The sequence below is a fragment of the Convolutriloba macropyga genome, chromosome 7 (genome assembly GCF_964194025.1).
Source record: "Convolutriloba macropyga chromosome 7, txConMacr16.3, whole genome shotgun sequence".
Lineage (NCBI taxonomy): Eukaryota > Metazoa > Xenacoelomorpha > Acoela > Convolutidae > Convolutriloba > Convolutriloba macropyga.
This window is the reverse complement of record NC_134474.1, coordinates 53,732,040-53,792,987: the sequence shown is the minus strand read 5'-3', so window position 1 is coordinate 53,792,987 and position 60,948 is coordinate 53,732,040. Positions and strand designations below refer to the sequence as shown.

Sequence of the window (60,948 nt, the reverse complement as noted above, 5' to 3'; positions counted from 1 at the left end):
AAGATCTACGCTAAACTCAAGGCAATTTATTTAAGATCTACGCTCATCTCAAAGTAAAGTCAGTAAGATTGGCGTTGATTGCGTTGAAATTATGTGAGATCCACGCTTAATTCAACGCTGAATATGTAAGATCTACCCTAAGTTCAACTCATAATATATAAGATCTACGCTAAGACAACGCAAATTAGGTCGGTTTTACGCTAAAATAACACAATATATGTAAAAATGTTCTTGAATGCGCTGAATTTATGTGAGATCCACGCTCAAGCGTTTATCTTTCATAAATTCAACGCATTCAACGCCAATCTTACATAATTTTGCGTTTTTAGCGTCAACACCTCGGCCCGGGGGCCACTTCCTTGGATCTGAGGCTACCATCTACTTGACATGGTCCAATAGAACTATTCTAAGACAACAGTAGGAAGGCTCAATAGTGCGCATTTGTCGGGATTGTTCACACTAGACGAATATCTCACTTGCAAGGTTTTGCTGAAGGAGTGTTCGACAAACCACTCTAGATACGTTATGTCCTCTGGTTCCGCTCACAACACAATTGCACAGTATTCAAATGGATCGAGTACGAGGTCCAGATGCGTTATACTATGTGCAGGAAACTCTGACTGCTATCTGTCAACCGCCATTTATCTGCAAGCCTTACTTTGAAAGCATAAAGAAAACAACAAGCATCAGTCGATAACCACAACGCATCATTAATCAGAATGCATCATTAATCAATTTTATCAAAAATATGGCTTCAAGTTCGTTAAAAAATCTCTGGTCGCGGAACCAACACAAACTCTGATAATATCCAAAAGCAATCAGTAGTTCGCGAATTCAATTCCTCATCTATACAAAAAATTTGTAAGATCTACGCTAAATTCAACGCAAAATAATTAAGATTTACGCTAAAATCAACGCAAATTAAGTAAGTTCTACGCTAAAATCAACGCAAATGATGTAGGATCTGCGCTAAATTCAACAAAAGATATGTAAGACTGGCGTTGAATGCGTTGAGCTTATGTAAGATCTACGCTAAATTCAACGCAAAATAATTAAGATCTACGCTAAAATCAACGCAAATGATGTAGGATCTGCGCTAAATTCAACAAAAAATATGTAAGATTGGCTTTGAATGCGCTGAATTTATGTAAGATATACGCTTAATTTAACGCAAAATATGTAAGATATACGCTAAAATCAACGCAAATTATTTAAGATCTATGCTAAACTTTGTAAGATTGGCGTTGATTGCGTTGAAATTATGTGAGATCCACGCTTAATTCAACGCTAAATATGTAAGATCTACGCTAAGTTCAACGCATAATAAGTAAGATCTACGCTAAAACAACGCAATTTATGTCGGTTATAAGCTAAAATAACACAATATATGTAAGAATGTTGTTGAATGCGCTGACTTTATGTATCATCTACGCTCAAGCGTTGATCTTACATAAATTCAACGCATTCAACGCGAATTTTACATAATTTTGAGTTTCTTAGCGTTGACACCTCGGCCCGGGAGGCCACTTCCTGGAATCTGAGGCAGCCATCTACTTGACATGGTCCAATAGAACTCTTCTAAGACCTCAGTGGGAAGGCTCAATAGTGCGCATTTGTCGGGATTGTTCACACTAGACAAATATCGCACTTGCAAGGTTACGTTGAAGGAGTGTTCGACAAACCACTCTAGATACGTTGTCCTCTCTCTCCGTTACGATAGCATTAAAGAAATCCGATTTGAATCACTCTTTCCCATTTACTAAGTGTATAAACTGGATTTTGCTAACGGATTCAAGAAATAGTATTCGATCATTCATGATGCCAATTCATCCCTGGTAAGAGTCTGCAAAAAATTGAACCGCTAAATTATTTCTTAACACTCTAAATGAATCGACATTTATAAATTAATTATTTTGAAGAAGTTTTTTTGGTCAAATTTCGTCATCAACTCTTAAATGTATGTTAAGTTTTGGTGATATAAATTCTTCCTCAATTCCGCAACTGTTTAGAGGTTTTAGGGAATTGTTTACCCCAAGCGGGGTCTTTATCGACAATTTTCAGCGATGAGAAAGAATGATGAAACTGAAAACTTATTTTTCTGAGAATTTAGTGACGAGTTAAAGATTTGTTCTATTATGGCATATAAAATGGTAAAACAAGCTTCAACGCTACTAAGTTAACAGCTAGAAACAAAACTGATACTATTCTATCCACGCATTTCAAACAGAATCTCCACATTTCCACTTTAGCTTCTGTGAGAACAGCATTCACGATATCTATTTGAGTCAATTGTTTCTCTACTTCAGCTATCTGTGATTCTAATTGGCGAAATTTTTCAAAACATTTCAAGTTCGATTCGCTCAAAATTTTTGCCGTGTTTAGTTTGGAGTCCATTTCGATGAACTTTGAGTTCCGTGAATGGTGGGGTAGTTTGTTCACACGGGGTACTGGCACCAAGAGATATTTGGCAGCAGCTGAGAATAGATGGTAGATGTTGTATTGGTGTTCATAAGAGAAGTAATCGAACCAGTCTGAAATAAAAATGGGTACAAATTGCAAAAAAGTTTAACCTTTTGGGCACAGTATTGAAGTTTATGCCATTTGAAAGAAATCTTTTTCAAATGGCATAGTTTCCGAAACTCAATAGTCAACTCAATACTCAATTTTTCAATCTCAATAGTCAAATCAGTTAGAAGTACTGTTTCATGAATGCCGGCAATCGATAGGGTAACGCTCACAAAATGGGACTGAACAACATATGAACAACAGCATGTTTTGTCTTTAAAAATCAAGACGTCCCATGAAAGCTAGTCAAAAACTGGTCCTACCAAAAACAGCAAAGTGGCAAAGTGACTAGGCTAAACCCTTTGCTTAGGAGTATTAGAACGATGTATACGACACCTGGAGAATGATGGGCTGCAAGTGCAATGACAGAGAAGAGGAGACAGAACCACGTGATGAAAGTGGACAGAAAACAGTACTGTGTGATCACTGGAACCTGAAAGATTGGCACACGTAACAGCCCAGTCAATCCATTTAGACAATTGAAACATAATTGTTCCGACCCACTCAGTGGGAGAGGAACTATATGATCAACAGGGTTTTTGTTTAGTCAATATTGAATGAATTAATTGAATTTCTCCCATTCAAATGATGAAACGAAACGGATTAACCATGATCATAAATAAATGAACAGGTTACTTGAACACAAGTTCTTTGATTACACTGTTTTGCAATCTCAAACTAAATTGGATACGTTTGACAAGATTCTCAATTTTACGCGAAGTCTTTTGTCAGCATTTGTCAAGACCTTTTTTGCAAGATAAAGTTCAATAAATCTCGATCCCTATCTTCAGGTGACATTGTTAACAGTTTAGTCTTCAAAGATTTTGAAATAATGAGCTGTGCAGCTTTAGAACGTGCCCTGTAGCTATGTTTACAATCCACATTCAAAATTTCATTCATTTCTACAATTTCTGCAATTACACTTCAGGCTAAATTAGAGGAAATGTTTCAAGTTTTAACGATTAAAAACTTGAATTTGAAAAAAAATTATACATTGAGTCATAAGGTTTTTTTTGAAGAACATTATTCGAAGAAATATTTTTGCAATTGCTCAATTTTTGTAGACGTCCCAGTGTGGTACATAAAAAATAAAAAAGTCCGTACTCAAAGACTCGGACAGTAGTACTTCCATAAAAACAAAATGATGGTTTTACTGTTGCATGACTTCATAAATCGGGCCAAAAGAGAAACAAATTATCACAAATTTTTTGAAGTTTTCTGCAAACAGACTCTATGTGCTCTTCGAATGTCATGTGAGAGTCAATGATCTTAAGTATTTAAAAGATGACAGTTATCTAATAGGCAGTTTTCATGTTGCCGCTCGTTTTTTTTTCCAAAAACATTTCAAAACTTTTCGATTGGTTTATTTCCAGCTTGTTTGAATGTAGCCATCCGACAACTGATGTTTTTTATCTGTGTTTAGTTCTTCGCAAGAGCGTATTTCGGAAAAAGCAAACAAGTTTCATTGGTATAAAAAAATAATTTCAGTTTTCTTCCGATGTTGTCCCGTTTCTATGTACGATAGTCACTAAGCTGTTTGGTCCAAATATAAACAGATATATTTTTTAATTTGGTCATAATTAATACGATTCGGATAATCTTTCTCTTAATAAACCCATTTTTGCTAAATGTAACACTGTTCTTACCAATTTTTACCACAAAACTGCAGCTCAGATTAGATGGAAAAGATAGGAGGCGTTTAAAACGTTCATAATTGAAGACAAGGAGTTCGCTGAATTGGCATCTTTTTTAAACAAATTTTACTGTTCCCCCTTGTTCCTTGAGACTTCATCTATCTAACCAAATACACCAGAAACATGTAGAGCTTCCATCGAAATTTTGTCAAACTCCTCTTATGCAGAATTCGGATTAAGTTGTTCTCCTTCAATCTTCTAACGTTTTTGTAGCCAAGTTTCTAGATACTGTGTGATAATTCGGTCTAATCACTTTCTTCTGCTGTTTCTAATTAAAGCGGACAGTTAGTTTGTGTTGTTTGCGTACATATGTAGAAAACTCTTTTCCAAAGAAGTGAAGAAGTGAAGAAGAAGCTCTTAAATTTTATAGATTGAAAAATGAAAAAAAAATAAAAAAAACGTTTTTCAATTTTTTAAACTCATTTTTCTTAAGATTCTATGATTCTGTTTCTAGAAACTACACCAATGTTGTTTAAATCCACTGGAATGTTTTTTCACAAGAAGCAGAGACAAATCTGTTGAAAAAATTTTCGTTTCCAGGTAATTTAGCTATTGTCAAGTCTGCTCGAGGTATATTGTTGTGAGGTTTTTCGCATAGTATCATCATTAATTGGGTTGACCCAAAACTTTTATTTACTCACAAAGTATTCGAATTTCTCGTACCAGTTTCAAATTTCTCCATTTTCTAAGTTTGTTTGACCTGAAGGAAGTCAAGAACGACTTCCGATACTTTCCGATTTTTGATTTAAAAGTTACACTTCGAGTTGAGAATGTCACATCCATTAAGCTATGATTGCGGGAACATAATGCTATATAAAACGACTGATTTGTAACAAATCTTGCCGCCAATTGAAACATTGATTAATACTTCTCTCTCTCTCTCTCACACATCAATACACAACTTATCAGGTTACTGTGCCCAGCCAAACGCACAGCTGCACACAAAAATTTTTCTGCAAGGCGGCCAAACAAAAACAGAGACAAAACAGCAAAGGGACAAGACACTGCCAAAGAGACCAGAAAGGGCCAAAGAGACGAAAGCCAAAACGAGAGAGCAAAGGAGAGTCCAGAAAGGGAGCAAAAAGAGAGCAAAAAGAGAGAGCAAAAGAGAGAGAGAGAGCAAAGAGTCCGAAAAGAGTAGCTAGCAAGGATCAACAGGGTGAAGTTCCAGGCCCTAGTTTTGAAGGAGTCTGTTTGAGTGCCGGCAAAGTGCCAAACTAAGATTGAAAACATTAATTGTTCTAAACTTGTAAAAAGTTACTTTCCTAAAAGGTAGCTTATTGGTTGTGACGCGCGTGCATTTCCGGATACCGTTCGGACATTTTTTTTTGAAAAAGCGCAACCTACTCGAACACCGTTAATTTTTTGAAAAAGCGTTGATTTGCTGAATATCGTTCAGATTTTGATTTTAAAACATTGTAATAAACCTGTAGAGCAGCGCAAAACTTAGACACTCTACAAATATGGTTGAAATTGATTGAAAAATGATAATAACTTTGGAGAAATAATCATGCTAATAAAGGGCGATACATGTAGAGACTGCCCTTGAGTCTGTGAAGTTATTGCAACCTGGGTTCCGCTAAGGATAACACCCGACATAGAGGATCCTTTTACAGTCGAACCTTGTAAGGACGTGGCCTGGCCGTTTCTTAGTGACCAGTAATGACATAGACAAGAGGGTAGTGTGTGCGTGTAGGACCTTTTGTTTTCCGACCTTTTAATCCTAGTTCTCCAAAGAGTTGGTTTTTGTATGAAAGTAACGAGTGAAAAAGTGTTGAATTGATAAATTGATTAGAGAGACTAATTTTTGCTTTGAATTGATAGTCTGGTTAGACAAGAGATGAGTGATAAGAACAAACGTGTCCAATTCAGCGGGAAAGAAGAAGACTTTTTGTACTTTTCGGAGCAATTTGAAGCTCGCATTTTTGTCCTTAAGTTGTACAAGGTACTTGATGGTAGTAGTACATTTGAAGATTATGTCCCATCTACACGCCCTAACGCTTCACGAGCCAAAAAAGACGCAGCTATAGATAAAGGGAGAGAAATTTTTAAAGACAAAAAATGCACATATGGTATGAGATTGTTTCGTCGCTAGACAAGCAGTCAGTTCTTTATCTTAGGCCATATAAAGGAGATGGGGCTCAAGCATGGGATGTGTTAACTAAGGGATTCCGCAGCTTTGAGAGACCTAGATTACAAAAGTTAGTAAGCGAACTCACTAGCCTTGTTAAAAGAGACGACGAAAGTTTAATCGAGTATATAACAAGAGCAGAGGAACTACAATTTAACCTTAACCAAGTCAACGAGGGTTTGAGTGAAAAAATGTTTACATCAATTCTACTGAAAGGTCTGCCGAACGAATTTGATAATTTTGTCACACTTGTTAAGTACGGTAGTGAGGATAAATCACTTGATGAGTTGAAGCGAGATCTGATCAACTTCGACACTGAGCGAAGAATAGAGAGTGATAGGAAAAAGGCAAGTGAAAGTGTCTTCCTAACAAAGCAGAAGAGGTGCCATAACTGTAACAAGTTCGGACATATTGCAAAATTCTGTCGCTCAAATAATAAGCCACATAACCAACAGCCTAATACCAGCAAATTAATTCAATGCTACAATTGCAATAAGTTTGGGCACAAAGCTACAGAGTGTAAGAATAAAAAGTTTGAGAGTCATGCCAGGCGAAGCGTTAGAAATGAGAAACAGAATTTAGCAAAAGATGAAGAATACTTCAGTTTCTTTTTATGCCCAGTTGATGATGAGGGAGTAGGACTAGTGCTAGATTCGGGAGCAACAAGTCACATGATAAACAACAGGGAAATGTTTATCGATATCGATGATAGTTTCTCGGGCAAAGTACAGAACGCAAACAAAACAGAGTCTGAGATTTGTGGCCGAGGTACAGTTGCATTTTTAGTTAAGGATAGTAATCAGGTTAATAGCAAAATTATCTTAGAGAACGCTTTGTTTATACCTGAAAACTCACACAGTCTAGTCTCAATTAGTAAACTTAGAGAAGCAGGAGCTGATATTTTGATAGGACCAGAACTAAGCATAATAGACAAAAGCGGAGTTGAGTACCCATTTAGGCAGGAGAAAAATTTGTTCATTTGGGACTTTAGTGAGATTGATAAAACTTGCAAGGAAACCTGCCTAATATCCATTAGCTTAAAAATGTGGCACAAAAGATTGGGTCATAACAATTTTACGGACCTTAGCAAACTAGTTGAACACATTGAAGGAATGCGTATCAGCGACAGTGCGGTAGATGTATGTGAGATTTGCGAGTTGAATAAAGCTAAGAAACAACCAATAGCAAAAAATTGCACAACAAGAGCACAAGCAGTGTTGGACATTGTGCACACAGACATCTTAGGGCCCATTACCCCCGAAGCTGTAGATGACCACAAGTACGCGATAGGTTTTGTTGATAGCTTCAGTAGATATTGTAGGGTTTACTTTGTGAAGTCAAAGGACGAGACTCTAGAGAAATTTCAACAATTTTGTGCAGATGTAGGCCAAACTTTAACCTTAGTATCAGACGGTGCAAAAGAGTACATATCTAGCGACTTTAAAAAGTTTGCCCGGCTAAAAGGAATCAGGCTTGAGAAATCTGCGGCGTACACGCCACAAGAAAATGGTAAAATTGAAAAACTTTGGGACGTCACTGTAGGAACTGCTAGATGTTTAGGAGATCAGGCTTCTTTAGAGAAAAAGTATTGGACTTATTCGCTCAACATGGCGTTCTATTTGAAAAATTTTTGCTATAATTCTGCAATAAAGAAAACCCCTCATGAAGCCATGCATGGCGAGAAACTAAATCTTAGTTTCATGAAAGTGTTCGGTTGTGTTGCTTACTCTTTCATAGAGAAACAGTTCAGAAACAAAATAGACAGAAAAGCGAAGAAGGGAATTTTTTTAGGTCATGCACTCGATAGTAGATCTTTTCTGATAGGAATATAAAACGATCGCAGTGAGCTTAGGGTTCAAAAAACAAGGAATGCAAGGTTCGACGAGAACAACTATTACTTCGGAGTGAATGAACAGATAAATCTAGAACATGAGGTAAACAAAGAGATGAGTGAAATAGTTTTTTTAAGTGAAATTGTTGATCAAAATATGTTACCTAAAAACGCAAAAGAGGCGCTCAAGAATGACAACTGGAGAAAGGCAATGCAGGACGAAAATAACTCACTAAGCGAAAATAAGGTTTGGGATCTAGTTGAGGATAATGGAGCAAAAGTAGTGGGTAGTAGATGGCATTTTGGAGTTAAATATGGTCCGACGGAGGAGATAAGTAGATTCAAAGCAAGGTTCGTGGCCAAAGGTTACAGTCAAGTCTTAGGGAAGGATTTTCATGAGACATACTCACCAACAACTAGGTTGTCAACAATTCGTTTAATTGTGAGCTTGTCTGTTCAAAATGGTTCAAAAATAAGACAAATGGATATAAAAACGGCATATCTTAATGCACCTACAGCTGAAGAAATTTACATGAAACAACCAGAAAGTTTTGAGCAATTAGACAACAAAGGAAAACCTCTTATTTGTTTAATGAAGAAAAGTCTTTACGGTCTTAAGCAGTCAGGAAGGAATTGGTATCAGACATTTAGGAACTTTTTGGTAGCTAAAGGTTTTGAATCTTCGGTTCAGGATGATTGTTTGTTCATAAATAGAAGTGAAAGACAACTTCAAGGCGCAGTCTGTTTGTGGGTAGATGATATAATAAGCTGTAAATTTCAGGAAAACGTCTCGGCTTGGTTTGAGAGTGAGCTGTCTAAGGATTTCAAAATAAGTGATTGTAGGGATCTTTGTTGGTTTCTTGGAATGAAAATTGTGAAAAAGGAAAATTCAATTGAAATCAACCAAGAACAGTATATTGAAAAGCTGATAGAGAGATTTGGACTAAAAAATTGCAAATCAGTCGAGACACCACTTGCAGAAATAAAACTAACAAAAGAAGACTGACCTCAGGAGGGGAGTGAAGAGCAAGTGCGCATGAAAAGTTTTGATTACAGAAAGTTAGTGGGTTGCTTGAATTATTTAGCTTGCTCAAATAGACCAGACATTGCTTTTGCAGCAAATTTCTTAATTTCTTTTGTTGAGAACCCAGGGGAAAAGCAATGGAAAGCCGGAAAAAGAGTTTTGAGATACCTCAAATGTTCTAAGTCAAAGAGTTTAGTTTTTAGGAGGGGAGACAAGTTAACCTTAGAGTGTTTCTCCGATGCCGATTGGGCGGGAATTTTAGACCATAGGAAAAGCACTTCAGGATATTGTTTCAAACTTAGTAGTACCTCAGCCATTGTCAGCTGGTCAACAAAGGTTCAAAGATGTGTTGCTACATCAACGGCAGAAGCCGAAATGAATTCCTTAGTAGAGGCAACAAAGGAGGCCATTCACTTGAGAGATCTGCTTCAGGACTTAAACGTTGAGGTGCAAAAACTTATTGAGATTTTCGTTGACAACCAGGCATGCATAGCGCTCAGCAAGCAGTCCACTCACTATGGAAAAACAAAACACTGCACTTAAACTTCATTTCATAAGGGAGCTTGTAGAAAGGGGAGAGCTAGAATTGAAATACTTGCAAACTGACCTCAAGATCGCAGATGTCCTCACCAAGGGGTTAGGGAAAACAAAACACGCTAGGTTTTGCGCGGCTCTCTTAGGTGACACCCAACCCGAAAGGAGGGGTGAAGGAAGTCAAGAATGGCTTCTGATACTTTCCGATTTTTGATTTAAAAGTTACACTTCCAGTTGAGAATGTCACATCCATTAAGCTATGATTGCGGGAACATAATGCTATATAAACCGACTGATTTTTAACAAATCTTGCCGCCAATTGAAACATTGATTAATACTTCTCTCTCTCTCTCTCTCACATCAATACACAACTTATCATGACCAATTATCTATAATATTCTACAAATTTGACCATTTTGCTCAGAAACTGCAGTTTATGTTTTGAAAATAGCTAAGGTGGCTCATGTTATCGAACGCATTCTTCAAACGAACAAAGAGCACAGAAAGTGATTCTAATTTTTACTAATGTTAGAAACGGTGCTGGTCAGTAAAGGCATCAATACAGGTTTTTAGTTGACACCCAAAAATGATTTTGAGAGATAATTTTATGATCAAACAGACATTGTTTGAAGTGTTATCTTGAAAAAATTTTGATAGCGTGTTTTGTAAATGATTGATCGATAATTACTTGCATCCATTTCATCACCTCAGTTTTTCTAAACTTGAGAATTTTAGAAAAAAAAGGAAAATAAACGGTGCATAAACCTGTTTGGTTTCAAATGTATTGATTTCGTGTGGTGAAAGCGTTATTGATGGTTTTGTCTGTTTCTTGTTTAGTTTTGTGTGTTTGTCTGACCTGTACAGAGTTGATGGGTACAAATCCACTGATGAGTACAACATTGAACACCTGAGTGAGGAAAAGAGACATGATGAAATTGACTTTCTCCTTGTCTTCATTTGGAAGCAGAAACACCAGAGTGGAGAGGAAGCTGCAATCAGGAAGCATATTTTATCTGAGTATTAAAGCCACTCAACTCAATCTTCTGTCCCTCTCAACCCCCCCCCCCCCTCAGAGTAGGGTAAATTTCTAAATTTCTTGTCATTACCTGCTGTCGTACTTTATTAAAATTCAATAGTCTCTCGCGAGGCGGGTGCGCTTACAACTTTCCAAATTGTAATTCGCGGAGCGAAATCTTGACTTAATTATTCTACGCTTACTTGCGGAGCGAGTTTGCAAAGAAAGATATCAACTGAAAATGAATTGCAAAACTGAAAGTATGAGCTCAAGAGCTTATAAGCAAAACAAGAAGGTGTGATTAGGCATGTCTGATCACGAAGCCGGAAACCAAGAAAGGATGTACTGCAAGAATCACGAGACAGAAATTGAACAAAATAAGAAATGATAATGAAGGGCAAACAAAATGAACTAAAAAAATACATCGTATGAAATTTTACTGCATCAAATAATTAAATGGGATATAATGTATTCCCGTGTATCACATACCCTCTGTTGCAACAAAAGAAAAATTGATATAATTTGATCTAATCTGATATAATTTGATATAATTAGTAACAATATTTACAAATTAGTACTTGACTTGGTCCCCGGTTAAATAGATAATAACAACATATTTGCTGGTTATCATAACTAATAATAAACTACCATTACAAATACGAATTCAGCAGTTTATACAGTTTTAGTGATGACCAAAATTATTCTTGTAGTTCTTGACTTTCTGCCTCCAGACTGTCATTGATCGTATCAGTGTCGGGGCATCTTGATCAATTAGAGGTTGCACTTGTTGTGCAGGAGGCGAAACTTCACCGATTACCGGAGAAATGTTGCACTCCTCAGATTGTTGTAGAGCCATGTGTTGAACAGTCTCTACAACTGATGCCGAAGGAGGTTGGAAATTCTCTATATCCCCCGCTCGGCGTGAGCGTTCGGGTGGAGCTGTAATTGCTGAGTCCGAAGATGATACGAAACCAAAAAATGATGGGCTTCGTCTATTACGGTCCGAGGTTCGTTTGCCTTGTGGTGGTTCTGGGTCCACTTGTTGTAATGCCAAGAAGAAGCCGATTGTGCGGGAATCACTAACTCGCTTGGCAAATCAGTTTGAGGCTCTGCAGTTTGATTTCGTAGGGCGACAAAATCGTGAATTTACGGGATGCGCCCTCGCATCGTGCATGATTTATTGCAACGTGATGACGACACTCCGCTGCCCGGATCTCGTTTACTATGTTTCATTTTCTTGTCGCCTTTAAGTTTAAGCTTGTAGAGTTTGATCTGCGACTGAATTTCTTCCTCCACTAAATTTTTCCCACGTTTGTGGTCCTCTTCTATTTGCATATACCTTTAGTGGAGATTGTCTCTCCTGCGCCGCTCCAAATTTTGCAATATCACTATTGCGAACTGTTACGATTTGCTTGCCAGGCTCTTTGATGGTTGAAGTTGTTGGGCTAACCTTCAGTCTATTTGATCCTGGAGCCAAAACCTCATATAGGCTCTCAAATTTTTCTTCGGGCTGCGCTTTCCGTGAACTTTGCGGGCCAGTTTGGGTTGCACTGTTCGGTCTGTCACTGGTATTGGTCTACGCTAGCTTGTTCGGATGAAACGGGACTCGCAGTCCGTACTCGCCTGTTCCCGAGCATTTGCGTCCCGCGCTGCACGAGTCATCCCAAGTTCCACGTCAATGTCACAGCGGTGTCCGTTTACCCATTTATCATCGGGACGGATTGCTTCGGTTGTTACTGTGGCCTCGTCTAAAAAATGATTAAAGATATTTTCGTAAGAGAAATTAGACAATTTTTGTTTAGTAGCGATTACGCTCAGCGGGGTATTAGGCTTACAACCAAAGTGTGCTTCGAATGGCGAGAACTTTGTTGTTTTCTGTTTTCAAATTCGCAATTGATCAATGATTATCTTTAATGCATGTCTTACATGGAAAGTGTTATTTACTGATTTTTCTTTTTTTATACTTGCCAATCTATTCTTAATTGTTTGAATTAATCTTTCCATTAAGCCTATAGCACGATGATCATTACCTGGAGCTTCAATAATTTGAATGTTGTTCTTATTGCAGAAAGTCTTTACTTGATTCCCAACTAAACATTTCGCTTGATCCAGTCGAATGGAGTGGGGTATTCCATGATTTTTAATATACATGTCCAAAAAATTGAGAACATTCGGCCCATTGGCCTTTTCATATATACATGCAGTCGGATATTTAGAAAATCGGTCTATAGCAGTTAGGAAATATACTTCAGCACCTTTTTCGTCAAAGATAGGTCCCCCAAAATCAATTTGCAATTCTTGATCTGGTTCGACACATGGTATATGAGTTTTGAAATGCTTAGCGGGAATTACAGATTTCAAGTTCCTACAAACAGCAGTGCGGGACTTGCGCTCTGTCTCTTTGACGACGAGTTCCCGGTTCATATATGGCCACCAGCAATGCATGGCCATACAGATCATCCCCCACGTACCCGGGTGGCTTGCGTGTATGTCTTCAATCAAGGCCTCTCGCAATACATTTGGTATCGCCAGGTTTTCATCGACGCAAACGCAGCCGGATCGTACTTGGAAATCTCTCCAGTATGAGTGTATGTACGGATTGAGGGCTTTTAGACAACTTTCGTTATTAATAAGAATGCAAGCGCGTACTTCCTTTAATAAAGCGTCTTTACTAGTGAGCGAGGCGATCAATGATTTGCTAAATATTTTGCTGAAAATCTGGTCAAAGGTCGGGACCTGGGGACTTGGTGTGAGAGGTGTGCTGATATTTGAAGATAAAGCTGGGGATGTCGGAGTTGAAATAAATAGCGGATTTGCGGCGCGAATTGCATTTGGAGGAGTTAACTGTTGATTCGCAGCGCGAGTTGCATTTGCGGAATTTGTTGCTTGATTTGCGGCGCGAAAGGAGGTCACTGACGTTGAGAGTGAGATTGCGCTTTGAGAGGCATCATTGAAACGAACTCTAGTGATACGTTTCTTTGAAGACATCTTGTAGGTTGTTGTGTTGATATGATTTATATCTACTTTATGGTTCAGTTTTGAGAATTTAGTTGAAGGAGAACTAGTCAAATGATTTGCAGAATGATTTAAGGCGAAAAGCACCGATGCTAATTTTGGGTTGTGACTTTTAGATTTATTTGTGGAATGTTGCCTAATTGGCGGGAAATTAGACTTAGTGAACTGAGTCTCCCGCTCTGCGAGGTATCTTTCATTCCAATTTTGGAATGATTGTTTACAATAAATTGTATTTCGCCCAGCGAATGAAGTGTTAATTGGCATTTGGGACAGGAGATATGCATATTTTGAATTACTCAATTTACGATTAGTATTTGTAGCTTGATTTCGCGGTGCGAGAGAGATGTAATAACCATGCTTGTGTACGCGTGCTGCGTGTGTGCTAATTAAATTTATTGCCTTATCTATAGCCTCATATTTAGGTGTGATTTCATGTGCAGGATCATGTGCTTGTATCAATTTATGTAAATGAGATGCAGGTTCTGAGTTGTTTAAATTAAGTGAATTAACAGATGCAGAGATTAGCTTTAATTTTGCAACAATAAAATCCTCGTCATAGGCAGAAACTTTTTTTAGCTTTTTGATTCGGATGTCTTGAAATATAGTACACTAAACCCATTTTTACACCTGGTAAATGTTCAATGTCGAATTGAAATGGAAGTATACGATCAATCCAGCGAGTTAATCGGCTGTTAAAAGATTTATTCGAATGGTTTTCTTTTGACATAGAAAGCAAAGCTCTGTGATCTGTAATGACCGCAAAGTGTTTATCATAGAAGTAATTTTAAAAATATTTGATAGACCAGACAACCCAGAGAAGTTCAAATTCATTAACGTTATATCGTTCTTCACAGAAGTATAAAAATCTGGATGTAAACACGATTGGTTTCCACCAATCAACTATCAATTTTTCGAGCACTGCCCCTAGACCCGAGCGAGACGCGTCACATTTTACGCGTGTTTCGAGTTGCGGGTTGTAATAACTTTTTTCCGTAACGTTCGCGATGCGATTCTTTATTTCAATAAAATAATTGTTGTGCACTTTAGTCCAGAAAAACTTAGATACTTTTTCAGCAATTGGCGGAGGGGATGACTAATTTGAGCTATTTTCCGAATAAATTTTCCAATATAATGTACCGAGCCGAGAAAAGAACGGAGTTTCTTTAAGGTCTTTGGAGCTTCGAACGCTAAGATAGCAGACGTTTTACTCTTGATGGGCGAGATACCCGATTGTGAAATATGATATCCTAGCCAAACGATTTCTACTTTTGAGAAATGACATTTTGAGAAGTTTATTCGAAGATTTTCGTCATCTAACCGTTTAAGACAACCCATGACATAGTTTTTAAGTTCTTCCTCTGACCCCTTACTTACAACCAAAATGTCATCGAGAAAAAAATATGTGTTCTTTATACCAATTAGAGTATAACCCATTGCTTTTTGGAATTCTGCCGGCTTGTCTGTTAACCCAAAAAATCCGTTTGAAATCTGTATGTGCCGGTCATATCACCGCTATTATGTTAAAATTACAATGGTTTGTGGTGTTGGAATCCAAGTACAATTGACTGTATGCGTACTTCAGGTCTAGCGTAGAAAAATATCTTCTGTCTTACGGCGCAGGAGCACTAATTTGTTGAGAAATAGATTCAATAAGTGAGTCGATATTAGGCATTTGATATTTATTCTTATGAATGGCTTTATTTAATTTTTTGAAATCCAACGCAAGTTTACAAAATTGGTCTTTCTTTACCGTGACAACTATTGGTGATATGAAACACTTGTCGGGAAAACTAGAAAGTTTTATTAAATGTTTTTTGTCTAGCAATTTTTTAAGTCCATTATTGAGTTTGTCTTGCAGATTGATTGGTATACGTCTACCTTTCTGATGTCTAGGTTGAAACTTTTTGTGAAAGTTAGATTTAGCTACTTGATTCTTACGGGATCCAATACGGGATACAAAATTTGGAAAAGTTTTTGGGATTTGTTCTTTGAATTCTGACGAAGAGGAGTGATGAAGGTTGTGTCACAGCTAGACCTAGTTAGTCGAACAAGTCTCGGCCAATTAGGGATTTGAGACCGTCTGCAATGACTGTGAATGTTGCTGAGTCGAATGTCCACCCGTTGCTTGTGATTGAGGAATGTATCTTTACTTTGATGTGAATTGGCTCATTCGAGAAATTCCTGAGTTGTGGAGAAGCCTTTTCTTAGATTCAAAAGGCGCCAGGACTGCTTTATACCACTTGCGACGTGAGTGAACGATTGAGAATACTGCATGGGCTCCCGGAGTCCACGAGCAGTGTAGTAGTGATATTACCAATTTTGATGGGCATGCTGAGAGGCTCAATTTTTTCTATGTCATTTTCATTTAGGGCAACCGTATTATCCTCTCCGCTACTGTAATCTGATTCATAGAGTTTTGCCGGCTCGAGGAAATTCACCGAATCTTCCGGGTGTGGTTCTTCATCCACAGTGTTTACAGTCCTTTTCTTAGGGTTTTGCGGTTTCCGACAAACTTTTGCAAAATGGTTTAGGAGTCCACAATTATCGCGAGTTTTACTTTTAGTGATACATTTATCGCGATGATTTGGGAGCTAGATCCCACCACAATTCGAACAATAGAGTGTGGAGCGGTTGTTTTGCCACTGAAGATTGTTCGAATTTGACCAATTCGGTGTTCGGGAGCTGTTTGAAAACTGTATTGCGTTTACACTAGCTGGAATGAGGGTCTTGTTATGTTGTTGAATTATGTGTTAATTACGCATCCCAAGTTCCATGTTAATTGCTAACTCTAGTGCCTGACGCGGTTCCACTGTCTGTTTGAGAAGTTCTTTTTGAATTTCCGGATCAATCAAGTTGGTGATGAATACATCACGTATCAGAGGTTCCTCTTTTTTTCAGTCACAATTTTCTGCTAATTTTTTTAGCTCACCGTAGAATTGTTCTACCGCTTCTCCCCGGAGTTGTTTAGTTTTGTGAAGGACGTGTCAGTTGAAGGTCATGCTTCAGGACGGATGATTGGCTCTTCCACGATCTTCCAAAATTCTGCAGTGGAACGTGTATTGATCATGATCATAATGTGCGGGTTCTTACAGTTCAAGATCCGACGTCCTTCCACCCCGATACTCAAGTACAGAAGAAACACTGCTTTGCGATCTGCAAGTGACCATTGCTTGTCTCCACACATTATGCCTTTTTGGATTAGACGTTGGCACTTGTTTTGCCAATTCATCTTTTGCTGGTCATTGCGAGCATTCCTTTCCCTTTCCGATTGTACAGAAGAGCCGATTTTTGTATCCTTGTATATGGGCTCGAGCGGGAGGTCCACCATCTCGGGTTTAGGTCCAAGTAGAGTGTCAGGAATTATATTCTCCTTTGCCAATAGTGCCAGTTTGTACTGCAATCTTCATTTCTCCCAGCAAAGAGGGGGGTCGGGTGTTGGTTTATCCCAGAAAGCGTCTATCCCGAGTGGCGGTGTACGCTTGTTTGCTGGCTGCGCCATGTCGTACTTTTTTAAAATTCAATAGTCTCATAGTCTCTCGCAAGGCGGATGCGCTTACTACTTTCCAAATTTTGATTCGCGGAGCGAAATCTTGACTTAATTACTCTACGCTTACTTGCGGAGCGAGTTTGCAAAGAAAGATCATCAATTGAAACTGAATTGAAAAACTAAAAGTATGAGCTCAAGAGCTTATAAGCAAAATTAAGACGGTGTGATCAAACATGTCTGATTACGAAGCGGGAAACCAAATAAGGATGTACTGCAAGAATCACGAGACAGGAGTTGAACAAAATATGAAATGATAATGAAGGGCAAACAAAATGAACTAAATAAATACATCTAATGAAATTTTATTGCATCAAATAAATAAATGGGATATAATGTATCCCCATGTATCACACCTGATGACAATAAAAGCGTATTTCGATATAATAAAAGTGTATTTTGATATAAGCCTAATTCGATATAGAATAAAAGCGTATTTCGATATAATAAAAGCGTATTTCGAATAAAAGCGTATTTCGATATAATATAATAAAGCTGAAGTAAAGAGGGGTCAAATTCTGTCGAATGTCCACCCGTTGCTTGTAATTGAGGAATGTATCTTTACTTTGATGTGAATTGGCTCATTCGAGAAATTCCTGAGTTGTGGAGAAGCCTTTTGTTCTTAGATTCAAAAGGCGCAAGGACTGCTTTGTACCACTTGCGACGTGAGTGAACGATTGAGAATACTGCATGCGCTCCCGGAGTCCTCGAGCAGTGTAGTAGTGATATTACCAATTTTGATGGGCATGCTGAGAGGCTCAATTTTTTCTATGTCATTTTCATTTAGGGCAACCGTATTATCCTCTCCGCTACTGTAATCTGATTCATAGAGTTTTGCCGGCTCAAGGAAATTCACCGAATCTTCCGGGTGTGGTTCTTCATCCACAGTGTTTACAGTCCTTTTCTTAGGGTTTTGCGGTTTCCGACAAACTTTTGCAAAATGGTTTAGGAGTCCACAATTATCGCGAGTTTTACTTTTAGTGATACATTTATCGCGATGATTTGGGAGCTAGATCCCACCACAATTCGAACAATAGAGTGTGGAGCGGTTGTTTTGCCACTGAAGATTGTTCGAATTTGACCAATTCGGTGTTCGGGAGCTGTTTGAAAACTGTATTGCGTTTACACTAGCTGGAATGAGGGTCTTGTTATGTTGTTGAATTAGGTGTTGATTACGCATCCCAAGTTCCATGTTAATTGCTAACTCTAGTGCCTGACGGGGTTCCACTGTCTGTTTGAGAAGTTCTTTTTGAATTTCCGGATCAATCAAGTTGGTGATGAATACATCACGTATCAGATGTTCCTCTTTTTTTCAGTCACAATTTTCTGCTAATTTTTTTTAAGCTCACCGTAGAATTGTTCTACCGTTTCTCCCCGGAGTTGTTTAGTTTTGTGAAGGACGTGTCAGTTGAAGGTCATGCTTCAGGACGGATGATTGCCTCTTCCACGATCTTCCAAAATTCTGCAGTGGAACGTGTATTGATCATGATCATAATGTGCGGGTTCTTACAGTTCAAGATCCGACGTCCTTCCACCCCGATACTCAAGTACAGAAGAAACACTGCTTTGCGATCTGCAAGTGACCATTGCTTGTCTCCACACATTATGCCGATTTCGATTACACGTTGGCACTTGTTTTGCCAATTCATCTTTTGCTGGTCATTGCGAGCATTCCTTTCCCTTTCCGATTGTACAGAAGAGCCGATTTTTGTATCCTTGTATATGGGCTCGAGCGGGAGGTCCACCATCTCGGGTTTAGGTCCAAGTAGAGTGTCAGGAATTAATTTCTCCTTTGCCAATAGTGCCAGTTTGTACTGCAATCTTCATTTCTCCCAGCAAAGAGGGGGATCGGGTGTTGGTTTATCCCAGAAAGCGTCTATCCCGAGCGGCGATGTACGCTTGTTTGCTGGCTGCGCCATGTCGTACTTTTTTAAAACTCAATAGTCTCATAGTCTCTCGCAAGGCGGATGCGCTTACTACTTTCCAAATTTTGATTCGCGGAGCGAAATCTTGACTTAATTACTCTACGCTTACTTGCGGAGCGAGTTTGCAAAGAAAGATCATCAATTGAAATTGAATTGAAAAACTAAAAGTATGAGCTCGAGCTTATAAGCAAAATTAAGACGGTGTGATCAAACACAACTGATTACGAAGCGGGAAACCAAATAAGGATGTACTGCAAGAATCACGAGACAGGAGTTGAACAAAACATGAAATGATAATGAAGGGCAAACAAAATGAACTAAATAAATACATCTAATGAAATTTTACTGCATCAAATAAATAAATGGGATATAATGTATCCCCATGTATCACACCTGATGAGAATAAAAGCGTATTTCGATATAATAAAAGTGTATTTTGATATAAGCCTAATTCGATATAGAATAAAAGCGTATTTCGATATAATAAAAGCGTATTTCGAATAAAAGCGTATTTCGATATAATATAATAAAGTTGAAGTAAAGAGGGTCAAATTCTAAGAAACGTCCACACCTTTAATTTAAATTTTCAGAACAGATTTGGTGAATCGTACAATTAAAGTCTAGTGCGGGGCGTACGGCTCTAAGAGAACTCAATGCCCTCCAGTCGTTACATGTTTCTCCCATTATTGAGGTGGAGAAGTCGAAAGGGTCAGATGAAAGATCGGCTAAGCGAAAAGTTGCATAACAAAGACCAAAGTACTATTACAATTGCCACAAACTTTGCTTGAGAGCAGTTAAAAATAATAGATTACGATTTACTGAAAGTTCATTTATTTCGCGGTGGTCAAGTCGGGAGTTTGCATAATGTGTGATGTAATAAATGTCAGAACAAATCTTTGTATCACAATTGAAAATATCCAAACGCAACCACTCTAAAATTGTCCATTCAAATACTGAATAGAACACATTGCGCAACAGACCCTTTTCTAATGAAATTGGGAAAACATGAACTTTGTAGGATTTATGTACAATATAATAAAGTATATTTTAAAGACATACATGGTTTTTGTGTTGAATGAAATGGGAGTACAAACAAAACAGTCCTATAATTCAACCCTACAGCAAAACTATCCAATAACAGGTCGGAATTGATATAGGGCAAAAAGATTGTACACTTGAAAGTTGAGCTCAATGGTCTGATTTTTGACCCTATTGGTTAATGGTTTCACAATGTAACGTATACCCAGTCCACGTATTGACCTATGAAAAGACCATGCCCTAACAAAAAGAACAATGCAAGACCATGCCGAGCATAAAACAACCATGAAAAGGCTTTTGCCTAAATTTAGGGAATATCTGCTGCTCTGCTTCATCCAAATTTTCTCAAGCAGCAATTCCGCGCAATCCAAAATTTCACTCTGGAATTATCTTGGCCCAAAAAACTCTCGCCTACTTCTGTTCAACCCAAATTGACACATTGGGTTGATCTTTTGCTCAGCCAAAAACATTGAGCTATAGAAAATTGAATGTCAGGAATTGATTGAAGATTGTCAGATAATGAGTTGAGGAAAAACCTTTTCTGCAGTCTTTTTTTTTCTGCCTCTAAAACGTCTATGCGCGAATCCATCGCTCCTTAACGCTCACTAAGCAGTCAGTAGGTTTGCTCCTTCGTCTGTTTCAATTCTGAAGACTACTTATCAAATAAAAAATTCTGTTGTTTCAGAAATTTGCGACTTTCGTAAGTTTAGAAATAAAATGACAGCAAAATTGTTAAAACGAAGGTGACTATTACATTTAACCTACCTATTTGCACCCGGGTTGACCACGATAAACCTTTCTTGGCAAAACTATTCCAAAGCCATATATGGAGTTTATAGTAACCAAATAGCTGACCAAGAAAAAAATCAACATTGTTGGAAAAACTCTTAGAACAACCATACATTGCACTCAGAGAGGAGACAAACTCATCAAGATACTTGATGAAAAATTAAAATTGATGGTATCGTGGGAACCGTATCCAAGACCATAAATATTTATGGTGCCATGTAAGAAAATAAATATATCCCATCAATGCGTATGGCTTTATTGCAGCAACTGCTACATCGCTTTGTTGCATTTTTGTTGTTGCTTAAAGGGCCCAAGTTTGGCCGAAATTGCTTTACCCATGAATTTGCCAACGACTTTTACTCGACCCATAATAAGATTCTTACTCGATCGGTGAAAAAATTTTTGCTACTTTCACAAGCTTTTGCGGGCGAGAAATTATAGCCATTGTTTATAAACACTATTGATAATTTTCTTGAGTTCTGCTTGCATTGTTTGTTCTTTTGTATTTTCATGAATTAGTCTCCCTATACATTGCTCTGATTGCGTTCCCAATGAGGTATATAAATGCTAATGCTTTCTGTTGAGCCCTGATAGTTTGTATGAATTTGAATATTTTTGACGGTTTAAAATTTTGTTTTGATATTTTTATTGATTTTTTGAACTTCGTTCTAACTTTGTTTGGGCCAGCTTATAGCTTAGTCTCATTTTTCTGCAAACGAATTAGAAATATTAAAACTTCAATATAAATCAAAGTAATCGATTCTCAAGGATACGTGATAGATTCCTTTTGATTGACAAAACAGAAGTGTATTCCAACGGGTTTCGTTTATAATTTCACTAGCGTAGAAATAATTTATTTTGGCCAAACGTTTGTTTTGAGAAAAAAAATCAAGCAAATACATTTTTTCAAGCTGACAGCCACCAATTTTATCAACAATATGAGATTCATAATTCTATTTCCAGCAAATTCAACTATGACTTTTGAATTGAAGATTATCATTTTTAGGTCAGAACAGAATCTTAATTGTGATTAAAACAAATGGCGATACGTATCCAAAAACAAACAAAGCAGAAAACTCTGAAAGAAAGTTTCTGAAAACTGTTGGCAAAGTAATCAAAATCAATCAAACTTGTTAATTGAATGCACAATACGCTTTCTCAGAAATTAAAAACGGACATTGCAAAATCTAAATTGCAGTGCATCAAAATGCAACGAAAACGACAAAATTGGACAATGCGAAACGCAGAAACGTTATGTTAAGTCAAAGCTGAAAAAGCATATAACCATATATTGAACTTAACCTCTTCATACTTCACATTGTCAAAAAGCAGCGAAGAGTGTATTTCAATCCCGAGAACCAACAAAATTTAAAAGCATCAGGGCGTGAAGGAAAAATAAAACCTTTTCAAAAATGGTCAAATAATGGAGTTTTAAAAATTGTGTTGTAAAAAAATTATTTGTAAACTGAGAAATTTAATTTCACTCGAAATTTTTTTGAAAAGTTACTCCATTATTTAACCATTGACCACTAAGACTTGCCAGAATTGTAAGACTTGTATTTTTACTTGCCCAGTACTGGGAAATGAAATAAGACTTATATTTAGACTTGCCTTGTACTAATATAGACTTCGAGTTTGGTCCGGGTACCCTCCCTCTGGATATTTTGTGTCTTTTCAAAAGTCGGATTCAGCTCCATTTCAATCCATATTAATAATTTGATGATACCAGACAGCAGTAGAATGCTATATACGTAAGGTACTGTCTCATTAAATATGAGCATGCTTACGACATCATGACAGTTGGCATTATGATGACTCTGGTGTAGAAGGCGGACCTCCTGCTCACAACCACACTATACCTCACTCGAGAAAAGGAAATACTGCTTCCCATCTCACTTCCATTCCGGTCCTCTCTTCCTCCTTGCCCCTCCCCTGTTCTCAAGGGCGTGATCAGAGCTGTTGTTGTGGCTCCCTCCTCACAACCCACACCCTCCAAATGCCACTCAGAATTGATTCTGAACTCTGAAACAAATAGATAAAAGCAGGTCAAGCACTGCATTCCTAGCGCCCCTCGATCAAATTTGATAGGGTTAGTCATAATATAAATACTCGAATAAATTAAGGTAACCGTAAAAATTTTGATCGAAATTACATCTGACTAAAACAGAATAAAGCCACGAAAAATTCAAGGACCATTAAAGATATCAGCACGCGGATTTAGGCCTCAATATAACCATAAAGTCTAATGCTGCGGTCACATAGCTAATATTTCATGTTCCAGCTTCCTAGTTGTTCCGATCCCAACTGAGGGGGAGGAATCTTATGCTCAACTGGTTTTTCGTTCAGTCGATCTTAGCCGACCGATATATTTCTCTTAGACAGTTGTGAATGATATCAATGGGATGCCCGTCAACCGCAAAATACATAATTTAAAACATGTTTTGATATTTGTTTTTTCCAAGGACTTATTGAGGTTTAAAGTTTTGTAAACCATCGTCCTATTTCGGTTGTGGAACCATTTTTAAAACAACTAAGTGATCTTAATAGACACGCAGCAATAGCCAGCCTAGTTTTCGTCTCTTCTTGGATTTTCCACAATAGAAAAATATTCGAATTGTATTTTATTGCGGCGTTGTATTTTTTAAAAAATCTTTTAGACTAAAAAATGTTTTTATGTCTGTCACAGAACAATAAGATTTCATGTCAAAGTTCACCTAATGACGGATCCCAGTTACAATTAAATGAAGCCCAATGGATATAAATTACGTTTTCAGAGAAAAACGCATGGTAAAAATGACTTCCATGAAATGCTTTTGGTTTTTTACTGTTTTTTTTTTTGTTTTTCGCATATGTAAGGTCATACGCTTTGTTGACAAACAAAATCCATCTTTGCTTAAAAAATTGTTAGTCTCTTTTCCTAGTTTTTGGGGTTATGATCCAGAAGCTATGAAATAACTTTTTTTCATCCGTCGTCCTCATCGAAGTATGCTACAATCACATGATAATGAGGAAAGAAATCAAATGGAATTCTCTGTGGCCTCTGACATTCATCAGTTCAACTGGCATGCATTAGGAAAAATTATTTTTTTACGCAAAAAAGTGCTATAATTTTTAAGCATGCATGAAATAACTCATTCAGTAAATTAAACTTCAGCACCCACTTTCTAAATTTTAATTGAGATCGTAATTTTTTGTGAAACTGTTATTTCGCCTGCTCAACGACAGCTCTAATTAAATAACCAGCAAGAACTTTTATTGCTTTTGTACCGGCCTCTTTTGATAGACCTCATTTGTCCTCTAGTGTGCTTTTTTTTCATTTTATAGAACGTTTCGAGTTTACAAATAATTTTTTTTCAACAAGACAATTTTTAAAACTCTATTACTGGACCATTTTTGAAAAAGTTGTATTTTTCCTTCACGCCCTGATGCTTTTAACGGATAATTTTGTTAATTCTCGGGATTGAAATATACTCTTCCCTGCTTTTTGACAATAAGAAGTATGAACTGGTTAAGTTCATATGAAGTGGTTAAGTATGAAGTATATGGTTACATACTTTTTTGCGTTTCGGATTGTCCATTTTTGTCATTTTTGTTGCATTTTGATGCATTGCGATTTAGATTTTGCAATGTCCGTGTATAATTTATGAGAAAACGTATTGTGCATTCAATTAAAAAGTTTAATTGATTTATGATTACTTTGCCGCCAACAGTTTTCAAAAACTTTCTTTCAGAGTTTTCTGCTTTGTTTGTTCGTGGATACGTATCGCAATTTGCTTTAATAACAACCAAGATTCTGTACTGCCCTAAAATTGATGATCTTTATTTCATAAGTCGGTTCATTTTTGTGAGTTGTATTTAATTGAAATAGAGTTAAGAATCTCATTTTGTTGATAAAATTGGTGGCTGTCAGCTTGAAAGAATGTATTTGTTTGATTTCTTTTCTCAAAACAAATGTTTGACCATTAGAAATTTTTTTCTTCGCTAGTGAAATTATAAACGAAATCCATTGGAATACACTTCTGTTCTTCTGTTTTGTCGATCAAATGGAATCCATCTCGTATCCTTGAGAATCGATTACTTTGATTTATATTGAAGTTTTTGTATTTCTAATTCATTTGCAGAACCCAAACAAAATTAGACAAAAATAAAGATAAAAAATTCAATAAAAATATCAAACAAAAAGTTCAAACCGTCAAATACATTCAAAGTCATTCAAATTATCGGGGCTCAACTGAAAGCATTAGCAATAATATACTTCATTGGGAACGCAATTAGAGCCTGGAATAGGAGAAGGACACTACAAAAGATCAGCCAATGCAAGCACAACTCAGGAAAATTATTGATCGTTTTCAAAAGCTTTTTAACGAAGCAATTTTAAAATTGAGTATTTCTCTGAAACAGTAAAACATGTTTGGCCTAAATTTAATTTAACTGGAATCTGTAAAAAAAACAATTTGTCTTCGAAAACTTATATTGTTACAATTATTGAAGCCGATCACAAAAATTTGACGAAAATTCGCAATGGGCGACAACAAAAAATCACACACCGACTTTTTCATAAAAACTTTTCGAAAAAAAATGCAAAGGACATAAATGGGCATTTAAAAATCTCGAGTTGTTTTTGAAAATTAGTGGCGTCAAATCAAGCAATTTACGTTAAAATATATCAAAACCGTTATCCCCTGGACATCATTTGATGTTATACAGCAACAAACATTGTTTTCAATTTACACTGAACGCAAATTCGCATAAAAGCACAGGAAATCAGAAAGGACAGGAATAACAACAAATAAAAGCAAAGTTCAGAAAATCACTGGAGGTGCTAGAAAAAATGATCTCTCAGTAAATCCAAATAATTAAAAACGGAAAACTCGTATTACATTTGGGAAAACACATCATAGCTCTAATGCGAAATTCTTTCTGGAGGTCTATACTCATTTTTTGGGACAACAAAAACCCAACAGTTACAACAAAGCCAAAGTTTCAATTCTAAGAGTAAATTTCGTTTTTTTTTCAATTAGAAAGGGTATCGATGTCAAAAGAAGATAGAAATCACTATTTTTTTTTGGCTTTTTATGCTATTAAGCAACTGGATTCCGCCCTTAATGCGATTAAACTACGGTTCGATGAAGAAACTTTAAGTCGGAGTAAAATCCAAAACTTCAGAAGTTTTTGAAATTGAAGAACAAGGGGTCATATAAACAGTTATCTTTCAACTGAATTCATTGCATATGTTCATTTATGCCCAATTAGAAAACAAATAAGAGCAATAAGAAGAAAAGCTAAGAGTACGAAAAGAACAACAGGTACAGAAAAAACTCACAAAACTCACATTAACCGAAAATTTTAAATAGTTTATCTTTGGCTTATTTAATTTCGTGTCATGGGGAGACTATATGATGCAACAAAACAACAAATTACTGTCAAAACGAAATTACTTTACAAAACTTTTAATTAAAACATGGTGTCAAGATTTTCAATGAAAACATGGTATTAATGAAAACATAAAAACAAAAAAATATCGGCGACCCATAGATCGATTAAAACAATATCACATATGCAATATAAGACCACAGACAAACTTATGTAGTATTTGCTAGCAAATAAGGATAAAAGAAAGCAAAAACAGAAAATTAGTAGCCTACGAAATCCTGTACTATAAAAGAAAGTGAGAGAGAAATTGTGCCTCAGTTCAATAGTGTATATTGTATTATACCTATTATTTTAGTCATCAGGGGAAATTAGTTATAGCAAGAAAAAGCAGGCTGTCATTTGTCTTTATTTTTCATCTTTTTCGACTTCAATTGAGGAAAGTGGTTCAGTCCCTGGTATTTTGCTGCAATCTGCCTAAAAACTATACTATTTTACATGTCATAAAATAATGTTTTCATACTTACCAAAGTTTTTAAGTACGGTATGTTCCAGGCAATGGGGGGACTCTGTTGGAAAGACCCTTAGAGGTCAGTACAAACTTGAAAGTCTGATTTCAGTAAAATGCTATTCGAATAACCGTGGACGAATTGCACTCTAACTACAGGAGGTCAGAGGACGGTTTCGATTGCAGTTTGGTTTGGGGGCAATAACGTAGCTAAGAGATCCCAAAAGTTGTTATTAGAGTTTATTGCAGACCTTTGGCGAAATAGACAAATACGTCACACAAAACTTTGCATAAAAAGAGAAGCAAAGGACAAAATAATTGCTGCAAACTTTTTACGAGAGCAATTAAAAACAGTCTATGACAAATGGGAAATTAGTGACTAACTAGCAGTGTCAAGACAGGGTCTCTTGTGTGAATTGGAGACCTCTAATTGAGAAGAGTCTCTGGTCCATGATCCCACCAGAATGTCACACTGCTGCACGTCAAAGGGAAAGTCTGCCATCTGAAACAACAGTAATGCATCTAGCCCATATTAGCACTTTAGACATTCAGTTATACGTAGGAGAGCTCCCAGGTTGAGATTTGAGATCTAATCTACTTCCAACCAGATCCAATTTTTAGACATATCGTGGAATTCTGGGCAAAATTGCGCAGTCTGGATAGCCACAAATGTGCACAAACACTCAAAAATAATGTCAGAACAAAAGACATGATCACGGTGATTTATATTTCGTCCTGATCTTGTTTTTTGGGCCTTTGTGCAATTTATGTTTTTGTTCATGGACCTCAATCTGGACCAGGAAATCCATTTAACACAGCACAAAATATCACAACTAGATCGAGTTTTCATTTTCATAGTCGATCTAGGGCGTTTATCTTGTAAGAGTGTTAGAAGATCTTGTGAGATGGTTGTCCAAAAATGTGTTCAAAAGACGTTGAAAATTTTAATTCTGAGATACAAAACGAGAAGTTTTTCTAACTGGATGGAATCGTTCTCTGTCCGAAACAGAAACTTTCATATCAATTTAACCAGTGGTTTACTACTCAGTTATTACAAATCAAATTCATACTAGGAAAGTTAATAGCTTTGTAGGAGAGAGTTACTTTACCTGTAGTTTGCAGAATACATTCACACAAAGTGGGGTGTCAAGGTAGACATGTCCTCGGTTGTTCACACTCACTGGAACCAAGTTCTCTCTCATGTAGTAGTTGTCCTTCCCTATCTGAAATACAGTGTAACATTTGAAATTTGTTTGAAATTTGCGCATAACGCCATTTATATTGCTAAGCCAAGATACGACATGAATGCGAAGTAATAGTTCAAAATTCTTTTCAGTTTTTGTTGTGCGATTTTTGGTAATAGTTGTAAATTTGATTCGGGTCGAAGTGTCAAATAATTGTTTTAAGGTGTAAAATTTGACTAAAGGGAGCTCTTCGATTTTTGTAGCCTGTTTGAGACAAGAGCATTAAGCGAGGAGATTTGATTGTAGCTTGATTTACCAGGGGGAGGTACCAAGAATTTCATCAAGAGCCTTTAGATATTACTAACTTTTTCAAGACCACAGAAATGATAAAACATATCACCAGAAAATTGAATGCGGTACAGTTTTCAAATCAATTCTAGTAGCAAAATACCATATTTGGTTCAGCTGCTTAAAATATTGAATGATTGGGCCAAAAAGATCACCCAAAACCCAAAAAGCCAAAGAAGCAAAACTCGTGCGAAAATTCCAGACAATAAAGCGGGGTAACTTTTGCCTAAATATGAAAAGGACACACACGACCACAATAAATCTTCGAGGACAAGTAAATATAAAATAGTTTTACCCTTTCTTGCTGTGATTTCTGTTAGTAAACTGCCGCAACTTAAATCCAGCCACATAACAATTTGAATCAGAGCGGGCCAATTTAACCACCAAATAAAAGCAACTGGTCAGACCAAAAAATTTAGCAAGAAAGAGCCACTTTACTACAAAAACTTCATTCGAGAACAATTATTCAATTATTTAGAACAAACACATTCAATTGTATTTGATTGTTTTTCAAGGGAAAATTTGAACTATGAAGTGTCAGAAGAGTTTAAATTGCTTGATCTGTTTTTTTTTTGTATTTTGATCTGATCTATTTGAAAACTATTTGAAAAACCTCAGTCTTTTCAATTTGTTATTGTAAGAATAATAATATCGTGTTTGTTAAGATAAATCGTTCTTTTTGTGCTCAACTTCATATAGAAAATTCTATTTAGTAATTTTTCTCAAAATGTGGAAAAATTACAAACGTTGGAGTTATAATTAGCTGTGCTGGTTGAAAAAAATATTGAAAAAACAGTTGATTGTGTGTGATTCATCTTTTCCTGCGCAATAATACGCCGTAATCGGCTAGTAGTTCATCCCAAGTTGTAACATCAAGAAAGGAATAATCAACTAGAAATTTTTCCAACGTTGAGGGAAAATGCCAGCATTTGTCTGCAGCTTAGTTTTCATGTCGACAAAAGTAGTTCAAGTGCAATCCCCTGTGTTACAATATTGGTTCTGAAAATTTCAAATCCAGTAAGGCAAGGATATTTGAGGTTTAGATATCAGGTCTTTCGTTCTCAGAATTTGCGGTCAACTTATCGGTGATTTGTTTCACTGTTTTCTGTTGGTACTGGTTATAGAAATTCTCTGGTAGCAGCATATGTTTATAAAGACATTGACCGGCAGAACAACATATGTTCCACATTATATTCATAACTTTTACCACATTTGCTGCTAAAAATGCGAAGGCTTTGCGCTGCTAGAATGGGAAGGTTTTTGCGGTGAGAAAATTTTTTAAAACAAATTTTACTACAAATCTTACGAACTGCCAACAAAGCCCTCAGTGAGTCTTACGAACTGCCAACAATAATCAGACACGTATATAACAAAATGTGCGATAACTGATTGTCCTGTTTCAAAGAGGATTTTCGTCCGTCTCGTGGATTCTTATGAAAACATTCTTGGTTAATGTGATGCATTCGGTTCAAAAATAACAAATTTCACAGTATTTATTTTTATATATTTTGATTTCTGGAGTATCCGCTGCAAAATTTATTGTTTAAGCATAAGAGAAGGAATAGATTAATAATTCTCGGCCGATTAAAATGAAAAAAAAATTCCTTTTCAAAAATCTTTCTTGCCGTTTTTCTTGCCTTGAAAATGGCGATAATATTTTGAACAGATTTTTTGTGCAGTGAGCATCACAATTTTTATACGCTTAAATACCGAATATAAACCAAATGCTTTTTATTTGACATTGGAAGTCAAACGCGAAAAACAAAAATTGTTGATATTAATTTCACAATTAGAAAAGTTCTTTCTCCTTTTTTACATTAAAACAACATCTGACGAGTGAGGGCATCCTCACTTTTTGGCACTAACACAAAAAATATGAATTAATTTCTACAAATGTTCATTTCTGTGAAAATAAATGAATTTAATAAAAAAATAATAACTTTGATAAAGTTTTATTTGGAGAAAGTGGCGAAAATATAAAAAATTATGCTTTGGTAAACTGTGACAACCGTATGCAGTGGCTAACCGTATACAGGGAGTGCACCAATCGTTAAACGAACAATTTCAAACACAAAAAGAGTGAAATTTTTTGCTTGCATCTTCTATAAGAATACGTTCAACATAAATTATATTTTACTCTAAGAACTTTTGTAAGCAAATAAAAGCAACAAACTTTTATTTTTTAATATTGTATTTTCATTTATTGGCAAAATTCCTGCTAAATGTATTGTTAAGGCTTGCAAATCATAAGAGCACCTTTTTGAAATGAAATCAAGTTAATTTTGACCGACGGACTTACGACACTTTTGGTCAATTATAAAGAGAGAAAGTTTTTTGCCACCCCCCTTGAGTGTGGCGGAACTATATACTCAAATGGGTCTTTTTTTGTTCAGACAATTTTGGTTGGTCGATATATTCATCGTAGAGAGTTGAGACTGGTATCGTTAGAAAGCTTGTCCAGCGTAGAATATGCAATTAAAAAGATTTTTTTCATTATCTTTTTACAGGGAGTTATCGAGGTTTAAACTTTTGAGAAAAAAGAGTGAATTCAGTTGATTTCATTCACATTTTCCCATATTGTCGGCCCTTTTAATTTAATTTTTTTAATCAAAATTTCTGGCTATTAATTTCAAAATTCAGATTTTTTCATCAAAAACCGCACGAAATACGTCCACTCTGACTACAATTGCAGGAAGTACACACCCAAACACCACTAACACAATCTTTGTAGAGACAAAAATATGCTATTTAAACTTTAACTTCCTATGCCGTTGCTCAGTAATTAAAACTTTGCCATTGACTAACTTTAACCGTTGATTATCAAAAACGGAGCATTTATTTTTGATTTTTTTTAGTAACAAAATATTATATGTAAAAGAATCGAGAAATTAAGTGTTCTTAAAGAACAAACATCAATACAGCTTTAGCAGAGCTAGTTTCGGACCAATCTTGGACTGTTACGGTCCAATAAAATTTCGGATTTTAATCAGCCGGTCTTTTTTATACAAAAGGTTCAATATTTTTTGTATATTAATTAAATAACAGGACGTTTCAAGTCAGAGCTCACTAGTAAAAGGTTCAATTCGCTTCCTAATTAACTCCAAATTATTGTATCTTATTAATTACTTGAAAGCTTATGGTCGTTTTGACTTTTAAAAATATTTGGTTTTTAAATAAATAATGGCTTATTGTAATTTGCCTCCATTTTTCTTTTAATTTGGTCAATTTGTAGCCTAATGTCAGCAATAGAAGAATGCTTTTTCTTTTCAGTCATTTCTTATTTTTTTATTGCGGTTTCACACCTTAAGTTAAGGTTTTCTGGCTTTGATACTACTAGATTTCGTATTCCTTTTATTTTACAGGTATTTGCACATTATTCAAGTTTTCTACTTTTGTCACATTATCACGTTAATGACAGTTCTTATATCATTTTATTCGCATTCAAAATTACGCAATCAATAATATTAAAAGCTATAAGGATATAGACTCTGGTTTTAAGGGCTTCGGCAAAACTTTCTCCAAAAATTTAATTGATTTTTTAAATTTTGTCTTTAACTGTCGTTTATACTTTGCGTTTTTAGTCGTATGAAATAGCTGCTACAATGACCTGGTTTCATTGGCTATTCATGGAAGAAGAGATAGGCAATATAATGATAGTAGTAGATAGCTGATGGGTTTCATGAGTTTGAAAACAATTGTTTTCCAAAAAAAAACACTTTTCAATTTCGCAATTTTGTTCCTTTTATTGTCTGTTTGTAACATAGTCTCGCTAAATACAAGCCAAATAAGACAAGTATTGTTGTCAAAGGAAGATGTCAAAATGATTGGTTTCACAAAATGTAATGTTTTTAGAGATTTCGTTGTGACTTTAGTGGCTTCGACACGGGTTTTTCACAAAAAAAAGTAAATTAATTTTTAATTTTTGTCATATTTCACGTTCTTTTCTGTAAAAGTAAGATATATGTAAAGTGGATAAATATAGTTTTTAAGGGCTTCCTTTGGAAGAATGTATGAACCTATTTCATTATTTCAATTTGTAATTAATGGCTTTCATGTCTTTGGAATTACCTTTTTTCGAAAAAAAAAGTTTTACCTAATTTTTGACTTTTTTCTTTTATGTCTACTTGTTAGCTGGTTTCACTTATGAGAGGTCACAGAGTATATTATCGGTGTTTGATGATATTACAATCGAACATATTTGTATGGACAAAATATGGCTTTACGGCTCGATATTTTTTTCTGGCAAAACTTAACTGATTTTTTGTTTGGTGTCTATTTGTTTTTCTTTTTGTAACCGCATAAGAAATGAATACCGACAGTTCTTAATTACCCTCTTTGGAAACAATTGTAATCGTTAACCTATGGGATGTTTTAGTTGATTTCTAATGGTTTTCATTACTTTGAAATTAATTGTTTTTAAAAAAAAATAAGGGAACTTTTCAAATTTACTGTTTTCATTCTTTATTGTCTATTTGTTACCAAGCCGTATAATGGACTGGACCCAAATCTTTTCTGGTAAATTACAAGTTGTTTTGTTTAATTTCAGTTTTATCGGAAGCTATTTTGACTTTATATTAAGTTTTGCTTTTTAAAACGAACATAATTTTTTTTTGATGTTTTAAATGTTTGTTGTTGTTGATTGAATTTGCTGTTCGTCTTGACTCGCTTTCTTAATATTGGCATATCGCATCAATCTATTGCATCAATTTCTACTCCACTGAGTGATTTGCTTTGTCGGCTATCTTTTCGTTCATACACCTTTTTTTTTAAAAAAATACTTGAATTTTTGGGGTTTTCTATCTTTTCCTCATTTGGTAGGTAATTATGCCAAAATTGTGGATGAGCTGGGTCGGAACCTTATGTGCGACTGCATATTACCGAGCCTTCTTGTTGTATTAAGTTTGAAACTAAATTTGTATTGAGTCAAAAGTTTTTACATATCTTTTTGCAATGAAAATGATATTTATTACGCAGCATAACAGTTTGCATAGTGGAAAACATAAGCCAGTTGTTGGTGTTGAGAAACAACCGAGAAAAACGAAAACTGTCAAAACAAACTTCAGAAATGTTTTTTTGTCATTTTTTCTTACATTGAAAACTTAAATTAAATTTTCACAAATGAACCCATCAGATACTAAACTCGCGCTAACATCATGAGAAAAATGATTACTTTCAAATAATTGTTTAGTTTTCTGCTTCCTCCTTCTACAATACGGTCAGCCCAAATTCTTTTTTGCTCTGAGAGTTCTTTCGAATTTTTTTTTTGGGAAATGTTTGAAAAGCGTAAAATTTGCTGTCTTTCTAATGCACCGAATTGTTTCAACTAGCTGCAAGTGTAGTTAGCTGGCTACTCCCGATCATAAAATGAATCTCACTATTTTATGTGAGGCAAAGTTTTAGAAACTATCTGCATTTTGTAGAAGGGTAGCGTAACCCCTATATTTTTGCTTTAAAAAAGATTTTGCAAAACGTATTTGCATCGAGAGAAAAAACTCTGTTCCCGGACCGATAATTTTGCAATATTAAAAAAAAACTTGTGAGCGATATGCCGAAAATTGCAAAAAAGGCAACGAAACTGTAGATAAACTGTTAACAGTTAATTGTCGAACAATAGGGCATAACGAACAAACTTTTTGAAGCCAGAAACGAGCACAATTTGCAGAAAAGATTAGACGAGTGAACAGAAAAAGAGAAAAAGAATTTCATATTTCATAATATTTAATTAATATATTTGAAGCCGAAACTGTGACAATAAAATGGTCAATTTTGATTTCAGCTTCTGACGCTTGAATCATTTGTGAACGAGAAATGAGCTGAAAATATTGAAATCAACCAAGATCAAGATTATTACGGAAAGTAACACAGTGTAAAGAGAAATTTTGTTCAAGGGCAGTTGGCGATATTTTTTCAGAAAGCCAATTTACCTGGTTGATGACAAATACATCCGGCAGCCACAACCTCTCCCTTCTAAGAGTGATGGAAGAGATGTTGTGGAAGTGTTCCTTGTCCCATGCCAAGTACTCATCTACCCACGACATGTACTCATGTAGAATCAACTGGATAGTCTGGGTTTTGGCATCTATCTCCACTATTTGTTTAAGGGACAAGTCGTGTTTGACTAGAGGGACTGGAATTTGTTTCTTTGTTTGATACTGGAGTAGGTCAAGTAAGTGTTTTCAATTGTTCATTGCCAGCCTCACCCGGACCCAAGGTCATTTCAATAAAAATCTTGCATTTAGATCAGACTCTTGCATGAAAAGGAGACTTGAAACTTACCGACCATGAGAATATCAGGATTTGATTCATGGTAAAAACACGATCACTTATGAACTAACTTCCAATATCATTTTGATTAAAAAGTGGTATTGAAAGGTTCCGCTCCAAATTTCTTAAGGTTAATCAAGACAAGACAAGTTCAGTAACTCACGAAGATCTACTAATAGGGTTTTGGTTAGCTTACGAAGACATCTAATGGGACAGGTGCCTGGTATGGGTTTTGGTTGACACTTTTCTGTGTCTTCGGCGAAATACTTGATTTGATATTATAATAACAATTGTATTAGAAACTTTCTTTTGGAGAAATTGATTCTGTTTTCTTTCTCTCCTTTGCAGTTATCTCAAATTTTGTCTAGATTTTCAAGATGATGTGTTTTGAACATGAGCTTCATATTTCGTTTCTATCTGCAATTGTTTTGTACTTTTAGGGAAAACAATATTTTACTCTGATAGTAAAGGAAACAAACAAATTCCTTGAATCTTGTCTGAAGCACTCAAAAGTGGTCCCGAATTCGCATCGTAGTCCTCCAAAATATGTCTGGTCAGCTTTGAGTAAATACTGGGCTCTCTCAAAATGCCCAAAACCGTCCAAGTATTAAAGTTTAAAATTAAAACCAGCAAAATCTCTAATTGTACAATTACACGATAGAAGAAGAATCTCATTTTTGTTTTGCTCAATTGTTTTCAAAATAATATGAAAAATAAAGAAGGTTTGTCTCTCACATTAAACGAGTCTTTGTTTGAAGTGAAGCTATAAAACCGGTTCTGAAATACCATAAATTGTCTGTGTAATGTCTATCTAAACCACAGGTGCATAAAATCCGTGAATTATGTTAACATACACTACAACCACAATTTTATGGTCAGTTTCTCGGGAGTACCACTGCAATCTGAAAAGCACTTTCAACTCCGATGTTTTGAAGCCGCTGCAAATATTAATAAAAATAAATTACAATAGTAGTAAAAGAGTCAAAGTTACGGTTGGTACTAACCAATACAGCAAAGTGACGTGTAGACAGATAAAAATTACCATAGCGTGATGTTTGTTCACGCTTGTTTGATGTTGTTTTCATGCTGTGTAGTTTTTCTGGCTGCATAACAGATCTGGTTGTGACAAGATATATTCTGTTCAATGACTGTGACGTTTTGTCTTCATAGTGTGAACAATTATTTTGTAATAAAACTTTAACTATTTTGTCCCTTTTAGAATTAAAGTAAAATTAAAATAAAAACTAAACATCGTAAAAATTACCTGATTGAGCAAGTTACGAAATTATACAACAAACAGCTACTGATCTTTTTCTGATTTAAAATTATACATTTTGACAAATATTATTTTACTTGCAGTAAAAACAGTCGATATTGAGTGAAAATCTTACAAAATCTTTTTTTTAAATACAAGCTATTATAATCTGGAAATCAATGGTTGCCCAAGAGAACACATTTTTCACATACCAACGCTTTCTACTCTTTTTAAAACACGCACAGAGACACTCCATGAACATATTTAAAAATACTCACTTCGCGGAAGAAATTGGTGTATAAATTTTTGCACCCCTAGTTAATCAACTCAGTTTGCTTGTCAGAACTTCTTTTCAAAGAAAAAAAACAATAAAAGAAAATAATTAAGTGAATAACAAAAGCTGGGCAAAGTTTTCGGATCAACAAGATTGTCCTGTTTGGGCGAGGGGGTGAATCAAAGTTTCAGCATCATTGAAAAATGATAAATCCACAACTAATTCAAAAATTTTCAAAAGCAGGACCCAATTTTAATTTTGAAAAAAAAACCAGCACTCCCATGTTTCATTGAATGTTCATAAGAATTTGTTAGCAAAAATCTAACAAGTGAACTAACTTTATTTAAAAAAATTTTTAACTCAGAAATTGCTCTAAATGCGTCATGCGACAGTGTTTACCATGGCTCATCTCATGGAATTATATTTTGAGCTGCCTTTCCAATACTTTCATAGAAAAATTGTTTACAGACTTCGAAGGAACACAAAAAGGTTTTTAGAGATCTGGAAAAGTATTATTTGGAAATATTTTTTTAAAGTTAATGTTTTCAGAAGGTTTTCAGGGTATGAAATCTCTCAAATAATATCTTTCTCAAGAGATTAGGCAACTTGTCAAACAAATTTGAATTGAATGAAAAGCGAAGATCAACAAAAAGTCATAGAAATTTCGATTAAAAAATCAATATTGCTTCCGTCTATGTGGGCTATTCATTAATTACAGATGAAAAATTTTCGAACTCAAATGACGTAAAATAACGACCAAAAATGGCATCGGAACTAATGAATGGAAAGCATTGCATTGAAGCAATGTAATACAAAATGTGCTTTAAATATGAGTCTTTTTTCACATTATGGCTCTCTCTGCAGTACAAAAAAGTCAGTAAAATTCGAAAAGTAGTATAATTTACAATATTAAAAGAATTGAAGAAAACGTAAACAGATTTTAAGAAAAATGATTCAAAATAATGTCAGCAAATTACACTAATGAACCCAAAAATGCCTTTTTGCACAACAAGATATCGTGTGCACCAAACCCTTTTTCGAGCCCAAAGAAAAGTCTAAAGTAAAGTTAAGATATTACTAAAGTTACCACTGAAACAATAGAATAAAATTAGTTCCAATATATTTCAGCTCAGAATTTATAGACTGTACACAAGAAAACAATGACATTTTCAATATCTTGGATAATCGAATTTTTTCTTAACTTTTTTTCTGAATATTTGTTCACGGGTACCAAAAACATATTTCAAAAAAAGAGCGACAGAAAAATTTACATGAAGAGTTCAACTGAGTAAAAGTGGATTTGTGAATAAAAGTGAAGTGTTCTATTCAACCAGCAATTTCATAAAGATTTTTTGCGAAAAATTCAGAAAAATGAATTTAAACTTTTCAGTGCAAAAAACGCTATCTTTTTCGTGCAATTGGTGTTTTTCCCGTTAAATGTTGACATAGAGTTCGGCTATTGTATTCATAAATCATCCACAAAAGCTCGTTGGGGGACAATTCTTTTGTTTTTAAGATTTTTTTGTCGCAAAAAAATCAAGGTTTTTGGATACGTCTAATCGGGGAAGGGACTTTTGAGGTGACGTCTGGAACCTCGGGTGATCATCTCTTGGTGACATCTGCAACCAAAAAATGTCAGGTCTTCTTGATCGGGTGACGTCTAGAACCCTTGAAAAAATTCTTCTTCTGTTGGCGTGTGCATCCAACCAACTAAAAAATGGTATGGGGGGCTTTTGAAATGAATCACACAGTCCAATTGGTCCAGATTCAGACCCAGAACATTTGCGGTGGTGCTGGAAAGCTTTTCGTATGATATTGCAGCTGTTGTTGTTGACAACTGGAAACGTTAGATGTAACTTGTTTTGACTAACTAGATGGTACTTGTGACATCAACTCATTGTTTTGTTTTGGTTTCCTTGCAGAGTGGGGCGATGGGGACAACTTAGCACCTTTTCTTGTCTTTGGGGTGTGATGACACCCTCTTTGTTTAAAAATTTCTGTTTCAGAAGGCAGACAATGTTTACTTACTCACGGAGGTGGGTCTCCAATTTATGTAATGAAACATATATTCTAGACTTGTTTGATTGCTCTTATTTTGTTGCGACTTCTTGTGTGATGTTTTTTGGGAAAAATTGAAAGTCTTTGGTTTTTGGCGGCGGTTTAATAATCGGCGAATTGATTTTTTACTTCTTTTCTTGAACTCCGAAGGTCATTGGGAACTGCTCCAAGAAAGAAGGGTAGAGGTTGAAGATAATCTTGATTGTCGTTTAGTGTGACCACTTGGAATCTACATACTTGAAAACTAAAATACAGTAATGACAATAACATCAAAACGGGGTGGGGGAGGTACTCATGTTGGCTATTGACGGAGCAAAAAATTATTCGAAAATTATGGAGAAAAACCCGTGCGAGGCAGGCGAACGGACGCACGAACGAGCGAACGAGCCGTACGCCGTTTTTACTTTGTCAACCCGTACTTCACCGTCTTTTCCAGGGAATGTTTCCAGGACTCTTCCAAAGGGCCAAGTTCCTCTCGGCATCAGGTCTCTGAGTACCCACACAACATCTCCGACTTTCAAGGGAGTCTGGTTCTTGTCTGTCCATTCACTTCTCTTGATTAATGGCTGCGATTTCTTGAGAGACATTTTATGGGAATTTCACATTTGTTTTCTTGAATTCACAAGATCATTGCGAACAAAAAGCAATAACGATCGAAAGCGATTGCGGTATTCTGTTTTGTGTTAGCAACAAACACCCGATATAAAAAAACGACACGGCCCTCCGATAGCGCCACGACTGTCCTAAAGATCAAAATGATTTTTAAAATGTCCGACATCTAACTCTGGCCAAGGTCGTAATATTAAACCAAAGATTCAAGTGAATAATATAAACTTGACACTCGACTATATCAAATTGATTCACTCTCTGTAGGAAAGTATTTTTCTTGTCTGCCTAATTTTCATTAAGTGGCTAGGATTAGTTTTAGTTAAATGTAAATCTGTGCTTGATGTTTTTTATTATACCACCTTTTTTTACAGTGAAAGACAGAGAGAAAGGGAGAGAAAGAGAGAAAGAGAGAGAGAGAGAGAGAGAGAGAGAGAGAAAGTTTAACAGTAAATGAAATTCGATAGCCGCGAAAAAATTCTGATAACCTGAGGCTTTTTCGAAACGATTTTTGGTTTTTACTGAAATGTTTTTGTGTAAAGTGATATTTATAAAACATCTTAAGAAACAGCTGCTTAACTGGGAGCGCTTTTGACAACCACAAAGATAAATAGGACTTCCTAATTGGACTTTCTAATTGGAAAGACAAGTGACTTTTTAATTTGATCAACTTTCTTTTAAGTTCATTTTAGTTTGAGAAATTTATCTAATTTCAGTCAATTTTTGCCTATTTTCTCTATTTTTGCAGATTTTCAAATATTTCTTCTGTTTTTCGGCATCTAAGAAAAATTCTTTATGCTTCGTTTTTTAAGGGTTTTGTATGGCTTTTTAAAACTTCTTTGTTATTGTTATTAAGTGAGAAAACAATTATGGGTTTGAGAGGTCGGATTTCTATAAAATAAAGCAATCAATTCTCAGTTTTTACAAAACTCTTGAACAGTTTTTTTTTGTTTTTAGTTGCATTCCATTGAGTTTGTGATAATGATATATGGGTACGCATGTGAATCAGAAAACTTTTTTCGTGAGAAATCCTGATTTTGCAATGTTTAGAGAAAATTATATAATGCTAACAAATTTTTGAGATTTGGTTTAGTAAATTTTACTCGTTTTTTTTCTCATTACTTCGTTTGTATCATTTGTTATATATTTGTTCAAAACTCTAAGGTGATAATCAGTTGAAAATAAACTTAAGATATCGAACATTTTTTATAAACCTTGCTTTCTTTTGGTGTCTCAAGTAAAATTTTCTATGCAATCGCAAAAATTTTCCCCTCTAGTTTGTTTCCTTCTTTTGTTGATACAAGTTGATCATATAATGATTTACACAAAATTATAGGCTAACTTAGAGCTAGGCTAGGGCTCTTAATAAGTTTTAATCCTAGTCGTTTCAGGAATCTTCAAGCTATAATTTTTTAAGATCTATTCAGTTAATTTCATTTTTTTGAAGTCAAATTGAAGTAGTAGTTTTGGTAACGTTGAGACAAGAAAGTGAAGAAAAAGCGAGTAGCTCTAGTTGTACTCTTTTTAGAGTAGAGCGACGAAGTGGTGTCTCAGCAAAGTATTGCTTTCTCGCTGGTAGTTTTTCTGTTCACATGAGGCAATTTGACTTTGATTTTTACATTTTATTCAAAACCTTTAAAGGCTTTTTTCCAATCCATTCATAGTTCATTCTATGTGTACTATCGGCATTGTGCTCAGTCAAAAAAATTCTGTGTTCTGTATGTCAGGACGTCCTGCTATTTTTTTCATTTCAAAACCGACTATTTATCAAGCACTTTGTTGTAATTTTACTATCTTTTTGATATGCAACTGCGTTTCATATGTAAATCACCTGATTTTCTGACTGTCTCATTGCGTGGATGGATGGAAAGACTCTGGTAAACACAACTATTTTGATGATGGTCAGACATTTAACTTTTGAAAAGGAAGCAATCAATTCTCAGTTTTTACAAAACTTTTTCAAAACTTTTTTTTTGTTTTTGGTTGCATCCCAGTGGGTTTGAGGTGATGATACATGTGCACGCATGTAAATAAGAAAATTTTTTTCTATGAGAAAACTTGATTTTACAATGTTTAGAGAATTTTATGCTAACAAATTTTGAGATTTCGCTTAGTTAATTTTACCCGGTTTGTTTCTCATTACTCCGGTTGTATCATTTCTTATATATTTTTTCAAATCTCTATGGTAATAATCGGATAAAATAAACTTAAGATACAGAATACATTTTTTAAAATATTGTTTTCTTTTGGTGTCCCAAGTTAAATTCTCAAAATCTCAAGCGAAATTTTCAAAGTAATCGCACAAATTTTCACCCTCTAATTTGTTTCCTTCTTTTGTTGACACAAGAAGATGATATAATCTTTTGAACAACTTTATTAGCTAAAGTGTAAAACCGAAAAAATGTAGGTCCTTCTTTTTTTCAGAGCTGTCAAAATTGTCCAAATATAGCTATATAATGAAAGAAACTGAACATGAACAACATTCGAAATAGTAGTCAACATTCCATGCCAGAAATTTAAATAAAATTTAATTTGGCTCTATTTTTTGCAGAATAAATTACACGCTACTGCAAATTTTTCTTCCCTGGCAGATGAGATATATAGATTGAGCAATTGAAAAATGAGGAAGAATTTGCAGTTAAGTAGTTTTATTGATCTAAGATCTATCCAAGCTTGGTTATTGAATGAGTTAACAATAAACTGCAAATTGATAATAGCTATTTCATTTTTTAAAATGTGAGACCAGATGCCTCCTGGAAAAATTTTTCACCTAAGCCTAGAAAACATCTTTCTAATGATCTAGATTGTACACAGAGTAGACGAATGGATCCAACAAGAAAGCTATCTTTCAAGTTTTTCCACTAAACATTTACAGTTTTCTAATGGCTATCAATCGTATTCTGTGATAAGTTTAATCCACTCGTCAATATTTTGCTACCAGAAAAAATGATGATCGAAACTTCGATTTCTATATACCAGAAAAATGGTTCAACAAATGAAATTAATGTGTGTTCAAAAAGCTAACTTCAATGAGGAAAAATTTTACTTCAAATGGTCAATGTAAAATGAAGTTCTGCCTCTAAACCTTATTGAATAGCTCTCCATATCAGCTGTTGCTCAAACAAATTGCTCTGCATTAGGTTTGATTTTCTTACCATAAATTTTACAATTGGTGTTGGCAAGAATAAGTAGAAATGTGGCTGACTCCGACGTAAATTTTTTTCAAAGTTTCCAAAGAGCTGTAAAATAATGGTTAAAAAAAGAAAAATGAAAATCTCTTCCTGTACAAGCGTTGTCTGAGGAAGTTTCTGTTTGCCTGAGGAAGAAATTTTGCATTATTCAAATACTTCTTAAACAGAGATTCAACGTTCATCTTGCTTGGATCGGCAGTTGTACAGTTTGAAAAAAACATAGATTTTAGCTAATCTAAAAAGTTTTCCAATTAAAAAAATATAAACTGACTACCATCGGACGAACTTTTCTCAAGGGACTGTTTTGCTATGTATTCGCACGCAGGATCTGCTCAAAAACTGCATTAACCCCAGAAGTGAAATCGAAAAAATGTTCTGGAAAATCGAAAAAAATATACGTCCTTTTTTTTAAAAAAACTGTCAAAATTGCCCAAATATAGCTATAAATTCGAAGAAACTGACCATGGGCACCATTTGAAATAGCAGTCAACATTCCATGCCAGAAATTTGAATAAAATTTTGTTTGGCTCTAATTTTTGAATAAATTTCACGCTACTTCACATATTTTTCCCTGAAGATGAGATATACAGATTGAGCAATTGAAAAATGCGGAAGAAAATGCAGTTAAGTAGTTTTATTGATCTAAGATCTATCCCAACTTGATTATTGAAATCTCTGCTCTGATTGATCGAGAAATCAATCACTTAACTTTTTTTTCAAAACTGGCACCCGTTTTCGAAAGGGCGTGTTGAAAATATGCTGAATAAATCAACAGATAGGCAAAGATAACTTATGGTGTAAAGCTTCGCAAAGTTCTATACACAATTGAAATAAGATTAATCATCAATTTAGATATTGTACAATATGGTATAAGATATAACATAAAACTGATCTCTAAACTTGGTCGGTATAATTATGAAATATGCGCTTTTGAAGTGGCCTATAAATTGTATTTCTCTCCTTATATCTCTAAATATGCTTATTGTGTTCAAAATGCCACATGGGAATTTGCTGCCTTTCTTGGAAGAACACCCGTTAAATGGTGCCCAGTGTTTTTTTTATCACTCCGAACGAGTTTTCAAAGAAGCATCACATTTTTCATCGACCTAGAATGACCTGAGGTTAGAAATGAATAATTGCAGGGATAATGAAGAAAGTCGCAAGTAAAATCACATGTGAATAGCGAGCATGATACATCGTTAATGCGCATTAAATGTTTTATGAGTATTTAAAAACAATTTGCGTGCAAATTTTTGCTTTATTTACCCGCATTTTATATCCAATTTTTCCACAACCCGGGTTGAGGTGGTGGAAATATGAACAGGGTGATCCAGACAAAAATTTCGCCATGATTTGAACTTCATTGGGATATTTTTCTCACGTATTTATTGAATTAATGCGACTATGATCAGAATCATTTAGAATATGAACCGAAATTTCTACATGTATGAATCGAAATATCAGGTCATATGATTCGAAGTAGCGTTCTTTTACTCGAAACTGTGGGTTCTATGAATCGAATTAGAGCGATACTGTCCAAAAGTGTCAGCTTAAGATTCGACATAACGCGACTATGATTTGAATTAGTGCGACAAACAGTGCAATACAGACCACGGAATTATCGTCTGGGAGGGTACCCCCAGAGGCTAATTTTCGGTTCATATTTCCACCACCTCCCCGGGAACTATTTACACAGAAAATTGGTTTTCGCCTACAGAAATTGCAAGTTTGTTCAACATAAATTCGGCTGGAATAAAGATCCAGACGTATGCGAAAAGTCGAAATATCCTTTCAAATGACGCTCAACCTGGAGACGTTCCCAAGTCGAGAAATTTTCAGAAAATTAAAAGAAAAACTCTGATTTTTCAGAAAATTCAGCGCAAAAACATTACATAATAATGTGCTGAAATGTTTTGAAATGCGCTGAGTGTTTGTAAAAAATGCACTGAAACACGTTGAGTTTTCAAAAAAATTCAGCTCAACTTCACATTTTTCTGGTGTTGCCTGAATCTCCAACTCTGCTCTACTGTTTGTTAGTCGTCACTTCATCCCCTGGGCCATTAATTCCTAAAACTCTGCTAATTTAATTTGATTTTATAATAATTTGCCGTTTTGAGAGAAATACGCTGAAATTATGCAGGAAATGCCCTGCAGATGCAGCGCATTTCTTACTCATTTTCAGCGCAATTACAAGCTCTTCTACAAAACTGATAAGAAATTCAGGGACAAATCTTCCAGAACAATGAGCTGAAATCCACTGAAATTGTGTATCAGATGCGCCGAAACTTGGTATGAAATATGCGCTGTAGTTTCACAGTTTCGGCGCATTCTCAAAAGTTCAGCGCATTTTAGCGCCTTCAGTGCATTTCGTACATAATTTCAGCGCATTTTTTACAACAAAATGTGAAAATGAAATTGACTTGATAACTAAGATCAACAGAACAGCTGTAAATTCTGACAACATGTAAAGTTCACCTTAGCACAAGATTGCAATTAATTGAAGTTGACCATTTCGTAAAATTTGAACTGATATATTTTAAATATTGTGTTGGAAACCGCGAAGACCTGGATTAAACTAACGATATCTCAACGACGCTCGAAAACATTGATGATATCATTAAGGTGTATAAGCCGTTTGATTGTTCATTCGATTGATTGTGTTCATACCATTATAAATGGAAACTCTGTCAATTTCAGGTCTCAAATTTCAGGGGAAAAATTCAAAATTTAATCTTTAAATTTGACGCAAGTGATTTAATAAACACTATGGTACCAAAAAGATATGTACAGCACAATCTGTGATCTCTAACCGTAATTTTTGATCAGTATAATTGGTTTGCGCTAAAATTGATATATTAAAGTTTCAGACTTGTTTCCTCCACTTACACGGAAGAGATGATTAAGCTGCTGTGTATGCAGAATTATCTAAGCCTAAAATCAGTATCTATTTCATAGACTCTACAAATTTCACCGAAAAGGCAACATATTCAAGGCGTAACAAGTGACATAATTGTGCAAATTCTTCAGAGAAATGGAATCCACTTCCTTGACAAAAACACGAGATTTGAAATTAGACAAGCCGCAATTTATGCGTTTGTAGATTGAACTTATAAAAGCAGATGGTATGACCCTGCTCCTTAGTTGTTCAAACAAGCGTAACGTACAAAAATCAAAGTCAAATAGCCGCATGCGAACAAGAGAGCGAGAAAGTGAGAAAGTGTTCTAAAGCCGTTTTCTTATTCAACTGGTAAACTAGAGTAAAAAATTTAAAAATATTACGCTCCATCGCCACTCATTTTCGCTGCACTTCTGCTTTTGGCATCACAAAATGACTTCTCTAATTTAAATACAAAAATCATGAAAATGTGTGAATAGATCTTGTGTGAAAAAAAACAGACCTTATACAGGAGAAACTCTTTGTATAGTAAAAACGAAGAGCACTGCAATATAGTCACACACGGCTTACAGCTTCGTTGCTATAAAATTTATACACACCGTCTAATAGATACCAAAAACAACAACGGCGCAATGACTTGTTGGAGAACTATAAATGTTTTTTGTTAATTTTTGAGGCGCTTTTCAAAAAATTCTTCAGAACTACGTAGCCTTTTGGTACCAGACTATATAATATCAACTGTCGCTGGCGAGTTTTTTTATGAGCTTGGGTTGTGAAAAAAGAATCCCAAACAGGCTTTATAAGCAAACTCTAACTGTAAAGAACTTCGGGTTTGAGCATAAACTTTGTTGCCATTCAAATTCATCCTCTATCAAAAGTAAGATACTTTTAAATTAGCAGAATTTTTCAAACCCGTCTTAAAACCTGTCTGAACAACAAAATGTCAAACTGTAGCCTTTTCAGTACCATCAGTACCAGGTCGCTGATCAGAACTTTCGTTAAACACATTTACAATTTTCTCTGATAAACATAAATAGTTCAATTATAGCAGTATGCTGCGAAGGGTACCTGCTTGTGATTCTGAGGCCTTTTTGGCCCTTCGTGGACAACAGCGACAAAACGTCGTCACATTTTTCAGTTCACGTATCTGTTGTCCACGATAAAAATGGGTATATTAACCGCAGACAACAGTGACAAAGGCACAAAATTGTCACTCATACTCGTGGATAACGTAATGATTGTCCTAGATTTTGAGCACTTATATTTTCTCCAACCCCTTCATTTAGCCAAATATTTATCGCCCGATAGTTTTTTAGTGACTACGTGATACCAATGCCGGTGAATCAATGGTTCTTGTGAGCCGTGATATTAATCGCTACAAAACTGCTACCTTTCTTCTTAATCTGCACTTACTCTAAAATTAATCACCAATTAGGCTTTCTTTCATTTCAGTCTAATTAGCAGGTCGTTAACTATTGTGGAGATAGATAGTTCAATCGTAAAACAACATTGATGGTATGAACAATTCCGACAGTGAGCGTGGATAACAGCTACGAACTCATGTCACCCTTGTGCACACCAGCTCAAAAACAAGCATCATGGACAAACGTTAGAACTTAACAAAAATATGATGCTAAAATTCATTTCAAAACAAAAAACAGATATAATCAACAAATTTTAATACACGGCTGACATTCTTGAAAACCACGCCGTCCAGAAAAACATATAATTTCCTTAATAATACCGAAAAGCTGTCAATTAGAGAGATCCATTTCTAGCACTCTTCATTCCTAGACCTTTTCTCTTTTCAACACAAACGTTCATCCGAAAACTGTGTTTCCAAGAACTACGCTAAACGATTATCAAGTTAAGTTCCAAATGAAATACCAGCACAGAGCCGTCTATTTGTCATTGAATTTGTCAGCCCCCCAATTTTGATGCACAAAAAAGGAACAAAGTGTGAGATTTAAAAATTGATTCGTAATTAGCTGTAACTAGGATTCTATAAATGAAACTCTGGTTTTTCTACCTCGTTTTTTATTTAAAAAATTAATCTGAACAATTTGACGATCTAAACTTTTCCCGACCAAAAAACTCCATGACCTTGAATTGATTCTTTTTGTGATCGGAACGTGCCTGAAAAATGAACTTGACCGATCGCTGTATAAAATAATTGTTCCGACCCCCACTTTAGTGGGGAGGGAGGAACAATATACTCAACTGGTTTTTTTTGTTCAAACACTTTTGGCCGATCGACATATTCATCGTAGAGTTGTGAGTGATATCATTAAAAAGCACGTTCATCACAGAATACGGAATGAAAAAGGTTCTTTCGAATTTCGTTTCTTGCAGGGAGTTATTGAGGTTTAAGCTTTTGTTAAAATTCGACAATAATTATTCACATTTTCAGTAATTTTTGCTAAAAATTTGGCACAATTTTGCTAATATAATTTTAAATAAGTTTAAATTTTTAACTTTATAGTGTCATCGTTAGCTTTAGAGATAGAAAAGCGCTGCTGAATTGTTTGATTGAAGTTTTTTTGCTAAAATTTAAGATAAAATTTTCAAAATTCGATTTTTTTCATCAAAAACGGCACAAAATATGCTTTTTTGGCACACTTTGTTAAAGTTTGCCAGACGTAGTCACCTAGAAACCTTGATACAGACTTCCTAATCTCCAAAAGAGCGCTAGTTAAAATTAGAATCCCTATGAACTCTTCTGGAATTCAATTTTGACATTTTGCCATTTTGCGCAAATTTAACTCGATAATTTAATAAAATGCACCGTTGTTTTCTTAAGTATTTGAAGAATTTCACTTAACAATTGGTCTAATTCGCAAAAACTCGGAAAAATTTGATTGTTTGTTGGGCAGGGATAGGTTTGATATAATCATGGATTCATACCAGCAGAAATTCTTTAATTTTTATTTTGGTGATGCCTTTTTAAAAATATTTTGTTTTTGTTTTCTTAATGTTAATTACTAACAAATTTTGTTGTTCACGGCTCCAGTAATGACAACTCCCATTTACGTAAACACGAGGTGGAATGTTGATGTTGTTTGTTTTCAGAGCACCTATGAGATCTTTATGGCTTTGAGGAAAAGTTTTAGAAAAATTTAACTAAATTCTTGTGTTTTGCCTTTAATTGTTGTTCCCTTTGCAGTCTGATTACTAACTTTAACCATTCAAAAAACCAAATTTTGGGGCTTTCTAGTTTCCCAGAGAGGTGTAAGTGAACCTGTACAATGAGTTTGGTTGTTACCTAATGTCTCTTATGTCATTGAATGTATTTGTTTTAAGGAAACTTCAGTAATTTTTTGAACTTGTCAGTTTTTTATATAAATTTGGAAATCTTTTGGCTTATTCTCAATAAATACAGGTCGAACTTTCTTCTAATTTTGTGGCAGATTGTTCAAACAGAAGGTTTTCTTGCTTTTGGTACTACGAGCTTTCATACAAAACTTTAATTTCGTGCATAATTGCTCAGTTCTGCTGTTCTTTTTGTTTGTTTGTTAAATTGCCACATTAATTAACAATTTAACTAAGAAACAAATACAACATTTGGAACGGAATATATTTACTGTTTTCATAGCATTTGGTTCTTAGGGCTGCGTCATCGTTCTTTTGCAGCATTTCGTAGAGTTTTTTTTGTTTTTTCCCTATAATTGTTGTTAATTTTTGTTGTCGTATGCCAAGTATTGGGTAATTAAAGGCCTCAGTGGCCAATTTTAGATAAATACATGAACTTAATAACTGATACTGGTATATAGCTAAATTTTTTTTGACATTCAAATTAAATTTATGTAAAAAGAGTAACAGTACTATTCAAGATAACCCTTTTGTCCCGGATTGCGTTTTATTTCGTACTTTACAATGTTGTATCATTTTCCTAACTTAGTCTCATTTTCAGAGGTCTTTTCAATGTTTTGCTGAACCAGACAAAAAATTTTGTGCTGCTTAAGCGTTTTGACTGATGTCTTCGGGGCTTGGACAATTTGCTTCCGAAGAATTTTGTGAAACTTAGATACTTGTCAATTATGTGGTTCTTTTTGCTGTCATTTGTGATAGTCGTTTTACAAGAAGGTTTTATGATAAACCAAGAAGACGCAAATGAAGATTTTAAGTTCTCGCGGGTAATAATTTATAAATTGAACTGCTTCAACACTGTCGTTTCGTAAAGCTGTTTGTGAAATTTTTTAATTCAGATTTTAGCTAATGTTAGTTTTTAGTCTTATAATTTAGTCTCACTAATAACAAGCGCTATTGGTTTTCCAAAGTATTTGAAGTAAAATGTCTACTTTTTCAGCCGAAAGCATATATTGGCTATGATTTTTAAAATTATTCGTTTTTTAAAAAATGACAACAGATTTTTGAGATCTTGCCTATCTTATTTCTGTTAACTTTTAGCTTAGCATATGTATAGACAGGTCATTTCCCTTATCTATAAACCTACAGTTTGCTCTGTATAAGCGTTTTATTTTCATCAAAAAGTCTTTGTTTTCGGCACTACCAGTTTTCAAAAAAATTCGTGATTTTTGCATATTTGCCCATGTTTTTGTATGTTTTTGTTTTCTCTTCACTGTATCACAATAATGGCGTCATTTAAATCACAAACGTTGTTTTTTAAAAGAAGGCAATTGAAAAATATTAAGGTTGTTACTGAACAGCTTAATGTTTAATTGGGTGTGACATCGTTTTACTTTAAATTTTTTGTGCAACATTTTCTATTTTGCCTGTGTTGGTCGTTCCTTTTATGGTGGTATGACATATCCTGGATAATGAAAGAACTCAATCGCTTTCTATGGAGGTATAAAAGAAGCGCTCAATGGCTTCATTTGATGCATGATGTTTCTAATCAGTTTAAAATTAATCCTTTTCAAAAAACGCAAGTTTTTTTTTTAAAATTTTGCCCTCTTGCTCACTTTCTATCGACTTAATACCAAGTCGCATTGACGGAAACTCCAATATTTTTTCCGATGAAACAGTGGTTAATCTTCTTAGTATAAGTTTTATCTGTCGCCATTTTGATTTGGTTTTTAGTGGTCTTTTCTGGTAGTCATATTATAGTAGCGACAGGCCTGGAGGCGGAATGTAGATATAATTTGTTTTCAGAGCACCTAAGTGATCTTTATGGCTTTGAGGAAGAGTTTTAGAAAAATTAAATTTAATTCTTAGTTTTTGCCTGCAATTGTTATTCTCTTTGTAGTCTGATTACTAACTCTAAGCGTTTAAAGATCCAACTGGTTTGCTCAAGCGGAGTAAGTGAATCTGTACTACGCATTCGATTGATACTCATTGTCTCTTGTGTCATTGAATGTATTTGTTATAAGAAAATTTCAGTGATTTTTTGAACTTATCAATTTTTTTGAAATTTGTTAGAGAACTTTTTGATTATTCTCAGTAAATACAGGTCGAACTTTTTTCGTTACTGAATACAAATTAATTTTTCTGGCGGATTGTTTTAACAGAATGTTTTCTTTCTTTTGGTACTATGAGTTTTCATATAAAATTATTATTTTTCTGCATAATTTCTAATTTTTGCTGTCGCATTTGTTTGTATGATAAATTGTCACATTATTTAACAATCTAACTTAAAAAAACCTCAGAACATTGTAAACTGAATGCACGTATCGCTTTCATAACATATGGTTCCATGGGCTGCGACACCGGTCACTTGCGCAATTCTGTCTACTTTTACGTTTTCGTCCTAAATTCGTTGCTAAATTTTGTTGTAGTATGCCAAATATTGAGTTTTTAAAGGTCCCAGTGGCCAACTATAGATACATAAATCAACTTAATAACCGATATCGGTATATAGCTGATGGTTTTATTAACATTCAAACTAAATTTCTATAAAAAGAGTTATAGTATTCTTCAACTTATCCCTTTTGTCCCGGTTTGCGTCTTTTCGTATTTTACCATGTATTTTACAATGAAAAAGGCACAAAAATTGTCAATCATTCTCGTGGATAACGTAATGATTGTCCTAGATTTTGTTATTTATTGTCCTGATACTTTTTAGTGACTATGTGATAGCTTTCTGGAGAGTAAATGGTTCTTGTGAGCAGTGGTATTAATTGATACAAAACTGCTACATTCCTAATCTGCACATACTCTAAACTGAACTTCAATTGTTATTCTCTGTTCTGTCTTCAATTGTTATTCTCTTGGCAGTAGGATTACTAACTCTAACCATTCAAAAATCCAAAGGGCTTCCTGGCTTCCACAAGAGTTGTAAGTGAACGATTTCAAAGCGTTTGGTAGTTACCTTAATGTCTCTTATGTCATTGATTGTATTTGTTTTAATAAAAATTCAGTGATTTTTTGATTTTGTCAATTTTTTATATCATTTTAGAAATCTTTTGGCTTATTCTCAGTAAATACAGGTCGAACTTTCTTCTTTATTGCATACAAACTGATTTTGTGGCAGACTGTATAAACAGGTTTTCTTGATTTCGGTATAAATTGTCACATTAATTACCAATATAACTAAAAAATGAGTCACAACATTTGGAACTGAATATACTTACTGTTTTCATAACATATGGTTCTAAGGGCTGCGACTCTGTTCTTTTGCAGCATTTCGTAGAATTTTTTTTTGTTTTTCCCCTATTCGTTGTTAAATTTTGTTGTCGTATGCCAAATATAGGGTAATTAAAGGACTCAGTGGCCAACTATAGATAAATAAATAACCTAATAAGGGATATTGGTATACAGCTAAGTTTTTTTTGACTTTCAAATTAAATCTTTATAAAACGATATTAGTACTCTGCAACTAATCCCTTTTGTCCCTGTTTGCGTTTTTTTTCGTATTTTACAATGCTGTATAGTTTTTGTAACTTAGCTTCATTTTGGAGAAGTCTTTTTAAAGTTTTGCTGAACCAAACAATAAATTTTGTGTTGTTTAGCTGTTTTGACTGATGTCTTCAGGGATTGGACAATTTGTTTCAGAAGAAGTTTATAAAATTTAGAAACTTTTTAAATTATGTGGTTCTTTTTGTTGTCATTTTGTGATAATCGGTTCTCAAGAAGGCCTTATGATGATCAAAATTTAATTGCTTCAACAATGTCGTTTTATAAAGCTGTTTGTGAAGTTTTTTAGTTCAACTTTTAGCTAATGTCATTTTATAGTCTTATAATGTAGTCTCACTAATAACAAGCGCTATTGGTTTTCCAAAGTATTTGAAGTAAACTGTCTGATTTTAAGCCGAAAGCTTATATTGGCAATGATTTTTAAAATTATTTGTTTTTTAAAAAAATGACAACAGATTTTTGATTTCTTGCCTATCTTATTTTTGTTAACTTACAGCTTAGCATATGTTTGACAAGTCACATCCCTTATCTATTAGTCTACAGTTCGCTTTGTATAAGCGTTTTATTTTCATCAAAAAGTCTTTGTTTTTGGTACTATCAGTTTCCAAAAAAAATCGTGATTCATGCATATTCGCCCATATTTTTGTATATTTTTGTTTTCTCTTCACAGTATCACAACAATGGCGTAATTTAAATCACAAATGTTTTTTAAAAAAGCAATTGAAAAAATTTAATGTTTTTACTGAACAGCTTGATGTTTATTTGGGTGGGACAACGTTTTACTGCAAATTTTTCTAATTTGCCAGTGTTGGTCGTTCATTTAGTAGTGGTATAACATATCCTGGATCATGAAAAAATTCATTCGCTCTCTATGGAGGTGTAAAAGAAGCACTCAATGGCTTCATTTGATGCATGATGTTTCTAATCTGTTTAAAATTAATTCTTTTCAAAAAAGGCAAGGTTTTTTAAACTTTGCCCTTTTGCTCATTTCTTGTCGACCTAACACCAAGTCGCATCGAAAAAAAGTCCCATATTTTTTCTAATAAAGTAAAGGTTAATCTTCTTATATAAGTTTTATCTGACGCAATTTTGTTTTGGTTTTTAATGATTTTCAAAAAATGGACAATGAGTTTTGATCGTAAATAATATTTGTAATTTTTTGATTTTTTATAGCCGTCTTTTCTGGTGGTCATATTATGGTAGTCACAGGTCCCATAGGCCCTCTAAAGTAGAGTGATTTATTCTTTTAGTAGTTTGTTGAACGATATGTTAATTAAGTGATAAATGTAGATGAGCGGGGTCTGAACTTAATGTGCGAACGCTCATTACCGAGCCTCCTTGTTTATACATGGATATCACAATGTAAAAAATCGATGGACCCATTATTGTAAAAAGACAATTGATCCCTTTTATATCAATGGCTTTGATAAAAAAAGAAGTACAGCAGGCAATGCAAGTTTCAAAGCAGATGTGACTAAGACACTTGCAGTCTTTCGAATTGGAAAAGAGATCAATTAGTTACACCATACCAACAAATTTGTCGAGAAAGGGTTTGCTTACAAATTGAAGACAAGGTCAACTCAATTTTTCGCGAGATCAGCTTATGTTGACTCATTCTACGGACTTATTTTTTATCAATGAGAAAGATATTGTTATCATCAAGTAATTCTAATATTTTCAATTTTATAATATGTTTAACTGATCATTTTGAGCTATATCAAATGCGTTAGTACTAAATATATTTCAGACAATTGAACTGAAATGAATCTATAAGTCAAAAACTAGCAAAAGTTTTCAGTACGATCCATAGGCTTTTCAATTTGTGACTTTATTTATACTAAAATGCTTTAACCCCGTACAACGTGCACAATAAATATAAAGAATAATCTTATCTCTCTTTTAAAGCAAAATGTGAAAAATATAGCAAAAGTGTCAGCAAAATCCGATTCGAAATTTGATTTCCAAATTACTACCCAGGTTCAAACCTAGTTATATGATATGACCATGGTCGACCGAAAATGGATAGACAAAGATCGTGCTCGATACCAAAATAGTCTGTGATCAGGCTTCTTGCTTTTAGCGGACAGCTAGCCTTTAGCTCAACCAAAATTGTCGTGCTTGAGTTTTGCTAGACTCAAATTAATCATGCTGGACTTTTGCTCGACCCAATTGATCTGCTCCACTTTTGCTCAATTCACCCAGGATCAAGTCCGCCACCCAAGACAGGTATTGGTCAGACCGACTTGGGTCGCGGACAGGGGGGTCCGGTGCGACCGTCCACAATGGTCTTGAAAAAATTTGGGTCGCGCCTGCCGTCTGGCCAATGGCAATTTCGGTCTGTTCGATCTGACCAATACCCATATTTCGGTCCGTTCGGTCTGGCCAATACCCATATTTCGGTCTGTTCGGTCTGGCCAATATCCATATTTCGGTCTGTTCGGTCTGGCCAATACCAATATTTTGGTCTGTTCGGTCTGGCGAATACCCATATTTCGGTCTGTTCGGTCTGGCAAATACCCTTATTTCAGTCTGTTCGTTCTGGCCAATGTCTGCACAACGGTCTGGCTGATGATCTTGACAACGGTCTGGCCATGGTTCTGTTCGGTCTGGCCAAAGGTATGAACAAGGGTCTGACCGACGGTCTGGACAATGGTCTGGCATAGGGTCTGTTCGGTCTGGCCCACGGTCTGCACAACGGTCTGGTCGATGGTCAGGACAACTCTTTTTCACCTTAGAGTTCTCTGACGCAATGTTGTTTACAGTAGATCAGTTGCTGCTTTTGTATGCACAGAAGCAGGAGAAGATCCTAATTTGCAAAAAAGCAATCTCATGAAAAGGTTTCCACTCCACACACGAAAAGATCTTTTTCAACCCAAAAAACCTATGGAAAAACCGTGCCTGACCACAAATGCCCAAAATATTTCACAAACTTCTTTTACATCGCTAATTAAATTCAAATCAGCTCGATTTTTAAAATTTTAATCACGGATGAAAAGCAACAACAAACAATTCGGTAGGGGCACTTAGACTATTTTAAAGAGATAATTGAATTTGGAGACAGCCCAATGATGTTATATGTTGACCTTAAATTCCTTTGACTTCTCTCCAAAAAATTAATTCGGAACAGAGTGGCTTCTACCTTCTCTTTCTATAGTACTTCAATTGTACTAGATTGAAGTATAACACTTTCCCTTTTGTATTGTAATTAAACCTTCATTTTTTTTACCTTATTCTCATTGGTTGAGAAAATGTTTAGTTAAATTTGTCAACATCACAACTCGTTAGGTGAAAATGATTTGAACAATCATCCCTTTGGTTGGATGAGTAAGAAATGCAAAACAGCAAGTTTGAGGGCTCTTGCTATAGCATTATTGTGGTCCTCGCAAAGTGGCAACTGAAAAAGGTTGCATGAGTTTACTGAAAAAAATAGACAACCTCTGTGCCTGGAAAAAGCGATTGCCACTTAAAACGGCCAAAGGCTTGGGCTTAAAAATTTAAAAATGCCGATAGTTCACCAAAGACTTCAGCTGCAAGAGGAACAAAAATGAACCCAGTTTTTGAGCAATTGATCTCGTGGAGGCTACATTTTTCTTCATCCGCCGTATAAATTGAGTACCTTGCCTTCAAAACCCCATGAATGAGAAAGTTAGATTGCAACAACAAAGTAATAGTTACATCAAAAACAGCAGTTTTGCCTTCTTTACGGTACGGAAAACAGATGTTTCCGGGTCGTGATTTACTTTCTGGTATGAAAGTCTAGTTATAATTGGTGGGGAGAAGGCCAGCATCAGCCACAATGTTACATACAAAACGAAAGAAGTTGAAAGGATTTTCTTGCATAAGCTATACTCCTTTTGAGAGATTAAGCCTTTTCGTTATCAAGAGTTTTTTGGATTGACTTTCGCGAAAAAATTACCAGCAGCCGGGTATCAAATTCTTCGAACCCATCTAATAACTCAGTTCGGCAGCGCAGGGAATACACCATTTTGGGGGACATAAAGCAGTGGCGTAAAATACGTAAGGCCCACTGAGGATCATCGAGTAAGTCTAATTGTTTAAAGGGTACAATTACTTTCCCTATCTTGTCGTTAAGCTTCATGCAGAAGAACTCTGTGGATGCAATTGCAAGCCCCAATGACCCAAGACATCATTCCGTCTATTCTTTTATCAACTCTGCCTAATCCTGCAGGCCACAGTTTGCACCTACTGGCCTTGAGACAGAGGCCGCGGTCAGATCAGAGCTCTGATAAACTTTTCCATGATTTAATGAGATTGTCTTATGATTCCGCAAGAACACCGTCGTCTACGTACCAGAAAGGTACATTTAGCGACGAATTCTCAAGTTTTGTCAAAAATGGACCGGAGTGTCACAGATGAAAGCAGCGGGCCCAATGGGTCACCTTTTCGAGCTCCGCTTTCTCTGCTTATGAATAAGTTGTAAAAAACCTGGCTGTGTTAAGAAAAAGAAAAATTTGCCAATTTTTGGCATTAATATGAAACTGTTTTCAGGATTCCGCTGCGCTTTAAGTAAGTGAAAGCATTGCAATTTATGCAAGTGAATGCATTGCAAGTTAATATGTAAAAACATTGAGGGATTTGCCGAGGTGAGCATTCTTGCAATAAGACAGCTTGGTCAAAGTTATAATGGCTTGCGCTCCCTCCTTCACTCCAATATCCAATTGCAGGCCATTGAAACGGTCTTTTTCTTTCAACTACACTTCTTTCAGAAAGAAATTAGCTAATAGCCTCCTCAAGTATACCCCGACTGAAATAGGGAGGATACCGCTTTTTTTTCACAAATGGTGAGAGGAATTCATTGCATAGAGCTTGTAAAACCAAGTCAAGAAGCTCCTCACGTTAACCTGTGTTTACCAACTTAATCAGACGTCTCAAAACCTTTTGCGGTTTATCTGATGCGGTACACTGCACAGTATGCAGAAGATGTTTGGGACAAATTTTCGATTAACCAGCTGCTGTAAAGTTGGAAAACAAGTTCGGCTGTTCCAAAAATTTTTTTCACTAATTGTATAAGCTTGTAATGAAAGCTTTGAACTTTCCTGGTAATTTTTCAATTGCATTCAATTTTTTTCAGGGTATAAAGAGTTGTCTTGTTGACAGGAGAAGGGTTCTTCGGAACTATATCTGGTTGCAGAATAAATATGCATCCACTAGTTAGATTATCACTATGCTTCAATTTCTAGACAAAAATAAAATTTGATATTGATAGTTTCAATGAGCAATAAGCAATTGAAAAGTTTATAAAGTACCGAAAAGTCATTTTTAATTACTTGATCTGACCCTGACTTTGATCCCAATAGTTTTTAGTTTTCTGATTAAACTGTTTTAGTTAGACGGTATCAAGTAGATTTAATTGAGTATATTACAGATAAACTCAAAATGAACTTTATTTAAAAAGTGATCATTGAATTTTGTCACATGATGCTACGTTAAAGACCAGTGTTAATTATTGAAAACGGTTTCTGCTTGAGCTACAGCTTTCTTATAAAAATCGCCGAACGAATCAATGATTTAAGAACTTAATTACTTCTATAAAGATCCCGGAAAAATAGCTCCGGATAAAATTGCGTTCACAAATTTAGTTTCCTTTTCATTGTTGTGAAAACATATTTCTATCTTTGAAAGTCAAATTTTCAGGATTTCGGTTTACCTGTTTTAATCAACACCTGTTGCAATAATAGCAGTTAAATAAACTGCCAGTGTAATAAGTTTTAATGCCCGATCGACACTGGAAAAACACTTCAGCAATAGACTACGAGTTTATCACACTCTCTTATCGCCACTGTTACTAAGTAAACAGTGGCAATAAAAGAGTGGTGATAAACTCGCAGTCTAATGACGGAAACAGTTTGATAAATATGTAGTCTAAAAAAACAAACATGATCGCAACAGATGTTAATTAAAAAAAATACCACACGGTTGTTATCGCCCTCGAAGTTATCATAACACCTCAGCTCGGTGGCGATAACAACCGTGTGGTAATATTCATTATGTAACTATACACTGACATCGTGTGAAATAAAGTCAAGTTTTTTGCGGCAAATCATCTTTAACTTGTGTGTATTTATATCTTGCGGTTTCAAATTGCTCATTGTCATCCCATGAGCGGAAATCGACGTGCGTGCGTCGATTCTAATAAACTCAAAATGGAACGGATCATCTCCAAGTCTTACATCTATTCAGAAGCGAAATATGTTTTATGTTTAATCGGATTTCTCTTTATTGTGGTTCACATAAGGAGTGTTTCAAAAATTCCTCAAAATGAGGATGTGAATGGAAGACCACTTTTTGCAGTGAAAGGGACACATGGCGCAAAAGTGAAGCTTTACTCGGCAGAGACACTAGTTCCGAAGCCACATATCACACGTAAGAGTTGTTTGGATATTCTTAGACACAGCTCTGAGCCTTACAAGCCGTGGATGCCGATGAAAGGCGACAAGGAGACGTTTACAGCCTATTTGCAATCTACAAAAAGTGCATTTTTCAAAACTTCGACTAATCAAAACAAATGGTCATATCAGACAGGTTATATTTTGCTTGACGCAAAATACCTCATGCCATTAAACCTACCCGGGTAAAATTACCCCTTAAATTCTTCCCATTTTGATGTCAGATTGGCGATGTAATATAATTGCTGTGGGACGATAAACTCGTCTCGAAATGCAATGAGAGTACTTCTAAACAAATACTTAAAAACTAACCCCCCATTATATAAAAAGGCGCTACGACGGGCTGCAATAAAATGATTTTCGACAAACTACCCACAGACCGAAATTGTGACAAATGCTATAACCTCAACAAATTTAGCAATTGAAGACGTTCGAACTCTCTCCCCCACCCCCTAATAGGAAGACTTATCAGGAATTCTGCCCATTCCCCTGAACCTGAAGGGAGGACTGTTGAACAATTAAGGTCTAATGTGAAAACTCCGAAACAAAATTAATTCAAAAATCGTATGGGCTGCAATGGGTTTTGTTGAGAAAACTTATGTGACCTAACTACATATTTACTCCCCTGGCCCAAAAACTGTAACAGTTCTGGGACCTATTCTGTTTTGCTCCTCCCTCCCCACCTTAGTGTGCTTATATTTTTTACGCCCCCAGGTGCACGTGCTATTTTTTTGACATAGTAACGTGCTATATAACATATAATTTGTAACTGGGGGGACAGAATAGATTCAAGTTTTGGGATCTGATAAAGGTTACTGAAGAAGTCTAAGAATATTCTAGAAGAGAAGAGGAAAAGCGTCAAGAGAAAGTTGGAATTTTTCCACTTATTATTTATCAGAATATGTCTACAAACGAAAACTTTAAATATAGACAAAAATCAAAAACTACGTTACTTTTTGTGCGAAAAACCAGTGCCGAATCCAGTAAATACATAACGAATTATTTTAACAAAACATTAGATTTTGTATACATGTACCCTCCCATGACAACCGTAATGTCATATGTGACCTGTAATTTACAAGACTAGGTAAAAAATAGATAAAAAAGAACAAAATTGCGAAGTTAAACAAGGTTAAAAAGGTTGTTTATTACTTTGAAAACAGTTTTCCAAGCCCTGAAAGCCATCAGCTTTCAATCCATATAAGAATAAAGGCTCAATTTTTCTTTCAAAAAAATACCAATGAGATCTGTCATTATCCAGGTAGTTTCATACGACTAAAAAGACAAAGTAAAAACGACAGTAAAAGACCAAAGTAAAAAATTCAATTGAATTTTTGACAAAGAGGTGTCGAAGCAGTTAAAAACATAATCTTTGCCTTTCAAGACTTATATGTGTTCAACTGTGCCTCTTTTAATTGCCAATAATGTACTATTTGAACAGTCAGTAATGTGAAAATTGACAAAACGAGAAGAAAAAAACGTAAAAAAGGGGCCAAAATCAAAAAAAAAAGCAAATCTAATAGTATCAAAGCCAGAAAACCATAACTGAACGCGTAAAACCACCAGATTTAAAATCAATTCAGTAAAAGAAGCACTTTTCATTGCTGACACTAACTACAAGTTGACCAAAATAACAGAAAAATAGTGGCAAAATTCATCAAGCCATTGTTTATTTATAAAGCAAACATTTTTAAAAGTCAAAACGACCATAATTTTTCCAGTAAAGAAAACAGATAAATTATTTTGGAACTTATTGGTAACTGCTTTGAAGCGAACAGCAGTAAGCTTTGATGTGAATTTTTCTGTTCTTTAATTAACAAAAAAATTTTTTTTTAAAAAAGACCGAATGTTTACACTCTCAATTTTTTCTTCGATTGTAACAGTCCCAGAATGTAACAAAACCAGCCAAACTATTGCTGTTCGTCCATTTAGAATACTCAATTTTTTCGGTTGTTATTAATCACAATATGTATCACCTCTACGAATGAGAACGTTAAACATAGACAAAAATCAAAAACTACTTTTCTTTTTGTGCGAAAAACCAGTGCCGAAGCCAATAAATACATAACAAATTATTTTAAAACATTAGATTTTGTACACTTGCATCTTCTGTTGACAACTGTAATGTCATATGTGACCTGTATTTTACGAGACTAGGTAACAAATAGATAGAAAAGAACAAAATTGCGAAGTTAAAAAGGGTTAAAAAGATTTTTTTATTATTTTGAAAACAGTTTTCAAAATCATGAAAGTCATCAGCTATCTATTCATATCTGAAAAAGGCTCATTTATTCTTTCAAAAAATGCCAATGGGATCTGTCATTATCCAGGTAGTCTCATATGACTAAAAAGACAATGTAAAAACGACAGTAAAAGACAAATGTAAAAAATTCAATTGAATTTTTGACAAAGAGGTGTCGAAGCAGTTAAACACATAATTTTTGCCTTTCAAGACTTATATGTGTTCAATTGTGCCTCTTTTAATCGCCAATGATGTACTATGTGAACAGTCAGTAATGTGAAAATTGACAAAACGAGAAGAAAAAAACGTAAAAAAGGGGCCAAAATCAAAAAATAAAAAAATAGCAAATCTAATAGTATCAAAGCCAGAAAACCATAACTGAACGCGTAAAACCACCAGATTTAAAATCAATTCAGTAAAAGAAGCA

General features: G+C 35.1%; 2 protein-coding genes across 3 annotated transcripts in view; one reads left to right on the top strand and one right to left on the bottom strand.

The window, feature by feature from the left end:
- Positions 1-2,059: 2,059 nt before the first annotated feature.
- LOC142342366 (neuronal acetylcholine receptor subunit beta-3-like) lies at positions 2,060-35,812 on the bottom strand. The gene is made up of 8 exons (XM_075393668.1): positions 35,259-35,812; positions 34,440-34,642; positions 28,093-28,206; positions 27,368-27,485; positions 22,893-23,127; positions 10,636-10,768; positions 2,902-2,998; positions 2,060-2,531 (listed from the first exon to the last, which is right to left on the bottom strand). The coding sequence occupies exons 1-8, from the start codon at positions 35,452-35,454 to the stop codon at positions 2,134-2,136; spliced, it is 1,494 nt and encodes a 497-aa protein (XP_075249783.1). The 5' UTR covers positions 35,455-35,812; the 3' UTR covers positions 2,060-2,133.
- A 22,083-nt stretch (positions 35,813-57,895) lies between these two features.
- The window catches only part of LOC142342364 (uncharacterized), a 94,156-nt gene continuing 91,103 nt past the window's right edge, over positions 57,896-60,948 (top strand). For both annotated transcript variants that reach the window (XM_075393666.1, XM_075393665.1), the window contains exon 1: positions 57,896-58,364. In XM_075393666.1, coding sequence (XP_075249781.1) covers positions 57,992-58,364 — 373 coding nt within the window. In that variant the 5' untranslated portion in view covers positions 57,896-57,991. The remainder of the gene's footprint in view (positions 58,365-60,948) is intronic.

Bases quoted from the DNA above. Each gene is read 5' to 3' on its own strand.
- LOC142342366 (XM_075393668.1), bottom strand. From the start codon at position 35,454: ATGAGATTCTTCTTCTATCGTGTAATTGTACAATTAGAGATTTTGCTG. The intron at 28,207-34,439 runs GTAAATTGGCTT...ACTGTATTTCAG, and splicing joins ATGTATTTGTCATCAACCAG to ATAGGGAAGGACAACTACTA. The intron at 27,486-28,092 runs GTAAAGTAACTC...CTGTTGTTTCAG, and splicing joins ATGTATTCTGCAAACTACAG to ATGGCAGACTTTCCCTTTGA.